At 49.7% G+C, this 70,394-nt stretch overlaps 5 protein-coding genes and 1 pseudogene across 6 annotated transcripts; 3 read left to right on the top strand and 3 right to left on the bottom strand.

The window, feature by feature from the left end:
- Positions 1-8,650: 8,650 nt before the first annotated feature.
- Positions 8,651-9,580, bottom strand: LOC311428093 (olfactory receptor 14C36-like; the record flags this gene model as incomplete). Its single annotated transcript, XM_084539650.1, has 1 exon — positions 8,651-9,580. The coding sequence occupies one exon, from the start codon at positions 9,578-9,580 to the stop codon at positions 8,651-8,653; it is 930 nt and encodes a 309-aa protein (XP_084395776.1).
- Positions 9,581-20,344: 10,764 nt separating this feature from the next.
- Positions 20,345-21,280, top strand: LOC311428092 (olfactory receptor 14C36-like; the record flags this gene model as incomplete). Its single annotated transcript, XM_084539649.1, has 1 exon — positions 20,345-21,280. One exon carries the CDS (start codon positions 20,345-20,347, stop codon positions 21,278-21,280), a length of 936 nt encoding a protein of 311 aa, XP_084395775.1.
- A 6,925-nt stretch (positions 21,281-28,205) lies between these two features.
- On the bottom strand, positions 28,206-29,146 carry LOC311428091 (olfactory receptor 14A16-like; annotated as a pseudogene). Its single transcript has one exon. The product of its transcript is annotated as an olfactory receptor 14A16-like (transcript).
- A 7,019-nt stretch (positions 29,147-36,165) lies between these two features.
- Positions 36,166-37,101, bottom strand: LOC311428090 (olfactory receptor 14C36-like; the record flags this gene model as incomplete). The annotated part of the gene is made up of 1 exon (XM_084539648.1): positions 36,166-37,101. One exon carries the CDS (start codon positions 37,099-37,101, stop codon positions 36,166-36,168), a length of 936 nt encoding a protein of 311 aa, XP_084395774.1.
- A 5,907-nt stretch (positions 37,102-43,008) lies between these two features.
- On the top strand, positions 43,009-52,333 carry LOC311428089 (olfactory receptor 14C36-like; the record flags this gene model as incomplete). Its single annotated transcript, XM_084539647.1, has 4 exons — positions 43,009-43,048; positions 47,110-48,026; positions 51,735-51,757; positions 52,195-52,333. The coding sequence occupies 4 exons, from the start codon at positions 43,009-43,011 to the stop codon at positions 52,331-52,333; spliced, it is 1,119 nt and encodes a 372-aa protein (XP_084395773.1).
- Positions 52,334-60,697: 8,364 nt separating this feature from the next.
- Positions 60,698-61,690, top strand: LOC311428088 (olfactory receptor 14C36-like; the record flags this gene model as incomplete). The annotated part of the gene is made up of 1 exon (XM_084539646.1): positions 60,698-61,690. One exon carries the CDS (start codon positions 60,698-60,700, stop codon positions 61,688-61,690), a length of 993 nt encoding a protein of 330 aa, XP_084395772.1.
- Between the last annotated feature and the right edge of the window lie 8,704 nt (positions 61,691-70,394).

Genomic DNA, 70,394 nt, shown 5'->3' with positions numbered 1-70,394 from the left:
ACCACGACTCTTTGGGCCCGGCTATCCAGCCAGTTTCTAACCCAACGAAGCGTGCGCCAGTCCAAGCCAAGAGCAGCCAGTTTCTTGAGGAGAATGCTGTGGGAGACGGTGTCAAAAGCCTTGCTGAAGTCAAGGTAGACCACATCCACAGCCTTTCCCTCGTCCACCCAGCAATGCCAGATGTCAGCCCAAAAGTGTAGATCCCAGGGAGAAGTCAAGGCTGACCTGCCAAATCCAGAAACAAGTGACCTCACAGTCCCTTTCTGTGACACGTTCCTGCTGCAGGCCTATCAAGTGCAGACACAGAAGTGACCTCTGCCCTTGTGAGGCCCCACTTGGAGAGATGCATTCACGACTGGGGCCCCCAGCACTAGAAGGATGTGCATCTGTTAGAATAGGTCCAGAAGAGGGCCACAAAGATGATCAAGGGGCTGAAGCACATCTCCTATGAAGAAAGGCTGAGAGAGCTGGGGCTGTTCAGCCTGGAGAAAAGAAGGCTCCGGGGTGACCTCTTTGTGGCCTTTCAGTACTTAAAGGGGGTGTATAAAAAGACGGAGAGTGACTCTTTGCTCAATCAGATAATGACAGGACAACGGGGAATGGTTTTAAGCTAAATGAGGAGAGATTTAGACTACTGGTGAGGAGAAAAATTCTTCAATTAGTGGATAGTGAGGCACTGGAACAGGTTGCCGAGAGACCTTAGAGGTGCCCCATCCCTGGAGCTGATCAAGAGCAGGTTAGAGGATGCCCTGGGCAACCTGATCTCAATGGGGGCATCCCTGTTTATGGCCAGGGAGTTGGCAATAGGTGATCTTTAAAGTCCCTTCCAACAGGAGCCATTCTCTCATTCTATGGTCTCACAAACTATACCTCAAGCATGACTCCCATGCCATCAGCCTTCCTGTGGTCTCTCACCTGACCAGAACAGAAGGTGCCTCACCATCATCTTCAATGCCTTGAACATGCTTCTGCCCTTTATGGTTCCTATCTGTGCCACATTCCTCCTGTTGGTCCATCAGCTCCAGAGACAGAAGTGACCTCCCAGCCTCCTTCACAACCATGGGCCTCCTGCAGGCCCAGTACATCCTGAGGCACACCTGACCTCATCCCAGCATTCCCAGCCAGCTCCTCCTTGTGGCCTCTGATCTGATCACATACCTGTCACCTCACATGCCTCTTCCAATGCCATGCGACTGCTGCAGGACCTCACAGTCCCTGCCCTGCCCCAAGGGGATAAGCAGCTGCAGTTAGGTGTAGGAGTGGGGTTGAGGATGAGATGTGCTGTGTGCATGGTGGAGGGCTTTGAGGGTTAGATGATCAGGTTAATGTTTAGGAAGTAAACCCCTCCAGGGTTAAGGGAATGGCAAAGGCTTCAAGGGAGGGATTGGTGTTCTGCTCAATGTGCCTGCTCAAGATCTGGGATAAGGACAAGTTTTGAGGTTTTTAAATTAGATTTGATCTGAAGTGTAGATTCCATAATAGCATTTTAATCCTTAGTTAGTCTTAATCATCCTTCTGTTTAACCTTCTTGCAGAAGATGCGCCCTGGCAGATTTCAGCCCCAAAGTGCAGATCCCAGGTCTATGTCAAGGGTGACCTGCCACCTCCAGACACAAGTGACCTCACAGTCCCTTTCTGTGACACGTTCCTGCTGCTGCCCTATCAAGTGCAGAGACAGAAGTGACCTCACAGTCCCTACCACGGTCACATTCCTCCTGCTGGGGAAGGAGATCCTGAGGCAGAGCTGAGCTCTCAGAGCACTCCCATCCATCTTCTCTTTGTGGCCCACAAGCTGATCAAATCCATGGCCCCTCACATTCATCTTTGTATGCCACGTGACTGCAGAGCAATCTCATGGTTCCTACCCTTCCTTATGGGTCAAGCACCTTAAGTGCTTAAGATAAGGGTTAGGAAAAAGGCTGAATGTGAATAAGTGAATGCAAAGGTATCAGGGCTTTGGGTGTTAGGCATTCATGCATGGGGTTTGGGACTAGGGCTCAGCTTTCTGTGATAGAGATTAATCAAATATTTATTGGGAGGGTTTGGTGTTTGGCTTGTGGTGTCAGGTCTGTGGTTAGGGTATGTACAAGTTCTTTGGTTTTGTTTAAGTCTGCAAGAAGTTTAGGGCTAAGTACAGCATGTTAATGGTAGTGTTAAGGGCAGGGATCAGGGTGAGCAAGAGACTAAGGGCAATGTAATGAGGCTATGGACTAGTTTTGGCTTCAAGGGATCTTGTGGTCAAATATTAGAGCAGTGGATTCCTGTCAGGGTGTGGAGTAGCATTAACTTTATGGATTAATGTTACAGGTTAAAATAGGGCAAGGGCCTCCCATGACTGCTTTAAGTCTGCTTTATGGTAGGATCAACATTACCTGAACATTCTTACCTCTGCAAAATCATTAGCTTCTGCTGTCCATGTTCCTTTTCCCTCGCACAAATCTCACATCTCTGTTGTCCAGGCTTCTCCTGACTTCCCCATATCAGTCATCTTCTTAGGGGAAGTTTGGAGAACCAGCATGGAGAAGGAGATAAATGTCTGTAGGAGCACCCTGCACAATGCGCCCAGCAGTTCTGAGCCTAAAGGCACAGCTGACACCTCTGACATGACAACACCTATCCAAGACCTCTTCCACTATGGGGTCTACCAGCTACTTAGAAAGAGCCGATCTCAGAAACTACATGCACAGCAAGTGCCTTCCGCTGCCCTACCATGGACACTGGCAGATGTGAGCCTAAAGGCACAGATCCCAGCCAGGAGTCAAGGGTGACCTGTCAGCTACTTCAGAAAGCAGTCACCTCACAGGCCATTTAACAGCCATTTGCTTCCTGCTGGACTTAGTGCTTCTGATACACCACTGAGCTTATAATGCCACACCTACAAAACACCCCCTTTTTGGGCCAGGACCTGCCCAGGTAGAATTGATCTGGTTGTGATCCTCCAAGCTCATGGCACACCTGCTGGGCTCCCAGCCTCTCTGACACTCAGGAGCTAGTTCCGTGCCAGTCCTGGGAGGTGCTAGGGCAGGAGGGACCTTGCAGGCAATGTTCCAGCCCCGTGCCTGTTGGCGGTCTCTCAGCTCCTTGTGCACAGTGAAGATCACGCTCACATCCAGAAGCCTGAAGCTGGCCTAGCAGACACTCAGGGAAGCGCCCTCCAAGCCCCAGCCCCAGCCCGAACCCCAGCTGACGGTGCTGTTCTGCAGAGGAAGGGGTTCTGGTGTCCAGGGCATGGGGGCAGTCTGCAGGGCCGTGCTGGGCAGGCTGGGAGGCAGACCCAGCTCATGGGGTCACTGCCATTGCCCCAGGGCTGCAAGGAATCACTTGCCAGGCTCCTTTGGTGGGACTTTTGTGTGCCCTGGAGCTGCAGAGCTCTCCTCTGTCTGCTCACACAAGATTGAGCACTTGAGCTCTGCTCAGTCCACCTCGGACAGACTCATGCTCTGTGGGCTCCATTCACTGCTGTCTCCTGGGCTCAACAGAGGAGTCCAGTGAGTCCTGATGTGTTGGGATGCCTACTTCAGGAGTGGTTTCCACCCAAATGGGGCTTTCTTTAGAATTAGGAAAGAGCAGGAGAGAAAACTTCCACAGAGTGTACTTTGGAATTTCGGCATTGGCCATGAGAAGGAAGAAATGTCTCTCAAAGGGTAGTGCTGTGGCGCCAGAGGTCACCCAAAGAGTGTCTGTGATCAAACCATAGCTTTGTGTTTCAAGGAACAGCTAGTGAGGGTTGACGAGACATCGTTGAAATGATGTAATATCCAGGATGAAATCAAGGTGGTGAACAGACATAGGTATCTGCAGACTTCAGGGAAATAGGGAAAAGTGTGGGACAGCACAGCAAAGTCTGGAGAGGACAAAGAGGTGGGTACTGGCAAAAAGGACATTTTTGTCCCCTTGTCTAGAGCTTATGAGGAGATGAAATACAGTCATTGCAATGGGGCCTCATGGCTTTCTTATGACCCTGTGCAGAGGCTGGGAGTTGTCATACCATTGTTCTTCCCGTGGCATCACACTGCCCACCACATCCCACAGACCCCCAGGAAGAGTCCGGAGCCAGACTTGGGGGTGCAGGATCTTCTCTCCCAATAGCTGGGGTCAGGCCTTGGACCTTTTACTTCACCAAAACCAACAAAGACATTTCTCAGCACAGTGCCTTTGCCTGTCTGTAATCAAGGCCTCCAATTATCTGCCCTAACATGTCCCCGGAGAGGCTTTCATAGTAACAGCCCTCAGTGGGGCCCATTAATACTCCAAGTCACTTCAACTTTTCCTTCTGACTTTGCTGTCTTACATTGTTGCATCACTCTCCTCTCAGTACCTGAGCTCCATCGACTCAGCACCAGAATACACGACAGAACTCATTAAAATGCAGAAACTCCTAAGAAGCCATATCTCTCCCATCATTTTCTTCAAGTCTTCAAGCATTGTACAGCTAATTGCAGAGCTTTCATTGTATAGTTAAGAAGAAAGATTTCAAAGAGTATCTATTAGATATATGTCTCATTTTGAAGGGTGAATTTTGTTGTGTTTCAATTCAGATTGTCATTCTCCAATTGATAGTGATCTAGGGCTGCTCCTAAGGAGCTATACATAGGGAGCAAAAGCAGACTCTTGAGGTCTGACACTGCACGGACAACCTTGTTCCTCACCACCCCAGCCATGCCATTTCTCTCATTGTCCATCTACTCCTTGCATCACTTTTCCTTACATCAGACTTCTGCACTGAAGTCTGCAGCTGGATGTTACAGCTCCTTTGCACCAGCTCCCACCTGCTTTCCTTAGAGACCTGGCTGCACTCAGGTGCAGGAGGGTTTTCCTAATTCAAATCAAATCATGTTCCAATTTTCCAAAAAACGGAGTAAGCTCCTTCTCTTGTACGCCTCCTGTGAGATTGGCCTTTCCAAAAGGATGACTGCACAAGACCTATTTTATACTGACAGATAGGAAACTATAAATAATAGTGTTAGTATTAACCCATATCATATGAATTCAATGAGAAATGATGAGGTTCTAGCTAAGGAAATAATTAGACAGACAATTAAATAGATGGTCAAGCTGTGCTGCTTCTACCTGAAGCTCAAAGCAGCAACTGGGTTGGTGAGGGCAGTCTGAGTGACCTAGGAGTAAGGGGAGGACAAACCTGAGAACCATGGGGAGTGCATAGGTCCAGACTGGCAGCTGGAAAGGGGACATTCAGCATTGTCTGTTTAATCAAGACAGCTGGATGTACCTGGAAGATGAGGGAGCACACCATGATAGACAAAGCGACGACAAAGCAAGTAGAGGTGAACTTCAGAATTTCTTTTCCTTCAATGAATATACATCCTGAACATTCACATTTCTTCACGATAGAAATTACACTTCGTGTGTAATGTTTTATAGAAAGGATTGAAACATTTGAGGTGATGAGTAGTTGCTCTTTTACTTAAGTACTAAAGAAATTACTGGGTATTGAGTCAGAGCTTTGCTGTCAGACAATAAACAAGCAGGACATGCAAGAGACCATAGCCCTTTGGAGGATTCATATGGAGCCAGGAGGAGATACCAGAGCACCTCCACTGCCAGCAGTGGTCTTTGTCCCAATAACTCCAGCCCAGCCCAACACATGAAACCCCTTCAAAGACAATAGCCTAGTTCAGGGCGTTCTTGGGATTCACCTAACTTTGAAATGGCCACTGGAAAACCCAAGACACTTTCCCTTATTCCTAGCTGAACATCCATTTACCATCATGGGTCATCTTTGGCAATCTCAGGCTGAAAGGCTCAAGAGCAGGGCACTTCAAATGGCTGAGGCAGAACCCATCAGCTTACCCCAGTTTGGGAATCATCCCCTTCCAACAGGGATATGAAAGTCAAAAATGTGAAATGACCTGTCAGTTCTGTCCTGGTTTCAGTTAGGACAAAGTTAATTTCCCTCCTTGTAGCTGGTAGGGTGCTATGTTTTGGCTTAGGATGAGAAGAGTGCTGATGACATGCCGATGTTTTAATTGTTGCAGAGCAGTGCTTACACCAAGGCAAGGACATTTCAGCTTCTCACTCTGTCCTGCCAGCGGGCAGGATGGGGGTGCAGCAAGAGCTGGGAGGGGACAGACCAAGGACAGCTGACCCAAACTGGCCAAAGCGGGTAATTCCCTACCATCTGATGTCATGCTAAACAATATATAGGGGTGGCTAGCCAGGGTGGGGAGGCCAGACTGCTCAGGGTTAGGCCGAGCATCAGTCAGCGAATGGTGAGCAATTGCATTGTGCATTACTTGTTTTGTCCACATTAGTAGTAGTATTACTATTATCATCATTATTGTTATTATTATTATTGTTATTATTATTTTTCTGTCTTAATAAACTGTCTTTATCTCAACTCACAGGCTTCATTTTCCCGTTTGTCTTCCCCATTCCAGAGAGGGAGAGGGGAGAGTGAGCGAATGGCTGTGTGGTGTTTAGCTGCTGGCTGGGTTAAACCACGACATGGGGTCAAATGATTAAATAGTGTATAAGGATTTGCCACTGCTGGGAATTTAGTCACTGTTCTTCGATTTACAGCTCTTAGATCTTGAACCAATTGGCATGTCCCATCAGCCTTTTTTTTTTTTTTTTTTTTTTTTTTTTTTTTTTATGGCTAATACAGGTGTCTTATGGGGGAACATACATGGTTCTAAAGTCCCTCCATGTAATAGCTGATCTATGACTGGTTTTAATCCCTTCCTTCTAATGGAATGGGATACTGTTTTACAGGTTTCTGGGATTCTGTTATTGGCTATTGAACCATACAAAATTGAATCATTCTCGCCTTATCCTTATGTTTAGTGCTTCTAATACTATCCCAATAACTTAACATTAGCCCTAAGGGACTATCCGGTGGAGTATCTGGTAATTTTCCCCCCTTTTTAAACCCCTCCTGGAATCCTTCCGAGTCTAAGGATCTGCTTTGTCCCTGACCCATTCCTGGAACTTCTTTTTATACAAATAAAGTTCCAAAACTCATGGTTGTGCCTGTATCTAAAGGTGTCTTTTGAGTGTTATCCCACCTACAAATACTTAGAACGATCACTTTGGTCCTTCACCAGCTGAGTCCCTCACGGGATATTGGAATCGCAGTTAGAAGACCTCCGCACTCGCTTCGGAACTGAGTTCCGTCTCAATCACACCGTTACAGTCACACAACCGAATCCACCCAACCAAAGGGCATACTCATGAAATGATAAATCCTTGTTTGGATCTTCGCATGCAGAATTACAGGTTTAAACCAGAGGAAGGGAGAGCTCTTTGTTCTTTACTTGCCTTTTATGTTCATAATCCTGCTGGGCTCTGTACTGCTCCCGGCAAAGGGCCACAACGAAACAAGGGTGGGAGTGCCTCCTTTAGTTGTTCACAGCCTCGGGAAACAAGAGGATCACATCGGGGTCACCAAATTGTTATAAATTCTGAGTCAGTTTAGCATTATAGGATTTATTGAATATTTATTTAAGATTTATATAAGATTTATTTGTACTAGGCTTCGGAGGATAAGAGGGGGGTGAAGGAGAAAGGGAGAGTGAACGAGTAGGAAAAAATATCTTCCCCTTTCCCCTCCACAGATTGGCTCCCTAATGAAAAAAGGCAAGAGGTGAAATTGATAACAGTTTCCGAGATATGGTTTCCAAAGTATAGAGTCGATGACAGTGCTGAGTACAAATACCAGGTTAGGGTCATGACCAGAAATTTCATCGTCTTATAAGCCACTGTTACACCACACAGTACCATAACGATCTTAAAACAGGGCCTGGAAAGAATAAACAGCATGACAGAGAGCACATGTGGAAAGTAACGTGCTATAAAACTCAATTTGGAAAACAGGCACAGCAGACTTGAGATTAAAGCAATCAGCAATGTGACTAGCAACTGTTAAGGAGGTCTAATACTTATACCAATTTTATTTTAACACACTCTGGTCAGATCTGTCGTTATATGAACCCTTCGAGCCCCATGTTGGGCGCCAAAAGGACTGCTGTAGTTTAACCCAGCCGTCAGCTAAACACCACACAGCCATTTGCTCACCCTCCCCTCTCCCTCTCTGGGATGGGGGAGAGAAATGGGAAAGTGAAGCCTGTGAGTTGAGATAAAGACAGTTTATTATGACAGGAAAATAATAATAACAATAATGATGATAATAGCACTACTACTACTAATCTGTACAAAACAAGTGATGCACAATGCAATTGCTCACCACCCACTGACCGATGCCCAGCCTAACCCTGATCACTCCCCTCCTCCAACCCCCCGCCATACCCTCCCCCCCCCCGCCCCAGCTAGCCACCTCTATCTATTGTTTAGCATGACATCAGATGGTAGGGAATACACCTTTGGCCACTTTGGGTGAGCTGTCCTGGGTCTGTCCCCTCCCAGCTCTTGCTGCACCCCCATCCTGCCCGTTGGCAGGACAGAGTGAGAAACTGAACTGTCCTTGCCTTGGTGTAAGCACTGCTCTGCAACAATTAAAACTTCGGCATATTATCAGCATTCTTCTCATCCTAAGCCAAAACATAGCACTCTACCAGCTACTAGGAAGAAAATTAACTCTATCCAAGCTCAAACAAGGACAAATGCTATACCTAGAGGGCACAAATTGCCTGAGATTAACTTGAGTTAAACTAGAAAAGAGAGACAGTTCATTACTAAGCAAATACTAAAACTAGAATCAGTTTCTTCAGTGTCGCTTTCAGCTCCTGGTTCCTCATGCTGTAGATAAGGGGGTTCACTGCTGGAGGCACCACTGAGTACAGAACTGCCATCACCATGTCCAAGGATATGGAGGAAATAGAAGGGGGCTTCAGGTAGGCAAACAAGACAGTGCTGAGAAAGAGGGAGACCACGGCCAGGTGAGGGAGGCACGTGGAAAAGGCTTTGTGCTTGCCCTGCTCAGAGGGCATCCTCAGCACTGCCCTGAGGATCTGAACATAGGACACCAAAATGAAAACAAAACAACCAACACCAAAGCAACCACTAACTAGAAGAACACCAACTTCTCTGAGGTAGACATCTGAGCAGGAGAGCATGAGGATGTGGGGGATTTCACAGAAGAACTGGTCCACAGCATTGCCTCGACAGAGGGGCAGGGAAAATGTGTTGGCCGTGTGCAGGACAGCATTGAGAAAGCCACTGCCCCAGGCAGCTGCTGCCATCTGGGCACAAGCTCTGCTGCCCAGGAGGCTCCCGTAGTGCAGGGGCTTGCAGATGGCAATATAGCGGTCGTAGGCCATGACAGAGAGAAGGGAAAACTCTGCTGACATCAAGAAGACAAAGAGAAAGACCTGTGCAGCACAGCCTTGATAGGAGATGGCCCTGGTGTCCCAGAGGGCATTGGCCATGGCTTTGGGCAGAGTGGTGGAGATGCAGCCCAGGTCCAGGAGGGCGAGGTTGAGGAGGAAGAAGTACATGGGGGTGTGGAGGTGGTGGTGGCAGGCTACGGCACTGAGGATGAGGCCGTTGCCCAGGAGGGCAGCCAGGTAGATGCCCAGGAAGAGTGCAAAGTGCAGGAGCTGCAGCTCGCGCGTGTCTGCGAATGCCAGCAGGAGGAATTCAGTGATGGTGCTTCTGTTGGACATCTGCTTTTTTTGAGATGTGGTCCTGAACAAAGAAGAGGATGAGAGTAATAAAGTACAAGAAATTTATCAGAAGGAAATTAATTCAATTTCTCATTTAAAATCATCACCTATATTGTGCACTTTCTGGCAGACATTTGGCAGATCCCTTTCATGCATCCTGATTCATTCTGCCTGACGGAGTCTGTTGGAACAGGGGCCTCTTCTACGGGCACTGCAGGAGTCAGCCCTGTCCTACAGCAAGAGGTGAAGAGGAACATGGGGAAATGTTGGTTTCACTTCCTTCCTGATCTGAAAATGTTTTGCCCCAGTGTTGCTCCCTGTCCACCAAACTACAGAGCAGAGCTGTGGAGGTGTTTTATATATATATTTATTTATTTGTTTTGTTTTGTTTCTTTCAGCTGTCCCACCACTCCTGAGGAATGTTTCCGAGCCACAGATTCTGGCTATTTCTGCTGGACTCAAAGGGAATCCTTGTAGATCATTATCAGAGAAAAAGGGACTCTCACTTTAGTGCACAGTGTTCTTCAGGGAGGACAGCCAGTCTGTCCATCAAGTACGATCTCAGCTGCCCTGTGAGAGCTGCACGAAAGTTCTACTCACATATTTGATTGAAAAGAACAAAGACCCTGCTGAGAGCAGAGGAATCCAGGTTTAAAGTGCCCATCTCCACACCCCTCACCCTGTCCCCGTACTCCCCTTCTCCCAAGCACACCGAGGGCTCACCCCATGGGTGTGTGAAACCCCCATCCCCAGCCAGCCTGGGAACAAGACCAGCAGCAGCACGGCCAGCTGGAGAAGCCAGGAGGAATGCCAGCGTGCTGCTGCCAGGGGAGGCAAGGCCAGGGAGGGACAGACGGACACTCAGCACACCCTCCTGTGCTGCAGCTCTGCCTGCAGACGAGGCAGCTCCTGCTGGGGACAGCGGGGGCTTGAGGGCAGAGGCTGTGCTGGTGGAAGAGGAGAGCAGGGGGTGTCCCAGGGAAGGCGCCTGACCTGCAGGGGATGGCAAGGAGGTGCCTGAGCCCTCCCTCGCACAGCATTTCTGGCAGCAGCTCCCTCTCACTGCCTGCCCATGTCCCTGTTCATATCTATGCCCCTACTGGGAGCTGGTTCTGTGTCCCCACATCCCCTCCCTGTCCATGCTCACAGACCCCATCCCACAAGCTGTGTGCTTCCTGAGTACAGGACATCACAGGGGTTGCAGCTCCTGAAGACCTGATAAGCCCTGAGGAGACAACAAATGTTGTTTTTTCAGTCTTTAGGCTGAGATGCCTGAAGGGATTTGATCACATTAATTGCTGCCATGTTGATCTCTCCCTGCAATACTCTTGGAGTCTCAGTCTCCTGTACAATCCAGACAATTCATTGTCATGAACCCTGCCTCCCCTCCACTCCAAGAATCTGAAAGCACAGAATCCAAGCAAGTCTGCCATTTCAGATAAACCAAGCCTCGGTCTTCCTATTAAAATGCCCCCTCAAAAATACCATTCTCTAAAACATCTTCTATGCCACATTACAGGTTGAATATGACCCACCCTGACAGATGCTATCAGCCATCAGATGTGCCAGCTGCAGAAGACCCCTCTGGCAACCCCACCTGCAGTGCCCTGCTGCCAGAGCCTCACGGTGTCAAGAGCCTGCAGATGTGTCCTGCCACACGCTGCCCTTTGTTGTTGTGCTCCTCAGTGCCTCCAAGCCCTCTCTCCTTCTCTCCTGTCTGTGTGCCAGCTGCGGTCAGAGCCCCCAGCCCTGCTGCGCTGTGCAGAGGAGCTGCTCCTGGCCACAGCTGTCTCTCTGCTTCATGGGACTTTTTGAAATACGTTTTTTTTCATGTCCCATGAGCCTGGCCCAGCTCAGCAGCACAGCACCAGCCCAAGGCACTGCAATCACCCCTCTGGGGGCTTTGCTGATGAGCCCACGAACCTCAGGCACTCAGAGACAATTGAAGACATCTCTCCAGAAGTGCAAGTCAGAGGCAAGTTTCCTGCAGTGTCCCCCTGAGGGCCAGCACTGACACAGCCTCCCTTGGAGCTCGTTAGAGCAGAACCCTGGAGGCAGTGAGGACAAGGAGACAAAAGCAATGTGAAGGTGACACTGATGTGTAGGAAAATTGGATGTGTGTCACCAAGCACAAAGGCCAGGCCTTGACCCCAAGTGCTTCGGAAGGGAGATCCTTTCCTTTACAGGTTGCTCATGGCTCTTTGTGGGGCAGTAGGAGATGGGGATTTGCATTGCCAAGTGTAGGAGAATGGTACGACCCCTGCCTGGTTCATAGGTGGGGGGTGAGGAGGCAATGAGGCCCTGATGCTTTAATGATAAGCTGTCTCCTCATGGGCGTCAGTGGCAGAGATAACAGTCATAGATATGAACACAAAGACCTGGTCCTGCTGGGACTTTCAGCCTTGTCACAGTCCTCTACCCTGTCTATACATGGCTTTGCTAGGGACTCCGAGACCTCCACATCTTTCCTTTTTGGCTGCAGACCCTTATCTCTGAGGTGTCACAGCAGATCTGAGCTGAGCGTGATAACTCAGATCTTCTTGGTGGCCATGCTCCTCAGAAGGCAGCTCTGTAGGAAGCTGGCCTGGTTCCTGCTGAGCAGGCACCACTGCTCTATGGCATCCCTCGTGGTGCCCAGGCCCTCCTCCTCCTGGGCACTACTCACTCAGCAGGGTCCCAGTCTGCCCTGATGTGTGGGGTTGCTCTTCCTCTGGTACAGGACTGGGCTCTTCTCCATGTTAAAGTCAAGTGTTTTCCGAAGTCAAAATCCTGCAGATTCTCAAGGTTCACCCACAGTGATTCTATCAGCTGTTAATGTCAGCAGGCAGAGAGTTCAACCTATGGGTAATTGTGCTATATCTGGCTAGACAGCAGCACCAAGAGTTGCAGGGAAATTTGGATAATTCAGGAGTAACCGGCTAAATGGCATTGCAGCACAGTCACAGAAGGTAGGGGATGGAAGGCTGCCAGGTTCCACATTTGCTGTGCTTTCTTCTCATGCATGCTGTCAGTTTCTCTGTAGTCATGTCCTGAATGTTATGAGGCTGTGCAGGTCAAAACTGTACGGGCCAAAGCCCAACTGGAGCTCAATCCATCTATTACTGTCAAAGACAATAAAATAAAAATAAAAATAAAAATAAAAATGAAAATGAAAATAAAAATAAAAATAAAAATAAAAATAAAAATAAAAATAAAAATAAAAATAAAAATAAAAATACTTTAAATGATGGAAGATTAGGGAGAATCATAATGCTTTATTGGATTTTGGGGGCAAAACCTGGTGACAAGGAATGAGGCAAAGGCTGAGACACTTAATGCCTTCTTTGTCTCTGTTATTAGCAACAAAACCAATTGTTCCCCTGGATATTTCTTCCTCCTCATGGCCAGTGCCATCCTTCCAATGCACATTTTGTAGCAGTTTTTTTCTCTCCTGCTCTTTCCTACTACCAAAGAAAGCTCCGTCAGGGTGGAAAGCACTCCTGAAGTAGGCATCCCAACCCAGCAGGCTCCTTGCGGCCTCTCAGCCAACCAGACACAAGTCACCTCAGCAGCAGCTTCCAAGCCAGGGGCCTGCTGCTGGCCTTGCAGCTTCTTGGCTACACACAGCCAAGCCTTGTGCCTGCTGCTGCCCAGTCATGGACTCAAGCAGAAGGGACAGGACAACCCATGTTGGGGCCTTCTTTCTGCCTGGGTCGTCCTGGCTCTGGAGGCAGAGGGGATCCCCCAGTCAGCATGCCAAGCAGGTGCCTTCTGCTGGCCTAGCAGGGCCACTGCCAGATGTCGGCCCAAAAGTGCAGCTCCCAGGGAGAAGGCAAGGGTGACCTGCCACCTCCAGACACAAGTGACCTCACAGTCCCTGCCACAGTCACATTCCTCCTGCTGGGGCAGGAGATCCTGAAGCAGAGCTCACATATCCCTAGTCCCTTAGGGACTAGGACTCTCTTTTCTGGGTTAGAGAGTAAATAGAGGTTTTTTGGGAATGTTTGTTGTTCTTCTGTGGTTAGGGTATAGGCAAGCTCTGTAGTTTAGCATTTTATTTAGGTCTGCCAAAAAATCGAGGGATAAATAGAGCATTTTAATACTAGTGTCCACGGAAGGCAATTTGGTGAGTAAGCCTCATCTTGGCAAGGGATGCAAGGAATAATAAGAAGAGATTCTAGAGAATTCCCTGCCAGTCAGGCTTCCCAAGTCTTTCATTTCCCTGAAGCCATAGATGGAGGCTGGAGGTGCAAAGTCCCACCCACTCTAAGTGAAGAGCAGGTTTGAGACCGCCTGATGGAACTCAACAAGTACAAGTCTATGGCACCTGATGACTTGCATCCCAGCATCCTGAGGGAACTGGCTGATGCAGTTGGCAAGCCTCTCTCCATCATATTTGAAGAGTCCTGTCAGTTGTGTGAAGTCCCTGGTGACTGGAAAAAGGGAAATACCACTCCCATTTTTAAAAAGGGTAGAAAGGATAACCCAGGGAACTACTGAATGGTGAGCCTCAGCTCTGTGCCTGAAAAGATCATGGAAAAGATCCTCCTGGGATCAGTGTCAAGGCACAAAGAGGTGATCTGAGACAACAAGAATGGCTTCACCAAAGGGTAAATGGTGCCTGGCCAATCTGGTGGCTTTCTAACTATGGAGTGACCACATCAGACAACAAAAGAAGACCAGCCTATGTCATCTACTTGGGCTTCTTTAAGACCATTGCCATGGTCCCACATGACATCCTGGTCTCCAAATTAGAGAGATATTCATTTGATGGGTGCACCATTCAGTGGGTAAGGAGTTGGCCTGATGGTCACACCCAGAGAGTGGTGCTCAATGGCTCTATGTCCAAGTGGAGGCTGGTGGTGAGTCTTGTACCTCAGGGGTCTGTCCTCGGACCCGTATGGTTTAATATGTTTATTAGTGACATAGACAGTGGGGTCAAGTGCACCCTCAGCAAGTGTGCAGATGACACCAAGCTGAGAGGTGTAGTTGATGCAACAGAGAAAGGGATTCCTGTGCAAAGGGCCCTGGGCAACCTGGGCAACCTGATCTCATGGGGGGCATCCCTGCTTATGGCCAGGGGGTTAGCAATAGGTGATCTTTGAAGTCCCTTCCAACAGGAGCCGTTCTCTGATTCTATGCTCTCACAAACTATACCTCAAGCATGACTCCCATCCCATCAGCCTTCCTGTGGTCTATCACCTGACCAGAACAGAAGATGCCTCACCATCATCTTCAATGCCATGTGCATGCTTCTGGCCTTCACAGTCCCTAACTGTGCCACATTCCTCATGCAGGTCCATCAGATCCACAGACAGAAGTGACCTCCCAGCCTCCTTCACAACCATGGGCCTCCTGCAGGCCCAGTACATCCTGAATCACAGAATCACAGATCACAGAATTTTCTAGGTTGGAAGAGACCTCAAGGTCATCGAGTCCAACCTCCAACCTAACGCTAACAGCCCTCCACTAAACCATATCCCTAAGCTCTACATCTAAGCGTCTTTTGAAGACTTCCAGGGATGGTGACTCCACCACTTCCCTGGGCAGCCTGTTCCAATGCCTCACAACCCTTTCTGTAAAGAAGTTCTTCCTAACATCTAACCTAAAACTCCCCTGGCTCAACTTAAGCCCATTCCCCCTCGTCCTGTCACCAGGCACGTGGGAGAACAGGCCAACCCCCACTTCTCTACAGCCTCCTTTAAGGTATCTGTAAAGAGCAATAAGGTCGCCCCTGAGCCTCCTCTTCTCCAGGCTGAACAAGCCCAGCTCCCTCAGCCGCTCCTCGTAGGACTTGTTCTCCAGGCCCCTCACCAGCTTCGTCGCCCTTCTCTGCACCCGCTCAAGCACCTCCATGTCCTTCTTGTAGCGAGGGGCCCAAAACTGAACACAGTACTCGAGGTGCGGCCTCACCAGAGCTGAGTACAGGGGGACGATCACCTCCCTAGCCCTGCTGGTCACGCTGTTCCTAATACAAGCCAGGATGCCGTTGGCCTTCTTGGCCACCTGAGCACACTGCTGGCTCATATTCAGCCGACTATCCACCATCACTCCCAGGTCCTTCTCTGCCTGGCAGCTTTCCAACCATTCCTCTCCCAGCCTGTAGCTCTGCTTGGGGTTATTGCGCCCCAGGTGCAGGACCCGGCACTTGGCCTTGTTAAACTTCATGCAGTTGACCTCAGCCCATCGGTGCAGCCTATCCAGATCCTCCTGCAGAGCTTTCCTACCCTCAAGCAGATCGACACACGCACCTAACTTGGTGTCATCTGCGAACTTACTGAGGGTGCACTCGATGCCCTCGTCCAGATCATCGATGAAGATATTAAAGAGGACCGGCCCCAGCACCGAGCCCTGGGGCACACCTGACCTCATCCCAGCATTCCCAGCCAGCTCCTCCTTGTGGCCTCTGATCTGATCAGATACCTATCACCTCACATGCCTGTTCCAATGCTGAGTGACTGCTGCAGGACTTCACAGTTCCTGCTCTACCCCAAGGGGACAAGCAGCTGAAGTTAGGTGTAGAAGTGGGGTTGAAGCTGAGATGTGTTGTGTGCATGGTGGAGGGCTTTGGGAGTTATGTGTTCAGATTAACATTTAGGCATTAGAGGTCACCTTCTAGGGTTAAGGGAATGGTAGGCCTTTAAGGGAGGGATCAGTGTTCTGCTCAAGATGCCTGCTCAAGGGGTAGGGGAAGAGCAAGCTTTGTGGGTTAGAGTTCAGTTCTTGGTGGAGGGCTAGGCTTAAGGCTGGTGTTTTACTCCTTGGTTAGGCTTAATCATCCTTCTGCTTGCTCTTCTAGTAGAAGATGAATTTGACATCTGCATTTTCAAAGTACAGAGGAACGTCTTTGATCAACCTGCCCTTTCCAAGGTCTTTGAGATAGGTCTTATGACAATGTCAGCAGCTCCACCAGCACCTCTCTAACCCTTCTCACACTACCTCTAAGAAACCTGAGGACTGACCAGGAGAATTCTGAAGGTTTTATGTCTTCATGGGCTTAACACGGTCAATGGTAGCAGTGTCATAGATAATCATAGAAACATGGGATCATAGAATCATAGAATGGTTTGGGTTGGGTTCATTCCAGCTTGTCCTTGAACACTTCCAGTTATGGGACATTCGCAGGTTTTCCAGGCAACCTATTCCAGTGCCTCATTATCTTCAGAGGAAAGAATTTCTTCCATATATCTAATTTAAACCTACCCTCTTTTAGTTTAACATCATTTCTCCTTGTCCCATCACTACACCCCCAAAGACTGTCTCCCCAGCTTTCCTGTAGGTCCTCTCTAAGTACTGAAAGGTTGCCCTAAGGTCTCTCCCGTGCCTTGTCTTCTCCAGGTTGAACAGTACCAGCTTGTCCAGAATGCCTTCATAGCAGACGTGCTCCAGCCCCTTGATCTAGACTTGTTCTAATAATTCCATGTACTCGAACTGCCGCGTTAAACCACAGCAGTCTTTTTGGCACCCAGTGTGGGGCACAAAGGGTTGAGATAAGGACAGATCTTACCACAGAGTGCTAAAGTTAAATTGTTATAAGCATTAGACCAGTTTAATAGTTGCTGATCACAAGGTCGACATTTTGGATCTCAGGTCTGTTGGGCTTGTTTTCAGAAATGTGTTGTATAGCACATTACTTACTGCATGTGTGCCCATTGTGCTCTTTATCATTTCTGTGGCTGGTTTAAAGTTATTTTGCTAGGTTGTGTAGCACTGGCTTATGAGTCAGGAAAATTACTGGTCATGTGACAAATCTGTTCTTTGTACTGAGCATTGCCATCACCTCCATACCTCAGGAACCATCACTCAGAAACTATTAAGAATAATGCTCTTCACCTTTTTGCCTTAGGAAGCCAATCTAGGGGAGGAAAAGGAATGTACACTTCTCCACTTCTACACCTCCCCCTTCTCCTCCAGGGAAATTACACTACCTCTACAAAGCTTAGAATATCCATGGGATGGTCCTATTGTGATGTCTCCTGAATATGTTTCAACTGTTGTTTAAGGATAAGCAACTCTTGAAGAATGCCCTCCAGAGACCTGCCCCAAGGCCGGAGAGTTAGGAGTGGCAGGGAGCATGGGAGGATCTGGGCAGGCACCTAGAGCAGTGGGCACCTCCAGTGCTTTGGAACTTCCCCCCTGAGCACGTGCAGAATCCTTAAAAACTGCAGAAGTGCTTGAAAAGGAAGGGTTATCACCTTGGCAATTCCAAAGGGAATTCCAAAGGGAGCCTCAGTCAGTGTCACTCCAACCCCTGTGATGGGCCCTGAAGCTACTCCAACACCTCTGACATGTCCTGCAGCCACTCCAGCCCCAGTGACAGACCCCAGGTCTAGTCTGGGGCCTAGACCAGACCCCCCAGGTCTGCTCTTGCTAGGCCAGAGCACCAACCTTTGCCAGGTTCCACTGCTTCTACATGCAGGAGAAAACAGTGGGTGTGAAAATCAGGCTCCTGAGAATGGAAAAGAACTACTGCCCAGAAAAGAAAGGAGGGAGAAGAATGTTGATCTATGAAACCTTGACATAAACTTCCCCATGAGACGGTACTTCCAAGATCCAAAAGGGTACAGGCGGGGTTTTAAAGGATGTTAAAGAGCTGTCTACCTTGCCCAGTCCCTGGGAGGACCTTTCCATTTGTGGACTTGTTGAAGGTGAAAGAAGAGCAGGTGCAGATGGTTACCAGAATGTTCTACCAGTTGGGGACAGGCTGGAGATCAGTCAGTAATGAACAATTGCACTGTGCATAGTTTGTTTTGTACATAATAATAATAGCACTAAAAATAATTACTATTATAATTCTTTCTCTACCATTTCAGTCCTTTCAACTGCCCTGACCTCAACCGATAAGCATGTGGGGGGGTTGGTGTGAGCTAACTGCTGTGTGGTGCTGAGCTGCCTGCCAGGTTAAAGCACATCATGTTTGACAACCACAGTCCAACAGCACAAACCACACTTCTAAAAATCTTGTGTTCAGAGAGGAGCAGTAGATGATCAGTTCAGTCTGCCTCAATGAGCACACCCCAGCAGAGACCCTGCTGCCTTGGGGAGCTGTCAGCCCTGAGGCCTTGGGGACACCTCAAGGGAGCCCAAGGGCACAGAGCAAGCGATGCCATGGTCGGGTGCTGTGCTGCTGAGCTGGGCCGGGCTCCTGGGCCCAAGGGGAGCTCCTGGCAAGCGCTGCAGAGAGACAGCTGTGGCCAGGAGCAGCTCCTCTGCACAGCGCAGCAGGACTGGAGGCTCTGACCGCAGCTGGCACACAGACAGGAGAGAAGGAGAGAGGGCTTGGAGGCACTGAGGAGTGCAACAACGGAGGGCAGCGTGTGGCAGGACACATCTGCAGGCTCTTGACACCGTGAGGCTCTGGCAGCAGGGCACTGCAGGTGGGGTTGCCAGAGGGGTCTTCTACAGCTGGCACATCCAATGGCTGATAGCATCTGTCAGGGTTGTTGTCTCTATTTCTACAAAAATGAGTAGAAAATGCTTTATAGAATAACATTTATGATTGCATATTTCAAGAGGAAGACCAAGAGAGGGGGTACCTGAAAGGGAAGAATTTTTCTGTAGCCTGTGCTTGCAGATTCCTGCAGTGGAGGGGAGACATGGTTTCATGGTAATGGATTGACATTATTGTAGTGGAGACTGAGACTCCAAGAGAATTTCAGTGAGAGTGCTGGTTGTCTGCAATGAAGTTTATAAAGTTCCTTTCCACACCTCAGCCCAGAAACTGCATCAACATCATTTTGTGTTCCTCTCAGGTTTTATCCTAGATGATCTTTAAGAGCTGCAAGCTCCCCGATTCCTAGTGCTGGGAGACATCCCTGTCTTTGGGAGGTCTCTGCCGGCTTGAAGTGAGCACAGATGATTTGCAAAGAGCAGGAGCTGCATTGTCTGCAGGCAGAGCTGCAGCACAGGAGGGTCTGCTGAGTGTCCGTCTGTCCCTCCCTGGCCTTGCCTCCCCTGGCAGCAGCACGCTGGCATTCCTCCTGGCTTCTCCAGCTGGCCGTGCTGCTGCTGGTCTTGTTCCCAGGCTGGCTGGGGATGGGGGTTTCACATGCCCATGGGGTGAGCCCTCGGTGTGCTTGAGTGAAGGGGAGTACGGGGACAGGGTGAGGGGTGTGGAGATGTGCACTTTGAGCCTGGATTCCTCTGCTCTCAGCAGGGTCTTTGTTCTTTTCAATCAAACATGTGAGTAGAACTTTCCTGCAGCTCTCACAGGGCAGCTGAGACCGTATTTCATGGACAGACTGGCTGTCCTCCCTGAAGAACACTGTGCACTAAAGTGACAGTCCCTTTTTCTCTGATAATGATCTACAAGGATTCCCTTTGAGTCCAGTAGAAATAACCAGGGTTTGTGACTTGGAAACACTCCTCAGGAGTGGTGGGACAGCTAAAACAAAAAACTCAAAAAACAAAAATTTAAAATAAAATTAAAAAAAAGCCTCCACAACTCTGCTTTGCAGTTTGGTGAACTGGGAGCAACACCGGAGAAAACCTCTTTGAGATCAGGATGGAAGAGAAACTGACATTTCCCCATGTTCCTCTTCACCTCTTGCTGTAGGACAGGACTGACTCCTGCACTGCCCACAGTAGAGCCCCCTGTTCCAAGAGACAGCCTCAGGCAGAATGAATCAGGATGCATGAAAGGGATCTGCCAAATGTCTGCCAGAAAGTGCACAATAAAAGTGATGATTTTAAATGAGAAATGGAATTAATTTTCCTCTGATGCATTTCTTGTACTTTATTATTCTCATCCTCTTCGTTGTTCAGGACCACATCCCGAAAAATCAGATGTCCAACAGAAGCACCATCACTGAATTCCTCCTGCTGGCATTCGCAGACACGCGCGAGCTGCAGCTCCTGCACTTCGCGCTCTTCCTGGGCATCTACCTGGCTGCCCTCCTGGGCAACGGCCTCATCCTCAGCGCCATAGCCTGCCACCACCGCCTGCACACCCCCATGTACTTCTTCCTCCTCAACCTCGCCCTCCTCGACCTGGGCTGCATCTCCACCACTCTGCCCAAAGCCATGGCCAATGCCCTCTGGGACACCAGGACCATCTCCTATCAAGGATGTGCTGCCCAGGTCTTTTTCTTTCTCTTCTTCATATCAGCAGAGTATTATAACCTTACTATCATGGCCTACGACCGCTACGTTGCCATCTGCAAGCCCCTGCACTATGGGAGCCTCGTGGGCTGCAGAGCTTGTGCCCAGATGGCAGCAGCTGCCTGGGGCAGTGGCTTTCTCAATGCTGCCCTGCACACGGCCACTACATTTTCCCTGCCCCTCTGCCAAGGCAATGCTGTGGACCAGTTCTTTTGCGAAATCCCCCACATCCTCAAGCTCTCCTGCTCACATGCCTACCTCAGGGAAGTTGGGGCACTAGTGTTTAGTGTTTCTTTAGTCTTTGGTTGTTTTGTTTTCATAGTGCTGTCCTATGTGCAGATCTTTAGGGCAGTGCTGAGGATGCCCTCTGAGCAGGGCCGGCACAAAGCCTTTTCCACTTGCCTCCCTCATCTGGCTGTGGTCTCCCTCTTCATTAGCACTGGCATATTTTCCTACCTGAAGCCCCCCTCCATTTCCTCTCCATCCCTGGACCTGGTCGTTGCACTTCTGTACTCGGTGGTGCCTCCAGCACTGAACCCCCTCATCTACAGCATGAGGAACCAGGAGCTCAAGGACGCAGTGAGGAAACTGTTTCCATACATGCTTCTTAAGCATCCATGATGTGTTCAGAAGATGTATTCTTAATAATGTGCAAATATTTTGATTCACATTATATCATATCTTTTTTATCATTACTAGTGTTTTCATAACATTATCATTAATAAGAATCCCAAGAGAAATCAAAGAGTATTTGGGAAAATGACACAACATTTTTTAAATTATTTTTCTCTGTTAGTATTTGAACAATATTTCATTTTGTTTTTTATAATCTCATTCTTACCATTCAGAATGTTACATCTTTTGTAAGGTTGACCACATCATCTAACATACATACAGAACCAGGCTTCCTTGGCAGATAAAGACAAATAAAGATACCATCAGAAATTCATTGGTCTCAGTATCCCTCTCTTCCCAAATCCTCTGGAGCTGGGGGAGCAGCCCCAGCATACAGGATGGGCTCAGGACCAAGAGCCCAGCTGCCACAGGTAGAAGCAGTGCATTTGGATTCGACCTTGTGGATCTAGGTGACAGTCCTGTTGTCTCTATAGCAGGGCCACTACAAAGCCTTTTCCACGTGCCTCCCTCACCTGACCATGGTGTCCGTCTCCCTCAGGCCTGTCATGGTTGCCTGCCTGAAGCCCTCCTCCATCCCCTCCCCATCCCTGGACCTGGTGGTGGCAGTTCTGTACTCAGTGGTCCCTCCAGCAGAGCATGTCCTCATCTGTAGCATGAGGACCCAGGAGCTCAAGCATGCCTTGTGGATATAGATGACTAGATGTGTCTTGGATACAAGAATTTTTTGATCTGCTTCTGCACATGTCTTATAATGCAAATAATTGGCTTAATACCAGTATACCTGTTTTGTTTTGTTTTGTTTGTGGTTGTGGTTGTGCATATTCTTATTACATTAATTCAGCTAATAAGCACCCATTAAAATGATATGGAAGTACCTTTTGAATATAGCTCATAGACTCTGTGCATGTGAAGCCATGCTCTCTGTGAATTTAACCTTAATGGAGTTAAAATTCAACTGTCATTTTGTCTGACATCTGTCCTCTGAGACCAGACCTGGCTGTGCAGGGGCAGTGCCTGTGCTCAGGGGTGCAGAGGAAAAGAGTCCCATCCCAGCAGCACGGCCAGGGAACACCAGCACTTGGGGCATGCAGAGCTGCTCTCTTGCCACTGTCGCCCTGTCCTGCTGAGCCCTGCTGGTGGGGTCAGGCCTGGCTGCTCCTGGAGCTTGGTGCCAGTGCTGCTGTGGGGCTGTGCTGGGACTGCAGGCAGGGACAGGCAGTGGGCACGGCAGTGGCACAGCTGGCCTCCACTGCAGCACTTCCCTTCTAAAGGGGGATCTCCTCCAAGGTGGACTGAGCAGAGCTCAAGTGCTCAGTCTGCTGTGAGCAGGCAGAGGAGAGCTCTGCAGCCCCAGAACACACAAAAATCTCAGTAAAGGAACCTGGCGAGTGATTCCTTGCAGCCTTGGGGCAATGGCAGTGACCTCATGAGCTGGGTCTGCCTCCCAGCCTGCCCAGCATGGCCCTGCAGAGTGTCCCCGTGACCAGGCATCACAGCCCCCTCGCTCTGCAGAGCAGCACTGCCAGCTGGGGTTCGGGCTGGGGCGGGGGCTGAGGAGGGCGAGTATCTTCTAGGCTGGCTTCAGGCTTCTGGACTTGAGTGTGATCTCCACTGTGCACAAGGAGCTGAGAGACCACCAACAGGCATGGGGCTGGAACATTGCCTGCAAGGTCCCTCCTGCCCTAGCACCTCACAGGACTGGCACGGAACTGGCTCCTGTGCATCAGAGAGTCTGGGAGCCCAGCAGGTGTGCCATGAGCTTGGAGGATCACCAACAGATCATTTCCACCTGGGCAGCTCCTGGCCCAAAAAGGGGGTGTTTTGTAGGTGTGGTATTATAAGCTCAGTGGTGCGTCAGAAACACTAAGTCCAGCAGGAAGCTAATGGCTGTTAAATGGCCTGTGAGGTGACTGCTTTCTGAAGTAGCTGACAGGTCACCCTTGACTCCTGGCTGGGATCTGTGCCTTTAGGCTCACGTCTGCCAGTGTCCATGGTAGGGCAGCAGAAGGCACTTGCTGTGCATGTAGTTTCTGAGATCGGCTCTTTCTAAGTACCTGGTAGGCCCCATAGAGGAAGAGGTCTTGGGTAGGGGTTGTCATATCAGAGGTGTCAGCTTTTGCCTGAAGTCATCCTTTAGGACTGCTTTCATTTTTCTACACAGAGGGGGCCACTGCCTCCAAGATGCTTGGAGCAAACTGAACCATGCATGAGGGTTTGGAAAAAGGTACCCTGGGTGCAAAGAATTTCCCAGTTTATTAAAGAATTTATTAGGACATTTTTTTGTTAATTTGTTTTTACAATTAAGTTTCTTGGGTTAGATTTAAATAAATGTATTTTTAACATCTTGTAATATTTTTTTAATTTCTTTTATCCAGTCATCTAATTTAGCTAAAGAAGCAAGCTTAATGAATATGTAAAGACAATAACAAGTCCCTCAGAATATCATTCATCTCAGTTTCTCTGTCTTCCCATCTCCTCTGGAGCTGGGAGAGAAGCCCCAGCACACAGGAGGGGCTCAGGATCAAGAGCCCAGCTACCACATGCAGGAGACGCTCCGGTGGCCCTCGGGGCTGCCCCTCACTGCCTGCTGGGCTCTGCTTCTCTGCTGCCTTTGGTTTGGGGCTGCTGCTTCCCTGGAGCCATGGCCATGGCCTGCAGCATGACGTGGCCTTTTCACTGCTGCTGTCTTTTGGCTTCCACATTGACCACTGCTGGCAGTGGAGGTGCCCTGAGAACTCCACCTGGCCCCACCTGATTTTCCCAAAGGGCTCCGGCCTTCTGCAGGTCTTTTCTGACATCTGCTGGTCCGGGGAAGTGCCTCAAACGCAACGGGGCCACTGGAGGTTTTCCCTGGTTGCTTATGGTCAGACAGCAAAGCTCTGCCAGAATACCCAGTATTTTTTTCAGTACTTGAATGATAAAGCAACAACTCATCAACTCAAAAGATTCAATCCCTTCCGTAAAATGTCTCATGTGAAGTGTAATTTCTATCATGAAGAAATGTGATTTTTCAGGATGCATATTCATCCCAGGAGAAGAAATACTGGTGTTCACCTGTACTTGCATTGTCATCGCTTTTCTATCATGGTGTGCTCCCTCCCTCATCTTCCAGGCACAAAACTCATCTTGATTACATAGACCCTGCTGAATTTCCCCTTTCCAGCTGCCTTTCTGGACCTATACACTTCCCATCATTCTCCTGGTTTGCCCTCCTCTTACCGTTTAATCATTCAGACCACTCTCAGTGACCCAGTTGCTGCTTGGAGTTTCAGTGAGTTCAAGGTCGCCCATCTCGCAGCAGTCTGTCTAATGGTTTCCTTAGTAAGACCCTCCTCGTTTATCATTGAATTAGTATGATATGGATTAATATTAACACAGTTATTTAAATCACTGTAAAATACATCATGTACAGTCATCCTTTTGGGAAGGTAAACATCACTGGAGGCAACAAAATAAGGAACTTGAACTTTTTTTTATTTATTTTTTTTTGAAAATTGCAGCATGATTTCCTGTTGTTTGTTTTGAAATAGGAAAAACCCTGCTCTTCCCACCTAAGCAGGGCTTCCAAGGAGAAACCCTAGACCAATATAACCAGGAGAATGATGCTCTAAACTGAAACACAACAAAATTCAGCCTTTAAAATGAAGAAAGATTTTTATTAGATGCTCCTTGAAATCTTCCCCCTTAACTACAACATGAAAGCTCTCCAATTAGCTGATCAAGTCTTGAAGACTTGAAGAAAATGGTGGGAGAGACATGGCTCCTTAGGAGTTTCTGTGTTTTAATGAGTTCCATGGTGTATTTTGGTGCTGAGTCAGTGAAACTTGGGTACTGAGAGGAGAATGATGCAACAGAGCGAAAAAGCAAACTCAAAAGGAAAAGCTGAAGTGACTTGGAGTATTAATGGTCCCACTGAGAGCTGTTACTAACAAAGCCTCCCCAGGGACTGCTTAGGGCAGATAATTGGAGGCCATGATTACAGACAGGCAAAGCACTGTGCTGAGAAAAGTCTTGGTTGACTTTGGTGAAGACAAGGCCCAAGGCCTGACCCCAGCCACTGCGAGGAGAGATCCTGCACCCCCCTGTCTGGCTCAGGACTTTTCCTGGGGGTCTGAGGAATGTGGTGGGCAGTGTGATGCCACGAGAGGAAAACTGGTATGACACCACCCTGCCTCTGCACAGGGTTGCAAGGAAGCAAAGAGGCTGCACTGCAATGACTATATCTCGTTTTCTCAAAAGCTCTAGGCAAAGTGTCAGGACTGTTGGGGCCTTCCCTTTTTACCAGCAACCTCTGTCTTTTCCTCTGCAGGCTTTCCTATGCTATCCCACACTTTGTCCTGTTTCCTGGAAGTCTGCAGACACCCACCTCTGTTCACCACCTTGCTCTCATCCCAGCATTTCCATCATATCACCAACGTCTCATCAACCCTCACCAGCTGTTCCTTGAAAAATGAAGCTAAAGTCACATCATAGATACTCACCAGCACCTTCCAAGCCATGGGTCTGGTGCTGGCCTTGCAGCTTCTTGGCTAGATACAGCCAAGCTTTGTGCCTGCTGCTGTCCACTCATGGACTCAAGCAGAAGGGACGGGACAACCCATCTGGGGGCCTTCTTTCTGCCTGGGTCCTCCTGGGTCTGGAGGCATACCAAGCCAGCATGCCAAGCAGGTGCCTTCTGCTGGCCTAGCAGGGCCACTGCCAGATGTCAGCCCAAAAGTGCAGATCCCAGGAAGAAGTCAAGGGTGACCTGCCACCTCCAGACACAAGTGACCGCCCAGTCCCTTTCCATGACACGTTCCTGCTGCTGCCCTATCAAGTGCAGAGACAGAAGTGCCCTTTTGTCGGGGCTGCTGCGTGCCCTGGGGCTGTAGAGCTCTCCTCTGTGTACTCACACCAGACTGAGCACTTGAGCTCTGGTCAGGCCACATGGGACATAACATGGTGCTCAGCAGTATATATTGGGGTCATCTTTCCAAGACAAGGTATCAGTTTCTCAGAGACTGGCAGCACAGTGGTCTGCTTATGGGAATAGAGGAGTTACTACATATTCCTCATGTTTGGGGTAGGAATTTCTTTTTCTTTTATTTTCCATTTCCTTTCCCTTCCTCAAGTGTCTATCTCTCTGTGAGTTTATATGTTCTTTCCCCTCTCCCTCTAGATGTGTTTCCTCCTCTCCCTTCAGAGGAGGAAGAAGCAGACAGCTCATGCATGTGTAGTTTCTGGTTGAGGTGAGCAAGGAGGAGGCTGGGTATGCTGCAAGGTGATGGAGGTCCGTGAAGCTGCAGGAGCCCTGCTCTCTTGCCTGGCAGATCCCCAGCCCACAGTGCCTGTGCCCCGCAGGGCCAGCCCCGCTCCCCAGGCCAGCACAAGAGGCCTGGCCCAGTCACAGAGCAGCCTGCCCCGAGCAGGGGCCTGCACAAAGAGCTTTCCCTTTGCCCTTTCCCCATCAGTGCAGGCCCAGCAATGCTGCCCTGCTCTTCCCCAGGGCCATCCCTGCTCCCAGAGAGCCTTGCCCAGGGCAGTGTCTGTGCTGGCCAGGTCAGCCATTGCTGCTTCCCTCCCTGTGCTCCCTCAGGGCCCCAAGCTGGCGGTGCTGCTGTGAGAGCCAGGGGCTGTCGTGCCCTGGGACCCCCGTGGGTCTCCCCCCCTGCCCATACTGCTCAGGGTGGTCACCAGACCTACGTCCATGGGGATCTCTGCTGCTGAGCCCCTTTCCACCTGCCCTGATGGCTCAGCAGCACAGGGCAGTGCTGGGCAGGACCATGGGGTGTTTCTGAGGGCACAAAGGGTAGGCAAGTGCTGCACCAGACCTGGCCCAGGAGCCTATAAGGAAGGTCTCTACTGTTGCTTTGCAGTCTTACGGGCCTTCACCTGCTGGCTCTCCACCACGTCTTCTGGCATTGCAGAGCCCTCCTGTAGCCCCTCAAATCCTCAGATTCCCCTTTTCCTTTACCAGACCCGTCTTTGGATACTCATACATTTTATGAGGTTCTAAGCACTACCCAGTGAGCACCATGTCCCTGCAGATCTCCTGACATGTCCAGGCTGGCATTGGCCATCTCACTGACTGCAGTGGGCAGTGTTGTCTATTTGGGCATGTGCTGCCACAAAAGGAGTTCTTGGCCCAGCCCTTGGTTCCTCAGGGAGCACCCTGGGACTTTCAGCCTCTGTCCCTCACTCCATGACAAACCCCAGAAAACAGAAGAGCAGGGAGCAACCTCTTGGCTCCATTCCTGATAGCACATTTGGAAGAGGTGTCCAGGGTCCTGGGTTTGCCCTGAGAAAGACCCTCTTGTTACTGTGGTGCTAGCAGGTAGGCCAGTTGTTACCCAGGGCTGCACAGTGCCTGCTGCTGCCTGCAGACACAGACACTGCAAAGACAACAGGACTGTCATCAATGCATATGAGACCTCGAGACTAAGACAGATACAAGAGCACAAGAAAGCAATGAGGAACCAAAAAGAAAGAAGCAGTGAAAAGGCCATGTCCTGCTGCTGGCCATGGCCATGGCTCCAGGGAAGCAGCAGCTCTGACCCAAAGGCAGCAGAGAGGCAGAGCCCAGCGGGCAGTGAGGGGCAGCCCTGAGGGCCACTGGGGCTGCTCCTGCATGTGGCAGCTGGGCTCTTGGTCCTGAGCCCCTCCTGCATGCTGGGGCTGTTCCCCCAGCACCAGAGGAGATGGGAAGAGACAGCAGCTCAGACCAATGAATTTCTGATGGCTTTCTTATTAGGTTTATCTACACAGGAAGCCAACTTCTACAGAAAAATAATTGACTTGTAGGAGGCTAGGAATAATATTTAATCAAAAGTGAAATAATGAGAGAAAATAATAATACACACATTTATTAATAGAAGACATCATATTATTTTCTTTCTCAGAATAGCTGGGATTTCTAATATTAGGCATAGTATTATAGGTGAATTTGATGACGATGTGTGTATTCAAGTAGAGTCCTGATGGAATCCCTTAGTTCCCGGTTCCTCAAGCTGTAGATGAGGGGGTTAAATACTGGAGGAACCACAGTGTACAGAAGTGTGACCACCAGGTCCAGGGATGGGGAGGAAATGGAGGGGGGCTTCAGGTAGGCAAAGATAGAAGTGCTGATCATCAGGGAGACAACGGCCAGGTGAGGGAGGCAAGTGGAAAAGGCTTTGTGCCGGCCCTGAGAAGAGGGCATCCTCAGCACTGCCCTGAAGATCTGCACATAGGACAACACAATGAAAACAAAACAAACAAATGCTAAAAAGATACTAAACAGAACTGCCCAAACTTCTCTGAGATAGGAATCTGAGCAGGAGAGCTTGAGGATGTGGGGGATTTCACAGAAAAACTGGTCCACAGCATTGCCGTGGCAAAGGGGCAGGGAAAATGTGTTGGCCGTGTGCAGGACAGCATTGAGAAAGCCACTGCCCCAGGCAGCTGCTGCCATCTGGGCACAAGCTCTGCTGCCCACGAGGCTCCCGTAGTGCAGGGGCTTACAGATGGCAACGTAGCGGTCATAGGCCATGATAGTAAGGTTATAATACTCTGCTGATATGAAGAAGAGAAAGAAAAAGACCTGTGCAGAACAGCCTTGATAGGAGATGGCCCTGTTGTCCCAGAGGGCATTGGCCATGGCTTTGGGCAGAGTGGTGGAGATGCAGCCCAGGTCGAGGAAGGCGAGGTTGAGGAGGAAGAAGTACATGGGGGTGTGGAGGCGGTGGTCACAGGCTACGGCACTGAGGATGAGGCCGTTGCCCAGGAGGGCAGCCAGGTAGATGCCCAAGAAGAGCGCGAAGTGCAGGAGCTGCAGTTCACGCGTGTCTGAGACTGCCAGCAGGAGAATTCAGTGATGGAGCTGACGTTGGGCATCTGCTTTTTTCCGGATGTGGTCCTGAACAAAGAAGAGGATGAGAATAATAAAATACAAGAAATGCATCAGAGGAAAATGAATTCAATTTCTCATTTAAAATCATCACTTTTATTGTGCACTTTTTGGCAGACATTTGGCAGATCCCTTTCATGCATCCTGATTCATTCTGCCTGACGGTGTCTGTTGGAACAGGGGGCTCTACTGTGGGCAGTGCAGGAATCAGTCCTGTCCTACAGCAAGAGGTGAAGAGGAACATGAGGAAATGTCAGTTTCACTTCCCTCCTGATCTCAAAGAGGTTTTCCCCAGTGTTGCTCCCAGTTCACCAAACTGCAAAGCAGAGTTGTGGAGGCTTTTTTTTTTAATTTTATTTTAAATTTTTGTTTTTTGAGTTTTTTGTTTCAGCTGTCCCACCACTCCTGAGGAGTGTTTCCAAGTCACAAACCCTGGTTATTTCTGCTGGACTCAAAGGGAATCCTTGTAGATCATTATCAGAGAAAAAGAGACTGTCACTTTAGTGCACAGTGTTCTTCAGGGAGGACAGCCAGTCCGTCCATCAAGTATGGTCTCAGCTGCCCTGTGAGAGCTGCACGAAAGTTGTACTCACATGTTTGATTGAAAAGAACAAAGACACTGCTGAGAGCAGAGGAATCCAGGCTCAAAGTGCACATCTCCACACCCCTCACCCTGTCCCCGTACTTCCCTTCCCCCAAGCACACCGAGGGCTCACCCCACAGGCATGTGAAACCCCCATCCCCAGCCAGCCTGCAAACAAGACCAGCAGCAGCACGGCCAGCTGGAGAAGCCAGCAGGAATGCCAGCGTGCTGCTGCCAGGGGAGGCAAGGCCAGGGAGGGACAGACGGACACTCAGCAGACCCTCCTGTGCTGCAGCTCTGCCTGCAGACGAGGCAGCTCCTGCTCATTGCAAATGATCTGTGCTCACCTCAAGCTGGCAGAGACCTCCCAAAAACAGGGATGTCTCCCAGCACTGGGCATCAGGGGGCTTGCAGCTCGTAAAGATCAGCTACGATAAAACCTGAGAGGACCACAAAATGATGTTGATGCAGTTTCTGTTCTGAGGTGTGCGTAGGAACTTTATAAACTTAATTGCTGACAAACTGATCTCTCACTGCAATTCTCTTGGAGTCTCAGTCTCCACTACAATACTGACAATCCATTACCATGAAACCTGCCTCCCCTCCACTGCAGGAATCTGCAAGCACAGGCTACAAAAAAAGTCTTGCCTTTCAGGTAGCACCTGCCTTGGTCTTCCTCCTGAAATATCCAGTCATATTTCCCATTCTCTAAAGTGTTTTCTACTCCTTTCTGTAGAAATAGAGACAATGACCCTGACAGATGCTATCAGCTATTGGATGTCCCAGATGTAGGAGACCCCTCTGCCAACCCCACCTGCATGGCCCTGCTGCCAGAGCCTCACGGTGTCAAGAGCCTGCAGATGTGTCCTGCCACACGCTGCCCTCTGTTGTTGCACTCCTCAGTGACTTCAAGCCCTCTCTCCTTCTCTCCTCTCCCCGGGCCAGCTGCGGTCAAAGCCCTGCTGCACTGTGCAGAGGAGCTGCTCCTGGGCACAGCTGTCTCTCTGCAGCGCTTGCCAGGAGCTGCCCTTGGGCCCAGGAGCCCGGCCCAGCTCAGCAGCACAGCACCCGACCATGGCATCGCTTGCTCTGTGCCCTTGGGCTCCCTCGAGGTGTCCCCAAGGCCTCAGGGCTGACAGCTCCCCAAGGCAGCAGGGTCTCTATTGGGGTGTGCTGTTTGAATCAGACTGAATTTGTCACCATCTGCACTTCTCTGAACACAGGGGAGATGACTTTTACAAGGGTGATTTGTGCTGTTGGACTGTGGTTGTCAAACATGTTGTGCTTTAACCTGGTGGGCAGCTCAGCACCACACAGCAGTTGGCTCACATCAGCCCTCTCCCCCCCCAGAATGCTTATGTGTTGAGATAAGGGCAGTTTAAAGGACTGAAAGGGAAGAGAAATAATAAGAGTTGCTGTTATTGTTATTGTTATGTACAAAGCAAGTTAAACACAGTGCAATTGCTCATTACTGACTGTTGTCCAGCCTGTCCCCAGCTGGTAGAACATTCTGGTAACCATCTGCACCTGCTCAGTCAGTGGCACTCACTGAGGCTCAGTAAGCACAGACCAAGTCCCAGCACATTCCAGTCACTTATGTCCCTTTGGAATTGCCGAGGTGAGAACACATGCTGTTGAGGTTGTGATGAGGCAGGGGTCAGCCTCTTCTCTCAGATAACTAATGATAGGACTCAAGAAAATGGCCACAAGGGGAGATTTAGATTAGATATTACGAAAAATTAGATTATATATCATGACAAACTTTTTCTCCCAAAGAATAGTCAGGTACTCTGAGACAGGTACTCTGATATAATGAAAGCCATCAGAAAGCTGATCCCAGTTAGATGACTGTTATGGGGAGGTCAGGAGTAGCCTGGCCAGGAGAGATGTCAGATTGGGGTGAGGGAAGAAGTGAAGAAGAGCTCGAAAGCTTACCTTTGTAGATGTAAGAGGGTAAGAGGTAAGAGGTAATGTTGATGCTGCTGTAACACTGACTTCAAACAGTCTTGTATGGCCCTTACACTATTTTCAAGAGTAACATTAATCCCTCAACCAAGACATTAGTCAACCACCTTGACAGGAATCCACTATTGTAATGCAGAACTCAAGGTAGCACCTGAAGAAAAACTCAGCACAGAGCTCCATTCCCTTACCTTTACTCTCTTGCTCACCCTAATCTCTGCCCTTAACACTAACATTAAAATGCTCTATTTAACCCCAGACTTCTTGCCATACCTAAAAAAAAACACCCTAAACCATAATGCTTGCCCACACCCTAACCAGAGACCTGACACCACAAGCAGAACACAAAACACTCCAACTAAAACTTTGCTTAATCTCTAACACAGAAAATTAAAATCTAGTCCCTAAGGGACTAGAGAGAGGTGAGCTCTGCCTCAGCATCTCCTGCCCCAGCAGGAGGATTGTGACTGTGGCAGTGACAGTGAGGTCACTTCTGTCTCTGCACTTGATAGGGCAGCAGCAGGAACGTGTCACGGAAAGGGACTGTGAGGTCACTTCCGTCTGTAGGTGGCAGGTCACCCTTGACTTCTCCCTGGGAGCTGCACTTTTGGGCTGACATCTGGCAGTGGCCCTGCTAGGCCAGCACAAGGCACCTGCTTGGCATGCTGACTGGGGGATCCCCTCTTCCTCCAGACCCAGGAGGACCCAGACAGAAAGAAGGCCCCAACATGGGTTGTCCTGTCCCTTCTGCTTGAGTCCATGACTGGGCAGCAGGAGGCACAAGGCTTGGCTGTGTGTAGCCAAGAAGCTGCAAGGCCAGCAGCAGGCCCATGGCTTGGAAGGTGCTGCTGAGGTGACTTCTGTCTGGTTGGCTGAGAGGCCGCAAGGAGCCTGCTGGGTTGGGATGCCTACTTCAAGAGTGGTTTCCTACCAGATGGAGCTTTCTGCGGTAGCAGAGAAGAGCAGTAGAGAAAAAAATGCCACAAAGTGTTCCAGGAAGGCTGGCACTGGTCACAAGGAGGGAGAAATGTCCCTCAGAGGGTCATGCTGTGGTGCCAGAGGTCACCCTCTCATCAGACCCTGGCTTTGTGTTTCAAGGAACAGCTGGTGAGGGCTGATGAGACATTGGTGAAAGCAAGGCATGAAAGCAAGATGCTGAACTGAGATGGGTGTCTGCAGACTTCAAGAAAATAGGGCAATGTGTGGGACAGCAATGGAAAGCCTGCAGAGGAGAAGGCAGAGGGTTCTGGTAAAGAGGGAAGGCCCAACAGCTGTGAAGGTTTTTCCCCTTGGCAGTAGCTTAGGAGGAGATATGTTGTACTCACTGCAATGGGGCCTCATTGATTCCTTGCAACCCTATGCAGCAGCTCAGAGGTGTCATACCACTGTTCTTCTCATGGCATCACACTGCCCACCACATCCCACAGACCCCAGGAAAAGCCTTGAGCCAGATGTGGGGGTGCAGGATCTCCCCTTCCAGTGGCTGGGGTCAGGCCTTGGCTCTTCTGCTTCACTAAAACCAACAAAGAGTTTTCTCAGCACAGTGCTTTGCCTGTCTGCAATCATGGCCTCCGATTATCTGCCCTAACAAGGCCCTGGGGAGGCTTTGTTAGTAACAGCCCTCAGTGGGGCCCATTAATACCCCAAGTCACTTCAGCTTTTCCTTCTGACTTTACTTTCTCTAGCAGTTGCATCATTCCCCTCTCAGTACCAGAGCTTCATAGACTCAGCACCACAATACACCATGGAACTCATTAAAATGCAGAAATTCCAAACATCTCCTCCATAGTTTTCTTCAAACCTTCACGCCTTTTGCAGCTAATTGCAGAGCTTGCATAACATAGTTCAGGGAAAAGATTTCACAAAGCAAATAATAAAAATATTTTCTTGTTTCAAAGGCTGAATTTTGTTGCATTTCCGTTTGAAGCATCATTCTCCTATTGCTACTTATCCAGGGTCACTTCTTTGGAGACCTCCATAGGGAGGAAAAGCAGAGTCTGGTGGTCTGACACTTCCACTGCAAGTAGTGGTCTTTGTCCCTGTAACTGCAGCACAGTTCAGCACATGAAACCCTTTCTAAAACAAGTCACATTTTTTTGGGGGCAGGATAAAATATTATAAAATAAAATAAAATAATATAAAATAAATTTAAATAAAACAAAACAAAACAAAACAAAACAAAACAAAACAAAACAAAACAAAACAAAACAAAATAAAATAAAATAAAATAAAATAAAATAAAATAAAATAAAATAAAATAAAATAAAATAAAATAAAATAAAATTGAAATGACCATTGGAACCAGAGAAATTCAAATTAAATATTAGTAGGTACCTGGTCATCCATGGTCTCTCTTGGGTCTTCTGTAGAAAACTCAGGATGAAAAGTAAAGACATTTACTTTTTGTACCCTAGTCTGTTGTCCAGTCAATAGACTAGGGCAGTCCTACTTCCTGTGCTGTAGATGCAGAAGGCAAAAAGAATTGCATTGTGCCTTACACTACCCAAGTACGTGTAACCCAGGACAAATCTTACAAGGAGCAGCTGAGGGAGCTGGGATTGTTCAGCCTGGAGAAGAGGAGGCTCAGGGGTGACCTTTTTGCTCTCTACAGCTACCTCAAAGGAGGCTGTAGCGAGGTGGGGGTTGGTCTGCTCTCTCACGTGCCCAGTGACCGGATGAGGGGGAATGGGCTAAAGTCGTGCCAGGGGAGGTTTAGGTTGGAAATTAGGAAAAACTTCTTTTCTGAGAGGGTTGTTACGCATTGGAATGGGCTGCCCAGGGAAGTGGTGGAGTCATCATCCCTGGAGGTCTTTAAAAGGTGTTTAGATGTAGTGCTTAGTGATATGGTTTAGCGGAGGACTGCTTAGTGTTAGGTCAGAGGTTGGACTAGGTGATCTTGGAGGTCTCTTCCAACCTAGATGATTCTGTGATTCTGTGATCGTCTAGTCAAACCTTATTCTATGGACAGGGACAATTTCCATTAGATTAGGTTGTCCAAAGTCACTTGCCAACTGGCCTTGAACAAGGGATCACCTTTCTGCGTTAGAGTTTAAGCAACGGTTTGTTGGGAGGATTTGGTGTTCTGCATAGGGTGTCAGGTCTGTGGCTGGGGTATGGACAAGCTTCGTGGTTTGTGGTTTTCTTTAGGTCTGCCAAGAAGTCGTCTAGGGTTAAATAAAGTGTTTTAATGCTAGTGTTAAGGGAAGAGATTAGGATGAGCAAGAGAGTAAAGGTAAGGAAAGGGGCTATGGGCTGAGTTCTGCTTGAAGGGATACTCTGAGGTCAGGTATTACTGCAGGGGATTTCTGTCAAGGTGCTGGAGCAACATTCAGGTTTTGGGATTAGGGTTACTGGTCAAAAAAGTGTAAGTGTTTTACATGACTGTTTAAAGCCAGTTTTAAAGCACCATCAATATTACATGAAACCTCTTACCTCTACAAAATCGTTAATTTCTGCTTCCCAAGCTCCTCTTCCCTCCCCCAGATCTCAGTTCTCTCTTGGCCAGGCTTCTCCTGTCATCCTCATATTGGTTATCTTATTGGGATCAGCTTTCTGATGGCTTTCATGATCTCAGAGTATCTGTCTCACTCTGCTGGCTATTCTGTTCCTGAGAGAGAAGTGGTGTTGTAGTCAGTAGGGAAAAGGGCACAAAGGTCTGTAGGAGCATCCTGCACGTGCCCATCAGCTCTGCGCCTCCACAAAAGTGTACATCCTATGAAGAAGCGTTGGTTCCAGAATGATTCCTATGGATCCAGGGTAACATTTTGCAGGCCTTCATGCAGGATGTACCTCCCTTCAAGAATCTGAAAGGCAGTAGCTTCCCCTATGGAGAAAACTAAAAACGGCTATGAGGTATGAGTTTAGTCAAAATTTGAGATCTCTGACATGACAACCAGAGGTGCTGCTCTGCAGAGTGAGGGAGCTGTGGTGCCTGGGGCATGGGGGCACTCTGCAGGGCTGTGCTGGGCAGGCTGGGAGGCAGACCCAGCTCATGGAGTCACTGCCATTGCCCCAGGGCTGCAAGGAGTCACTTGCCAGGCTCCTTTGCTGGGGCTGCTGCATGCCCTGGGGCTGAAGAGCTCTCCTCTGCCTGCTCACACCAGATTGAGCACTTGAGCTCTGCTCAGTCCAGATTTTCTGCTCAGTTTTTTTTTTTTTTTTTTTTTTTTTTTTTTTTTTTTTTTTAATAGCTTCTTTCCTAGTTCACAGGAGATGGGAATACACTGCAGCTGAGACCTATGAATTTCTACTCGCTTCTTTATTGTCTATAGCTACACGGAAAGGCTGGCATTAAATATACATGACTTGATTAGGAAAAGTAAACAGATAAATGAACAGGTAGGAGGCTAACAATGACATTAATTAAATCAACTCCACAACATGGAGAATATATTTATTAAGAAAAATAACATCAAATTACTTTCCTAACTGTTTCTGAGATACTCGGAATGTAAAGGCACATTATATTTTCTTAAGAAATATGTATTCAAACAATTTCCTCAGTGCATCCTTGAGCTCCTGGTTCCTAATGCTGTAAATGAGGGGGTTCACTGCTGGAGGTAACATGGAGTACAGAAAAGATACTGCAAGGTCCAGGGATGGGGAGGAGAATGAGGGGGGCTTCAGGTAGGCAAACATGATAGTGCTGACAAACAGGGAGACCACGGCCAGGTGAGGGAGGCACGTGGAAAAGGCTTTGTGCCGGCCCTGCTCAGAGGGCATCCTCAGCACTGCCCTGAAGATCTGCACATAGGACACCACAATAAAAACAAAGCAACCAACAACTAAACAAGAGCTAAATGCAGTAAATCCAACTTCCCTGAGGTAGGCATGTGAGCAGGATAGCTTGAGGATGTGGGGGATTTCACAGAAGAACTGGTCCACAGCATTGCCTTGGCAGAGGGACAGGGAAAATGTGTTGGCCGTGTGCAGGACAGCATTGAGAAAGCCACTGCCCCAGGCAGCTGCTGCCATCTGGGCACAAGCTCTGCTGCCCACGAGGCTCCCGTAGTGCAGGGGCTTGCAGATGGCAATGTAGCGGTCATAGGCCATGACGGTAAGAAGGGAAAACTCTGCTGTGATAAAGAAGACAAAGAGAAAGACCTGAGCAGCACATCCTTGATAGGAGATGGCCCTGGTGTCCCAGAGGGCATTGGCCATGGCTTTGGGCAGAGTGGTGGAGATGCAGCCCAGGTCCAGGAGGGCGAGGTTGAGGAGGAAGAAGTACATGGGGGTGTGGAGGCGGTGGTTGCAGGCTACGGCGCTGAGGATGAGGCCGTTGCCCAGGAGGGCAGCCAGGTAGATGCCCAGGAAGAGCGCGAAGTGCAGGAGCTGCAGCTCACGCGTGTCTGCAAATGCAAGCAGGAGGAACTCACTCACAGAGCTGATGTTGGGCATTTTCTGACATTGAACACTGTTGTCTGTAGAGAAGGAGAAGGCAGAAAAAGTTTAGAAGACAATTCTCTGAGGAAAACCTACTGCAAGCCTTAGACCACTCTCATCTGAAGCCTCTCTCTTGCAAAAAGAGCTTTCTGTAGCTCTATCGCTTGAGTCCCAGGTGATGTTGGGTGAGACTGGCACTGCAAGCATGGGTTACTGGGGACTTTAGAGGTGTCCTTCCTTCTGTGAAGCAGTCAGAAAGCAGGAACAAGGGGGAAACTCAAGTTCAGTCCACTTATGAGATCCATGAACTTTGCAGGGTTGTTGCAAAAAACACCTCCAACCACACTGTAGAGCGAGTCAGATTTTATTATGCTTAGTAGAACAATCACACTCTTGTGTTTCCAAAGAAGTGGAGACAGCTTAAAGCAAAGAAGCCCCAACCCCAGTGCAGATGGACAGAATCCTCACCTTATCTCCAGGTACATGAGCAGGATCTCAGCTTTTCCCTCTTCTCCAAGAGTGCAGAGGCCTCATTCCAGCTGCCCACAGACAGCCATCCAGCAGCACAGACATGGTTTTAGTACAGAGGGGTCTTCTCCTTGAGGTACCTGGATAACACAAGGATGCCACGAGAGAGCTGCATCCTGCGGGAAAGAAGCATGCAGCCTAGCACAATGCCCCATGGACAGAGCTGGATATTCAAAATCTGGGGTGTCCCAATACCCAATCTGCATCCCCTGCAGTGTCTGGAGGAGACTTGGACACCCAAGTCTTGGCTAAAAAGGGCAGCTGGGTTATGACACTCCAAGGGGCTTCTGCCAGACTTTCTCACCTCACACTGCAACCCAGCAGGACTCTCAAAGCCTACTGTATTGCCCACTGCCCTCCCAGAAACAAGACCCAGCACAAGACCCTTCCAGGACCTGCAGCTGTATGGCCCTGCAGCCAGACCCTTACCTTGTCAAGGGCTGTGCAGGTTTGTCCTGCAGGCAGCTCTCAGCATCCTCCCACTGCCAAGTGCCTTCAGCCCCTCTCTCCTTCTCTCCTCTCTGTGTGTGCCAGCTGCGGTCAGAGCCCCCAGCCCTACTGCGCTGTGCAGAGGAGCTGCTCCTGGGCACAGCTGTCTCTCTGCAACAGGAACACTTTTGAAATGAGTTTTCTCTGTCCCACGAGCCCAGCCCAGCTCAGCAGCACAGCATCAGCCCAAGGCAGTGCAAAGACCATCCTGGGGGCTTTGCTGATGAGCCCACAAACCTCAGGCATTCAAAGACAATTGAAGACATCTCTCCAGAGGTCCAAGTCAGAGGCAAGTTTCCTGCAGTGTCCCCCTGAGGGCCAGCACTGACACAGCCTCCCTTGGAGCTCATTAGAGCAGAACCCTGGAGGCAGTGAGGACAAGGAGACAAAGGCAGTGTGAAGGTGACACTGATGTATAGGAAAAGTGGATGTGTGTCACCAAGAACAAGGGCCAGGACTTGACATCCATCCCATTTTAAGGGGGATCCTTTCCCTTCACACCTTGCTCAGGGCTCTTTGTGGGGCAGTAGGAGATGGGGATGTGCATTGCAAACTGCAGGAGAATGGTACAACCCCTGCCTGGTTCATGGTTGGGGGCGAGGAGGCAATGAAGCCCTGGTGCTTTAACGATCAGCTGTCTCCTCATAGGCCTCAGTGGCAGAGACAACAGCCATAGCCGTGGACACAAAGACCTGGGTCCTGTTGGGACTTTCAGCCTTGCCATAGCCCTTGATCCTCTCCACACCAGGCTGTCGTAGGGACTCCTAGACCTGTATGTCTTTTCCTGCTGGCTGCAGACCCTCTTCTGTGTAGTGCCACACTGGATCTCTGAGGAGTCTGATAACTCAGATCTTCTTGGTGGCCATGCTCCTCGTAAGGAGCTCTGTGGGAAGCTGGCCTAGCTGCTGCTGAGCAGGCACCACTGCTCATATGGCATCCCTCGTGGTGCCCAGACCCTCCTCCTCCTGGCCACTGCTCACTCATCAGGCTCCCATTCTGCCCTGATGTGTGGGGTTCCTCTTCCTCTGTTTCAGGACTGGGCACTTCTCCTTGTAAATGCCAAGAGGTTTCTGTAGGCAAAATCCTGCAGTTTCTCAAGGTTGCCCCACACAGATGCTCCATTCTGTCAGCTTTTCATGTCTACAGGCAGACATTTCAAACTTTGCATGTTATTGTGCTATCTCTGAGAAGACAGCAGCATCAGGAAAGTTTGGATAATACAGGAGTAACCAGTTGAATGGCATTGCAGCACAGAGCCACAGAAGAGAATGGAAAGCTGCCAGGTTCCACCTCTTCTGTGCTTCCTTCTCATGCATGCTGTCAGTTTGTCTGGAGCTGTGTCCTGAATGTTATGGGGCTGTGCAGGTGAAAAATAGAAGGGCCAAAGCCCAGCTGGAGCTCAATCTCTCTGTGACTCTCAAAGACAATGAAAAACTGTTTATAAAAATACTATAAAGGAAGATTAAGGAGAACCATCATCCTTTATTAGATATGCGGGAAATCTGGTGAAGACCTCGAGATAACGTAATGGATGAGGTACTTAATGCCTTCTTTGCCTCTGACTAGATCAGCGAGACCAGTTGTTCCACTGGACATTTATTCCTCCTCATGGCCATTGCCAACATTCCTGGGCACACATTTTGGCAAGTGTTTTCTCTCCTGCTCTTTCCTAATATCACAGAATGCTCCATCAGGGTAGAAACCACTCCTGAAGTAGGCATCCCAACCCAGCAGGCTCCTTGCGGCCTCTCAGCCAAGCAAACACAAGTCACCTCAGCAGCAGCTTCCAAGCCAGGGGCCTGCTGCTGGCCTTGCAGCTTCTTGGCTAGACACAGCCAAGCCTTGTGCCTGCTGCTGTGCAGTCATGGACTCAAGCAGAAGGGACAGGACAACCCATATGGGGGTCTTCACACACAGACACACACACACACAGAATTTCTAGGTTGGAAGAGACCTCTAGATCATCCAGTCCAACCTTTGACCTCTTTCTGCCTGGGTCCTACTGGGTCTGGAGGCAGAGGGGATCCCACAGTCAGCATGCCAAGCAGGTGGCCAGGCTTCTCCTGTCATACTCATATTGGTTTTCTTATTGGGATCAGCTTTCTGATGGCTTTCGTGATATCAGAGTATCCGTCTCACTCTGCTGGCTACTCTGTTCTTGAGACAGAAGTAGTATTGTAGTCAGTAGGGAAAAGGACACCCATCTCAGTTCACCACGTTGCTCTCATCCCTTGATTTCACCCATGTCTCCTCAACCCTCACCAGCTGTTCCTTGAAACATGAAGCCATGGTCTGATAAGGGGGTTACTTTTGGCACCACAGCACAACCCTTTGAGGGACATTTCTTCCTCCTTGTAGCCAGTGCCAACCTTCCACAGCACTTTGTTGCATTTTTTTTTCTCTCCTGCTCTTTTCTACAACCAAAGAAAGCTCCATCAGGTTGGAAACCACTCCTGAAGTAGGCATCCCAACCCAGCAGGCTCCTTGCGGCCTCAGCCAACCAGACAAAAGTCACCTCAGCAGCCATGGGACTCCACCTCCAAGTCACCTCCAAGCCATGGGCCTGCTGCTGGCCTTGCAGCTTCTTGGCTACACACAGCCAAGCCTTGTGCCTGCTGCTGTGCAGTCATGGACTCAAGCAGAAGGGACAGGACAACCCATGTTGGGGCCTTCTTTCTGCCTGGGTCCTCCTAGGTGTGTAGGCAGAGGGAATCCCCCTGTCAGCATGCCAAACTGGTGCCTTCTGCTGGCCTAGCAGGGCCACTGCCAGATGTCAGCCCAAAAGTGCAGCTCCCAGGGAGAACTCAAGGCTGACCTGCCACCTACTTCAAGCAGAAGTGACCTCACCATCCCTTTCTGTGACACATTCCTGGAGCTGCCTTATCAACTATAAGGGATGAACAGATAAATGGGATGCCGTTGTGGGAATCTATTACACACCACCCGGCCAGGATGACAATGCCGATGAATTATTCTTTGCAGAACTAAGAGATGCCTTGAGATCAACTCCCTTGTCCTTATGGGAGATTTCAACTTGCCCGACGTCAACTGGGATCACCACACAGCTGACACAAGCCAGTCCAGGAAGTTCATAAAGCACCTAGATGATCTCTTCTTGGTGCAGGTGCTAAGGGAGCCAACTAGGAAAGGTGCCCTCCTTCATCTGTTACTGGAGAACAGAGAGGGTGTTGTGGGAGATGTGGCAATTGGTGCCCGTCTCAGTCATAGTGATCATGAAGTGGTTCAGTTTAGAATTTATGGCAACAGAAGGAAAACTGCCACCAGTATTTCAGCCCTGGATATGGGCAAAGCAGACTTCAGGCTGCTCAGGGAACTAGTCAGCAAGGTCCCCTGGGTAGCTGCTTTTGAAGGCATTGCAGTCCATCAGTGTTTCAGGTCAATCTTTAAGCACTGCCTCCTCAAAGCACAAGATCAGGCTATTCCAAAATATCGGAAGGCAGGCAGGCAGGGCAGAAGACCAGCCTGGCTGACAAGGGATCTTCTACTGGAGCTTAGACAGAAAAATAACATGTACAGCTGCTGGAAGGAGGGTCAGGTGACGAGGAAGGAGTACAGGGATGCTGTTCATGTTTGTAGGGAGAAAATTTGTTGGTCCAAAGCCTAACTAGAGTTGAAGCTGGCCACATCTGTGGGAGACAATAAAAGGTGTTTTTTTGGATATGTGAACAGAAAAAGGAGGACCGAAGTAAACATAGGTCCACTACTTGATGGGGAATGTCTCCTCACAGACAATGATATAGCCAAAGCAGAGACGTTTAATGCCTTCTTCACTATCCTGGTTTCAGTTAGGACAGAGTTAATTTTCCTCCTAGTAGCTGGTAGAATGCTATGTTTTGGCTTAGGATGAGAAGAGTGCTGATAAAATGCTGATGTTTTAATTGTTGCAGAGCAGTGCTTACACCAAGACAGGGAGAAGGCAAGGCTGACCTGCCACCTCCAGACACAAGTGACCTCACAGTCCCTTTCTGTGACACGTTCCTGCTGCTGCCCTATCAACAACAGAGACAGTCACTGCCACAGTCACTTTCCTCCTGCTGGGCCATGAGATCCTGAGGTAGAGCTGACCTCTCTCTTGCCCCCTAGGTACCTGTTTTTCTCTTTCTGGCGTAGACACTAAGCAAAGCTTTTGTGAGAGTGTGTGTTGTCCTGCTAGTGGTGTCAGGTCTGTGGTTAAGATATGGACAAGCTGTACAGTTTAGGGTTTTTAGGTCTGTCAATGAGTCTAGGGTTAAATAAAGCATTTTCATGTTAGTGTTAAGGGAAGGCATTAGGGTTAGGAAGAGAAAAAAAAAAAAAAAAAAAAAGTTTCCTTTCAGTGTATTGTAGTAGCATTTAGGTTTAGGCATTAAAATTACTGGCTCATGTAAGGGCTATATGTGACTAGTTTAAGTCAGTGTTACCACAGCATCCACATTACATAAACCCTCTTACGTCTATGAAATCATAAGTTTCTGCTGGCCAAGCTCTTCTTCCCACCCCAAAATATCATATCTCTCTTGTCCAGGCTGCTCTTGACCTCCCCATGTCTTTTTGGGATCAGCTTTCTGATGACATTCACAATCGCAGAGTATCTTTCTCACCTCTGTTGGCTACTCTATTTTTGAGAGTAGTGGCATGGTAGTTAGAAGAGAAAAGGACACAAAGATCCTTAGGAGCATCCTGCACAATGTGCACATCAGCTCTGCACAAAAATGCATTTCCTACAAGTTTTGTTTCCAGAATGGCTTTTGTGGAATCAGGGTTAATTTTTTTCTCTCATGCACGGTTCTGTTTTGGATATGCAGCGAGAGAATAAGGAAAGTTAAGGCACGGATGGAACTGATCTTCTCAAGGGATGCAAGGAATAATAGGAAGGGATTCTAAAGATACACTGCTCAGAAAAGAATGGCCAAGGAGAGTGTACCCTCTCTGATGGATAAGAAGGGTACACTGGTAATGACAGACATGGAGAAGGCTGGGGGACTCAACATCTTTCCCTCAACCTTCTCTGTCAGTCAGGCTTCCCAAGTCTTTCATTTCCCTGAACGTGTAGATGGAGGCTGGGGGTGGAAAGTCCCACCTGGTGGGAGTGAAGAGCAGGTCCAAGACCACCTGATGACACTAAACAGGTACATGTCTATGGGGCCTGATGACATGCATCCCAGGGTCCTGAGGGAACTGGCTGATGTAGTTGCCAAGCCTCTCTCCATCATACTTGGTGGCTGATCATTCTGCAGAAGAGAAGGCTCCAGGGTGACCTCTTTGTGGCCTTTCAGCACTCAAAGGAGACTTCTAGAAAAGATGGAGAGTGACTCTTTGCTCAGTCGTATGACAGGACAAGAGGGAAATGTTTTTAAAGTAAAAGACTAGAGATTTAGACTAGAGATTAGGAGGAAACTCTTCACCCAGAGGCTGTTGAAGCACTGGAACAGGTTGCTGAGAGACCTTAGGGATGCCCCATCCTTGGAACTGATCAAGAGCATGTGAGATGAGGCCCTGGGCTACCTGATCTCAAGGGGGGCATCCCTGCTTATGGCGTCCATGGACCGGGGCTTGGAACTAGATGCCTCTAAGGTCCCTTCCAACAGGAGCCATTCTCTCATTCTATGGTCTCACGAGCTATACCTCAAGCATGACTCCCATGCCATCAGCCTTCCTGTGGTCTCTCACCTGACCAGAACAGAAGGTGCCTCACCATCATCTTCAATGCCTTGTGCATGCTTCTGCCATTTACGGTCCCTATCTGTACCCCATTCCTCCTGCAGGTCCGTCAGCTCCACGGACAGAAGTGACCTCCCAGCCTCCTTCACAGCCATGGGCCTCCTGGAGGCCCAGCACATCCTGAGGCACACCTGACCTCATCCCAGCATTCCCAGCCAGCTCCTCCTTGTGACTTCTGATCTGATCACATGCCTGTCACCTCACATGCCTCTTTCAATGCCATGGGACTGCTGCAGGACCTCACAGTCCCTACCCTATCCCAAGGGGACAAGCAGCTGAAGTTAGGGATAGCAGTGGGGTTGAGGATGAGACGTGCTGTGTGCATGGTGGAGGGCTTTGGGGATTAGATGATCAGGTTAATGTTTAGAAAGTAGAGGTCACCCTCCAGGGTTAAGGGAATGGCAAAGGCTTCAAGTGAGGGACTAACGTTCTGTTCAAGGTGCCTTCTCAAGGTCTGGGATAAGGACAAGTTTTGAGGTTTTTAATTTAGGTTTGGTTAGAGAGCTAGGTTTAAGGCTGGCATTTTCATCAATCCTTAGTTAGTCTTAATCATCCTTCTCTTTACCCTTCTTGTAGAAGATACCTTTTACCTCTGCCTTTTCCAAATCCTGAGCAACGTCTCTCCTATATCTGGCTTTTCCATGGTCTTTGAGAGAGGTCTTATAACAACATCTGCAGCTCCACCAGCACCTCTCTCATCCTTACCACACCACCTCTAGGCAACCTGAGGAATGACCAGGACGATGATGTTTGCTTGGCAAAGGGTTTCATTAAAATCTCTGATGAGGGCTTTCATGGGCTTCACACAGACTGTGATGGCAGTATCATAGAAAACAGTGACACTTGTGTGGACAGAAGAGCAGGTGGATAAGGCTTTGGGCCTGCCAACACAGGACACACACACACCTGAAAACTGCATGAGAGGGAAGAGGAAGACTGGATCCAAAATGTAGATTATGAAATGAAAGACCATGAGTATCACTGTGGCACTGCAGGACAGCTCCAGCAATGGGGCAAAACAGTACAAGAGGTTTCTATGACACTGGGGCCACAGAACAGTAGCTGGGAGGAGGAGAAGGAATTAGTGTACATGAGAGAAATTCCCCTGGTTCAGGTACAGCTGCCTTCTGGAGTCAGACCTTCCACTTCTCGAGCTTTGCAGACAATGGGGATGGCATACAGCCCAGGGCTGACTGTAGGGCATGGTCCCCAGAAGGAAGCACTACATCTGCAGGTGTTTGGTGGCAGGCACAAGCACAGTGTTGAGGGTGTTCCACGTCCCAGTCTCCATGCTGGTCATGTGAGAGAGGAAGAAGAGATTTGTGTATCAGTAGAGGATCTTCCATGTGGATTACTGGGAAATATCAACAAGTGATGTCTTAGTGTCCAATTTCCTTCTTGGAAAACCTTTTAGAGTATTCAGTTCCCCCCTCTCTTGTTAGGACACATTCAGAATGGTGAAATGATCCCTGTCAGTCGTGGCTGAGGTGTCCTGCCATGCAGTGGGAACAGAATAGGGGTTAAGGGAGGGAAACATTTGTACTCATGTTTGACAACCACAGTCCAACAGCAAAAATCACACTTTAAAAAATCAGTCTCTGACATCTACAGAGAGAAGCAGTCGGTGATGCCTTCAGTCTGCTTCAACCACCACACCCCAGCAGAGACCCTGCTGCCTTGGGGAGCTGTCAGCCCTGAGGCCTTGGGGACAACTCGAGGGAGCCCAAGGGCACAGAGCAAGCAATGCCATGGTCGGGTGCTGTGCTGCTGAGCTGGGCCGGGCTCTTGGGCACAAGGGGAGCTCCTGGCAAGCGCTGAAGAGAGACAGCTGTGCCCAGGAGCAGCTCCTCTGCACAGCGCAGCAGGGCTGGGGGCTCTGACCGCAGCTGGCAGGCAGACAGGAGAGAAGGAGAGAGGGCTTGGAGGCACTGAGGAGCGCAACAACAGAGGGCAGCGTGTGGCAGGACACATCTGCAGGCTCTTGACACCATGAGGCTCTGGCAGCAGGGCACTGCAGGTGGGGTTGCCAGAGGGGTCTTCTACAGCTGGCACATCCGATGGCTGATAGCATCTGTCAGGGTGGGTCTCTCTGTTTCTCCAGAAATGAGTAGAAAATGCATTAGAGAATGGCATTTAAAATTGTTTTTTTCAAGAGAAAGACCAGGGCAGGGACTACCTGAAAAGCAAGACGTTTTTTTTCAGTCAGTGTATTCATATTTCTGCAGTGGAGTGGACGAAGGTTTCATGGTAATGAATTTTCAGGGTTGTACAGGAGACTGAGACTCCTGGAGCATAGGAGAAATTGATATGTCAGTGATGAAATTTGTAAAGTACCTTCCCAAACCTCATCTCACGGACTGCACCAACATCATATTGTGGTACTCCCAGGTTTTATCCTCGCTGATTTTTTGGAGCTAGAACCCCCCTGATATCCTCTGTCTTTGAGAGGTGTTTGCAGGCCAAAGCAGAGCAAACAGCATTTGCAATGAGCAGGAGCTGCCTCTTCTGCAGGCAGAGCTGCAGCACAGGAGGGTCTGCTGAGTGTCCGTCTGTCCCTCCCTGGCTTTGCCTCCCCTGGCAGAAGCACGCTGGCATTCCTCCTGGCTTCTCCAGCTGGCCGTGCTGCTGCTGGTCTTGTTCCCAGGCTGGCTGGGGATGGGGGTTTCACATGCCCATGGCGTGAGCCCTCGGTGTGCTTGGGGGAAGGGGAGTACAGGGACAGGGTGAGGGGTCTGGAGATGGGCACTTTAAGCCTGGATGTCTCTGCTCTCAGCAGTATCCTGGTTTGTTTCAGGCAAACACAGGAGTGCAATTGTCCAGTAGGTCAAAGAGACACCAGCACAGGGCAGTTGACACTAGGACTAACACACAGACTTGATGTGCTCTCCAAGGACACTGCACTGAAGCCATCACCACGTTGATGACACACAAGGTTTTACTTTGAGTACAGTGGGGCTGCTAGCACAAAAGAGACAAAATAAAAATCACTATATGATCTTTACCAGTAGCTTAGCGCAGGACTGACTCCCGCATTGCCCACAGCAAGTCCCATGCTCTCAGTGACACCCTCTAGCAGCACCAGCCAGAACTCATGAAAAGGACCTGTCAAAAGTCTGAATGGAAGTGGAGAATTATTTGGGATGGATTAAATGCAAAATGGAATGAGTTTCCTCTGAAATGTGAAATTAAGTCATAAAAGAATTATTATTTTTTTATTTTTTTTGTAAGACAACTCTATTAAGATAACTCTGATAAACTCTCAGTGTTTTTCTGTTCCTTGTGCAGGAACTCATGACCAGAAGCAGGAAATGCCCAACATCAGCTCTGTGAGTGAGTTCCTCCTGCTGGCATTCGCAGACACACGCGAGCTGCAGCTTCTGCACTTTGCGCTCTTCCTGGGCATCTACCTGGCTGCCCTCCTGGGCAACGGCCTCATCCTCAGTGCCATAGCCTGTGACCACCACCTCCACACCCCCATGTACTTCTTCCTCCTCAACCTCGCCCTCCTCGACGTGGGCTGCATCTCCACCACTCTGCCCAAAGCCATGGCCAATGCCCTCTGGGACACCAGGACCATCTCCTATCAAGGATGTGCTGCTCAAGTTCTCTTTTTTGTCTTCTTCTTTGGCTCAGAGTACTATCTACTCACTGTCATGGCCTACGACCGCTACGTTGCCATCTGCAAGCCCCTGCACTACAGGAACCTCCTGGGCAGCAGAGCTTGTGCCCAGATGGCAGCAGCTGCCTGGGGCAGTGGCTTTCTCAATGCTGTCCTACACATGGCCACTACATTTTCCCTGCCCCTCTGCCAAGGCAATGCTGTGGACCAGTTCTTCTGTGAGATCCCCCACATCCTCAAGCTCTCCTGCTCAGATGCCTACCTCAGGGAAGTTGAGGCACTAGTTTTTAGCGTTTCTTTAACATTTTGTTGCTTTGTTTTCATCATGTTATCCTATGTGCAGATCCTCAGGGCAGTGCTGAGGATGCCGTCTTCTCAGGGCCGGCACAAAGCCTTTTCCACGTGCCTCCCTCACCTGGCCGTGGTCTCCCTGTTTGTCAGCACTGCCGTGTTTGCCTACCTGAAGCCCCCCTCCATTTCCTCTCCATCCCTGGACCTGGTGGTGTCATTTCTGTACTCCGTGGTGCCTCCAGCACTGAACCCCCTCATCTACAGCATGAGGAACCAGGAGTTCAAGGTTGCAGTAAGGAAACTCTTTGGATACGTGTTTCTTTGCAATCAATGTCTGTGAGTTCCCTGATTATTTCAGGAACTGTGAGGAAAATTTTTGTTACTACTCTATAAATATTTTCTACAAATTATTTGTTCTGATTTAAATTATGTTATCGTTAACCTGCTACCTGATTTTCTTATTTTTATTTTTTCATTTACAGTCATCTACTCAGTCATCATACCCAGTCATCTAATTACTGAAAGAATCAGGTTATGTAGAGAAACACAATAAAAAAGTAAATAAAACAACACATCAGAACTACACTGTTATCAGCTGCCATCTCTTCCCATACACTCAGGAGCTGGGGGAGGAGCCCCAGCACACAGGAGGGTCTCAGGGCTAAGAGCTCAGCTGCTACATGGAGTTTGGGTGGGGGCTGCTGCTTTCCTGGAGCCATGGCCATGGCCAGCAGCAGGACGTGGCCTTTTCACTGCTGCTCTCTTCTGGCTTCCAGTGTGTTCTCCTGTGCTCTTTTATTTCGACAAGCTTTCAGATCTCATGTACCTTGGTGACAGACCTGTTTTCTCTTCAGTGGCATCCCTGTGGCTGCAGGCAGCAGCAGGCACTGTGCAACCCTGGGTCACAGCTGCCTCCCTGCAAGCACAACAGTAACAGGAGGGTCTTGCTCTGGGCAAACCCAGAAACCTGGACGCCTCTCCAAAGCTGCTGCCAGGAACATAGCCAAGAGGTTGCTCCCTGCTCTTCTGTTTTCTGGGGTTCTAGTGCCGGGTTCCTCACCTGGGCCGCAATAACCCTAAGCAGAGCTACAGGCTGGGAGATGAGTGGTTGGAAATCTGCCTGGCAGAGAAGGAAATGGGAGTACTGGTTGGTAGTTGGCTGAATATGAGCCAGTAGTGTGCTCAGGTGGCCAAGAAGGCCAACGGCATCCTGGCTTGCATAAGAAGCAGTGTGACCAGCAGGTCCAGGGAAGTGATTGTCCCCCTGTACTTGGCTCAGGTACTGAGAGGAGAGTGATGTAACCACTTTAGTTTCTCAAGTCAGAAGGAAAACTTGAAATGACTTGGAGTATTAATGGGCGCCGCTGAGGGCTGTTACTAACAAAGCCTCCCCAGGGCCTTGTTAGGACAGATCATTGGAGGCCATGGTTACAGACAGGCAAAGCACTGTGCTGAGAAAAATCTTGGTTGTTTTTAGTGAATCAGAAGGGCCAATGCCTGACCACGGCCACTGGGAGAAGAGACCATGCACACCCGTGTCTGGCTCAGGGCTAGTCTTGGGGTCTGTGAGATGTGATGGGTACTGTGATGCTATTAGTAGAACTTCATTTTGACACCTCCGCAGCCCTGCACAGTGTTGCAAGGAAGCAATGCCAACAGTCAGCATGCCAAGCAGGTGCCTTCTGCTGGCCTAGCAGGGCCACTGCCAGATGTCAGCCCAAAAGTGCAGCTCCCAGGGAGAAGTCAAGGTGACCTGTCACATACAGACACAAGTGACCTCACAGTCCCTTTGCGTGACACGTTCCTGCTGCTGCCCTATCAAGTGCAGAGACAGAAGTGACCTCACAGTCCCTGCCACAGTCACATTCCTCCTGCTGGGGCAGGAGATGCTGAGGCAGAGCTGAGCTCCTCAGAGCATCCCCACCCATCTCCTCCTTGTGGCCCACAAGCTGATCAGATCAGGGTAAGCAAGAGAGTAAAGGTAAGGGAAAGCGGCTATGGGCTGCGTTTTGTCTTGAAGGGATACTTTGAGGTCAGGCATAAGAGTAGTGAATTCCTGTCAGGGTGTAGAGTAGCATTTAGCTTTAGGGATTAATATCACTCGTTAAAATAAGGGAAAGGCCTTACATGACTGTTTGAAGTCAGTGTTACAGCAGAATCAACATTACCTGAACGTTCTAACCTCACAGAAATCATTAATTTCTGCTGGCCAAACTCCTCTTCCCTCCCTCAAATCTTACATGTCTCCTTGCCAGGCTTCTCCTGACTTCCCCATATCAGTCATCTTCCTAGGGGCAGCTTTCTGATGGCTTTCATGATCTCAGAGTATCTTTCTCATATCTGTTGACTACTCCTTTCTTGAGACTGACGTGGCACCTAAGTCAGGATGGAAAAGAACACAAAGGCTGTAGGTGAACCCTGCACAATACGCCCAGCAGTTCTTGTACCACCCCAAAATTTTGTTTTCTGCCTCCAACTTCTGGATACGGAATGGCTTCTGTGCACCCAGGCTATCTTTTTTCCAAACCCTCATGCATGGTTCAGTTTGCCCCAAGCGTCTTGGAGGCAGTGGCCCCCTCTGTGTAGAAAACTGAAAGCAGTCCTAAAGGATGACTTCAGGCAAAAGCTGACACCTCTGACATGACAACCCCTATCCAAGACCTCTTCCACTATGGGGCCTACCAGGTACTTAGAAAGAGCCGATCTCCGAAACTACATGCACAGCAAGTGCCTTCTGCTGCCCTACCATGGACACTGGCAGATGTGAGCCTAAAGGCACAGATCCCAGCCAGGAGTCAAGGGTGACCTGTCAGCTACTTCAGAAAGCAGTCACCTCACAGGCCATTTAACAGCCATTAGCTTCCTGCTGGACTTAGTGTTTCTGATGCACCACTGAGCTTATAATGCCACACCTACAAAACACCCCCTTTTTGGGTCAGGACCTGCCCAGGTAGAAGTGAGCTGGTTGTGATCCTCCAAGCTCATGGCACACCTGCTGGGCTCCCAGCCTCTCTGACACACAGGAGCCAGTTCCGTGCCAGTCGTGGGAGGTGCTAGGGCAGGAGGGACCTTGCAGGCAATGTTCCAGCCCCATGCCTGTTGGTGGTCTCTCAGCTCCTAGTGCACAGTGGGGATCACATTCGTATCTAGAAGCCATGAGCCTGAAGCTGGCCTAGCAGACACTCAGGGGAAGCACCCTCTCAGCCCCAGCCCCAGCCCCAGCCCCAGCCCCAGCTGGCGGTGCTGCTCTGCAGAGTGAGGGGGCTGTGGTGCCCGGTGCCCTGGGGCTGCAGAGCTCTCCTCTGCCTGCTCACACCAGACTGAGCACTTGAGCTCTAGACAGTCCACATGGGACACAACATGGTGCTCAGCAGTAAATATTGGCGTCATCTTTTTAAGACAAGGTATCAGTTTCTCAGAGACTGGCAGCACAGCAGTCTGCTTGTGGGTATTGATGAGTTACTAAATATTCCTTATGTTTGGGGTTGGAATTTCTTTTTCTTTCATTTTGCTTTTCCTTTCCCTTCCTCATGTGTCTATCTCTCTGTGAGTTTTTATGTTCTTTCCCCTCTCCCTCCAGATGTGTTTCCTCCTCTCCCTCTAGAGGAGGAGGAAGCAGGCAGCTCATGCATGTTTAGTTGCTAGTTCAGGTGAGGAAGGAGGATGCTGGCTATGCTGCAAGGAGATGGAGGTCCGTGAAGCTGCAGGAGCCCTGCTCTCTTGCCTGGCAGATCCCCAGCACACAGTGCCTGTGCCCCGCAGGGCCAGCCCCGCTCCCCAGGCCAGCACAAGAGGCCTGGCCCAGCTACAGAGCAGCCTGCCCCGAGCAGGGGCCTGCACAAAGAGCTTTCCCTTTGCCCTTTCCCCATCAGTGCAGGCCCAGCAATGCTGCCCTGCTCTACCCCAGGGCCATCCCTGCTCCCAGAGAGCCTTGCCCAGGGCAGTGTGTCCATGCTGGCCTGGTCAGCCATTGCTGCTTCCTGCCCTGTGCTCCCCACAGGGCCCCAAGCTGTCGGTGCTGCTGTGAGAGCCAGGAGCTGTGGTGCCCTGGGATCCCCGGGGGTCTCCCCCCTGCCCATGCTGTTCAGGCTGGGCACCAGACCTACGTCCATGGGGATCTCTGCTGCTGAGCCCCTTTCCATCTGCCCTGATGGCTCAGCTGCACAGGTCAGTGCTGGGCAGGACCATGGGGTATCTCTAAGGGCACAAAGGGCAGGTGAGTGCTGCACCAGACCTGGCCCAGGAGCCTATAAGAGGGTCTCCACTGTTCCTTTGCAGTCTTATGGGCCTTCACCTGCTGTCTCTTCACTTCCTCCCCCAGCATTGCAGAGACCTGTTTGGAACAAAGACTCCTCAGATTCACTTTTCCCTTTAAAAAATACACCTAAAAATTATTCCTTGGATGGTCACTCATTTTACGAGGTCCTAATTGCTACCCACTGAGCACATTGTTCCTGCAGATCCCCTGACATCTCCCGGCAGATCCAGATTCCTCTGCAGGCCTGCATCGACCATCAGCCTCACTGCAGGAGGTGCAGTCCCATTGAGATCAATCCAGTTGTCTACTTCAGGAAGTGCCACCATAAAGAGAGCTCTTGATGCAGCTCTTGATCCCTCACAGAACACCCTGGGACTTTTTAAAGCTGAACTCAGAATCACAGAATCAAAGAATTTCTAGGTTGGAAGAGACCTCAAGATCATCGAGTCCAACCTCTGACCTAACGCCAACAGTCCCCACTAAACCATATCCCTAAGCTCTACATCTAAACGTCTTTTGAAGACTTCCAGGGATGGTGACTCCACCAGTTCCCTGGGCAGCCTGTTCCAGTGCCTCACAACCCTTTCAGTGAAGAAGTTCTTCCTAACATCTAACCTAAAACTCCCCTGGCGCAACTTAAACCCATTCCCCCTCGTCCTGTCACCAGGCACGTGGGAGAACAGGCCAACCCCCACCTCGCTACAGCCTCCCTTGAGGTACCTAAAAAGAGCGATAAGGTCGCCCCTGAGCCTCCTCTTCTCCAGGCTGAACAAGCCCAGCTCCCTCAGCCGCTCCTCGTAGGACTTGTTCTCCAGGCCCCTCACCAGCTTCGTCACCCTTCTCTGCACCCGCTCAAGCACCTCGATGTCCTTCTTGTAGCGAGGGGCCCAAAACTGAACACAGTACTCGAGGTGCGGCCTCACCAGAGCCGAGTACAGGGGGACGATCACCTCCCTAGCCCTGCTGGCCACACTGTTTCTGATACAAGCCAGGATGCCGTTGGCCTTCTTGGCCACCTGAGCACACTGCTGGCTCATATTCAGCCGACTATCCACCATCACTCCCAGGTCCTTTTCTGCCTGGCAGCTCTCCAACCACTCATCTCCCAGCCTGTAGCTCTGCTTGGGGTTATTGCGCCCCAGGTGGAGGACCCGGCACTTGGCCTTGAACTTCATGCAGTTGACCTCAGCCCATCGGTGCAGCCTATCCAGATCCTCCTGCAGAGCTTTCCTACCCTCAAGCAGATCGACACACGCACCTAACTTGGTGTCATCTGAGAACTTACTGAGGGTGCACTCAATGCCCTCGTCCAGATCATCGATGAAGATATTAAAGAGGACCGGCCCCAGCACCGAGCCCTGGGGGACGCCACTAGTGACTGGCCTCCAACTGGACTTGGCTCCATTCACCACGACTCTTTGGGCCCGGCTATCCAGCCAGTTTCTAACCCAACGAAGCGTGCGCCAGTCCAAGCCAAGAGCAGCCAGTTTCTTGAGGAGAATGCTGTGGGAGACGGTGTCAAAAGCCTTGCTGAAGTCAAGGTAGACCACATCCACAGCCTTTCCCTCGTCCACCCCGCGCGTCACTTTGTCATAGAAGGAGATCAGGTTCGTCAAGCAGGACCTGCCTTTCATAAACCCATGCTGACTGGGCCTGATCGCCTGCCTGCCCTGCAAGTGCTGCGTGATGACTCCCAGGAGGATCTGCTCCATGAGCTTTCCTGGCACTGAGGTCAAACTGACAGGCCTGTAGTTTCCTGGGTCTGCTCTCCGGCCCTTCTTGTAGATGGGTGTAACGTTTGCTAGCCGCCAGTCAACTGGGACCTCCTCCGATCGCCAGGACTGCTGATAAATGATGGATAGTGGCTTGGCCAGCTCCTCTGCCAGTTCTCTCAGTACACTTGGGTGGATCCCATCCGGCCCCATCGACTTGTGCACATCCAAGTGCCGTAGCAGGTCACCAACCAGTTCTTCATGGATAGTGAGGGCCACATCCTGCTCCCCATCCCCTTTCACCAGCTCAGGGTACTGGGTATCCAGAGAACAACCGGTAATGCCGCTAAAGACTGAGGCAAAGAAGGCATTGAGCACCTCCGCCTTTTCCTCATCTCTTGTAACTAAGTTTCCCCCACATCCAGTAAAGGATGGAGATTCTCCTTAGTCCTCCTTTTTGTGTTGATGTATTTATAGAAACGTTTTTTGTTATCTTTAACGGCAGTAGCCAGATTGAGCTCCAGATGAGCTTTGGCCTTCCTAATTTTGTCCCTGCACAGCCTCGCTACTTCTTTAAAGTCCTCCTTAGTGGCCTGCCCACTTTTCCAAAGCTTATAAACCCTCTTTTTCCTCCTAAGATCAAGCCACAATTCTCTGTTGAGCCAGGCCGGTCTTCTTCCCCGCCAGCTCGTCTTTGGGCACGTGGGGACAGACCGTTCCTGCGCCATTAAGATGTCCCTCTTGAAGAGCGCCCAGCCTTCCTGGACCCCTCTGCCCTTCAGAACCGCCTCCCAAGGGACTCCACCAACCAGTGTCCTGAGCAGCTCAAAGTCAGCCCTCCGAAAGTCCAATACAGCGGTTTTACTGGTCCCCTTCCTGGCCTTGCCAAGAATAGTGAACTCCACCATTTCGTGGTCACTCTGCCCAAGACAGCTCCCGACAATCACATTCACCACCAGTCCTTCTCTGTTTGTGAAGAGAAGGTCTAGCGGGGCACCACCCCTGGTAGGTTCACTAACCAGCTGCGTCAGGAAGCTATCTTCCACGCTCTCCAGAAACCTCCTAGACTGCTTCCTCAGGGCTGTGTTGTGCTTCCAGGATATGTCAGGGAAGTTGAAGTCCCCCACGAGAACAAGTGCTGAAGATTTTCTTGAAGTGGAGAGTGGAGTCACTCTCCACTTCAAGAGTCACTCTCCATTTTTTTTATAAGCCCCCTTTAAGTACTGAAAGGCTGCGATGAGGTCACCCGGGAACCTTTTCTTCTCCAGGCTGAAGAGCCCCAGCTCTCTCAGCCTTTCTTCATAGGAGAGGTGTTCCAGACCCTTGATCATCTTCGTGGCCTTCCTCTAGACCCATTCTAAGAGACCCACACCCTTCATGTGCTGGCGGCCCCAGTCCTGGATGCAGGACTCCAAGTGGAGCCTCACAAGGACAGAGTAGAAGGGGTGAATCACCTGCCTCCACCTGCTGGCCACTCCTCTGCTGATGCAGCCCAGGATACAGTTGGCCTTCTGGGCTACAAGGGCACACTGCTGGCTCATGTCGAGCTTTTCGTTCAGCAGAATCCCCAAGTCCTTCTCTGCAGGGCTACTGTCAATCACTTCTTATCCCAGTCTATCCTCCTTTGTGAGATTTCCCCGGCCCAGGTGCAGCACTTTGCACTTGGACTTATAGAACCTGCTTAGGTTCACATGGGGCCAAATTTCAAGCTTTCCAAGAACCACTTGGGTGGCATCCCTTCCTCTGTTGCATTAACTACACCACTCAGCTTGGTGTCATCTGCACACTTGCTGAGGGTGCACTTGACCCCACTGTCTATGTCATTGATAAAGATATTAAACAATACCTGTCCCAGGACAGACCCCTGAGGTACACCACTCATCACCAGCCTCCACTTGGACATAGATCCATTGACCACTTCTCTCTCGGTGTGACCTTCAGGCCAACTCCTTATCCACTGAATGGTGCACCCATCAAATGCGTATCTCTCCAATTTGGAGATCAGGATGTCATGTGGGATAGTGTCAAATGTATTACAGAAATCCAATTAGGTGGTCTGTCTTCCATTGTTGTCTGCTGTAGTCACTCCATTGTAGAAAGCTACCAGATTTACCCCCTGGAGAAGCCATGCTGGCTGTCTGAGATCACCTCTTTGTCTTGCATGTGCCTTGACACCGATTCCAGGAGGATCTTTTTCATGATCTTGCCAGGCACAGAGGTGAGGCTCACCATTCGGTAGTTCCCTGGGTCCTCCTTTCTATCCTTTTTTAAAAATGGGAGTGATGTTTTCCTTTTTCAGGTCACCAGGGACTTCACCCAACCTTCAGGAATCTTCAAATATGATGGAGAGAGGCTTGGCAACTACATCAGCCAGTTCCCTCAGGACCCTGGGATGCAAGTCATCAAGCCCCATAGACTTGTACTTGTTTAGTTTCTTCAGGTGGTCTCAAACCTGCTTTTCACTAAGAGCAGGTGGGACTTTGCCTCCCAGCCTCCACCCATGGCTTCAGGAAAAGTAAAGACTTGGGAAGCCTGATTGGCAGGGAAGACTGAGCCAAAATGTTGTTGAGGCCCTCAGGCTTCTCCATGCCTCTCATTACCAGTTTACCCTTCTCATCCATCAGAGGGGGTACACTCTCCTTGGCCTTTCTTTTCTGAGCTATGTATCTCTAGAATCTCTTCCTGTTATTCTTTGCATCCCTTGCTAAGCTCAGGTCTATCCGCGCATTGCTTTCCTTATTCCATCTCTACACATCCAAAAATGAAGTATTTGTGAGGGCCTGGAAAAAGAACTCGAGATCCATGGAAGCTATTCTGGAAACAAAACTAGTAGGTAGGATGCGCAATTTTGTAGAGAGGCAGAGCTGATGGGCATACTGGGCAGGATGCTCCTTTAGGCCCTTTTCCCTCCTGACTACAATGCCACTTCTCTCTGAAGAACAGAATAGCCCACAGACGTGAGACATATACTGCCTATGTCATGGATGTCATCAGAAAGCTGATCCCAGTAAGATATGGGGAGGTCAGGAGCAACCTGGACATGAGAGATGTGACATTTTCAGGTGGCAAGAGGAGCATGGCCAATTAATGATTTTGTAGAGGTAAGAGGAATCATGTAATGTAGATTATGAAGCAACACTGACTTGTACAGTCATGTATGGCCCTTACACTATTTTAACCAGTAGTTTTAATCCCGAAATCTAAATGCTGTTCCAACACTCTGACAGGAATTCATTTCTCCAAAGCTTGAACACAAAGTATCCCTTGAAGCAAAACTCACCCCATAGCCCCCTTCCATTACATTTACTCTTTTAATCACCCTAATCCCTTTCCTTAATATTAGCATTAAAATACTCTATTTAACCCTAGGCTTCTAGGCAGACCTAAAAATGACCTAAACTACAGAGCCTGCCCATACCCTAAACACAGAAGAACACCAAACCTTCCCAGTAAACATTTGTTTACTCTCTAACCCAGAAAGTTGAGCCTTAGTCCCTTGGGAAATAGAAAGCAGTCAGCTATGCCTGAGGATCTCATGGCCCAGCAGGAGGAATGTGACTGTGGCAGGGACTGTGAGGTCACTTCTGTCTCTGCACTTGATAGGGCAGCAGCAGGAACGTGTCCCAGAAAGGGTCTGTGAGGTCACTTGTGTCTGGAGGTGGCAGGTCAGCCTTGACTTCTCCCTGGGAGCTGCACTTTTGGGCTGACATCTGGCAGTGGCCCTGCTAGGCCAGCAGAAGGCACCTGCCTGGCATGCTGACTGGGGGATCCCCTCTGCCTCCAGAGCCAGGAGGACCCAGGCAGAAAGGAGACCCCCATATGGGTTGTCCTGTCCCTTCTGCTTGAGTCCATGAGTGGGCAGCAGCAGGCACAAGGCTTGTCTGTGTGTAGCCAAGAAGCTGCAAGGCCAGCAGCAAGTCCATGCCTTGGAAGGTGCTGCTGAGGTGACTTGTGTCTGGTTGGCTGAGAGGCCGCAAGGAGCCTGCTGGGTTGGGATGCCTACTTCAGGAGTGGTTTCTACCCTGATGGAGCCTGCTTTGGCAGTAGGAAAGAGCAGGAGAGAAAAAAAAAAAGACACAAACCACCCTAAAAGTTAGGCACTGGCCATGAGGAGGAAGAAGTGACCAGGGGAACAACTGGTCTTGCTGCTAGTAACAGAGGCAAAGAAGGCATTAAGTACCTCAGCCTTTACCTCATCTCTTGGCACCAGGTTTCCCCCCACATCCAGTAATTTATGACGATTCTTAATCCTCTTTAATTTAAAGTATTTATATAAGCAGTGTTTATTGTCTTTGACAGGAATGGATTGATTAAGCTCCAGCTGGGCTTTGGCCCTTCTAACTTTGTCCTGCACAGCCCCATAATATTTAGGACACAGCTCCCGAGAAACTGACAGCATGCATGAGAATGAAGAACAGAAAAAGTAGAATCTGGAAGACTTCCACCCACTACCTTTCTGTGACTGTGCTGCAATTCCATTTAGCCAGTTACTCCTGTATTATCCAAACATTGTTTTAGTGGAGGACTTGTTAGTGTTAGGTCAGAGGTTGGACTCGATTATCTTGAGGTCTCCTCCAACCCAGAATATTCTCTGTGATTCTGTGTCCCCTGTACCTCCCAATACTGCTGTCTTGTCAGAGACAGCACAATCACATGAAGGCTGAACTGTCTGCCTGCGGACAGGAACATCTGACAGAACAGAGCATCAGTGTGGTGGGAGCTTGAGAAACTACAGGATTTTGTCTAGAGAAACATCTAGACATTTACAAGGAGAAGAGCCCAGTCCTGAACGAGAGGGAGAGTAACGCCACATATCAGAGCAGACTGGGAAACTGCAGAGTACACAGGACAAGGAGGGCCTGGGCACCACAAGGGATGCCATATGAGCAGAGGTGCTTCCTCACGAGGAACCAGACCAGCTTCCTACAGAGCTGCCTCATGAGGAGCACGGCCACCAAAAAGATCTGAGTTATCAGACTCAGCTCAGATCCGGTATGACATCACAAGGACAAGTGTCTAAAACTAACCAGTGAAGAGGTACAGGTCTGGGATTCTCTAGGCCATCCTGGTTTGGAGAGGAGCAAGGGCTATGGCAAGGCTCAAAGTCCCAGCAGGACCCAGGTCTTTGTGTTCATGGCTATGGCTGTTGTCTCTGCCACTGAGTCCTTAGAGGAGACAGCTGATTGTTAAAGCACCAGGGCCTCATTGCCTTCTCGCCCCCACCCATGAACCAGGCAGGGGTTGTACCATTCTCCTGCACTTGGCCATGCACATCCCCATCTCCTACTGCCCCACAAAGAGCCCTGAGCAACCTGTCAAGGGAAAGGATCCCCCTTAAAATGGGATGGATGTCAAGTCCTGGCCCTTGAGCTTGGTGACACACATCCACTTTTCCTACACATCAGTGTCACCTTCACATTGCCTTTGTCTCCTTGTCCTCACTGCCTCCAGGGTTCTGCTCTAACGAGCTCCAAGGGAGGCTGTGTCAGTGCTGGCCCTCAGGGGGACACTGCAGGAAACTTGCCTCTGACTTGGACTTCTGGAGAGATGTCTTCAATTGTCTCTGAGTGCCTGAGGTTCGTGGGCTCATCAGCAAAGCCCCCAGAGGGGTGATTGCAGTGCCTTGGGCTGGTGCTGTGCTGCTGAGCTGGGCCGGGCTCGTGGGACAGAAAGAGCTCGTGGCAAGAGGGCCGTGGTGCAGAGAGACAGCTGTGGCCAGGAGCAGCTCCTCTGCACAGCACAGCAGGAAAGAGACACAGAGGCAGAGACACAGAGAGAAGAAAAGGAGAGAGGGGCTGAAGGCAGTTGGGAGTGGGAGGATGCTGAGAGCTGCCTGCAGGAGAAACATGCACAGCCCTTGACAAGGTAAGTGTCTGGCTGCAGGGCCATGCAACTGCAGATCCTGGAAGGGTCTCGTGCTGGGTCTTGTTTCTGGGAGGGCAGTGGGCAATGCAGTAGGCTTTGAGAGTCCTGCTGGGTTGCAGTGTGAGGTGAAGAAGTCTGGCAGAAGCCCCTTGGAGTGCCCTAAGGCAGGTGCCCCCGGTCAGCCCAGAACACCGTGCCCTGGCTGGCCATGCCGGGCTCTCTGTCAGCTGCCCTGTAACTCCTGCAGCCATGGAGGTGCCCCTTGGCAGGGCCCTGTTGGTGGCAGGGTGCTGCAGGGCAGCGCTGAGCACAGCCAAGTGGGATGGGGTCTGTGAGCACGGGCAGGGGGAAAGAAGAGGAGGGCGCAGAGCAGCAGCTCCCTGCAGGGACAGCTGCAGGCAGCAGAGAGAGGGGCAGGCGGCCAGAAGGAGCTGTTGGCAGAAACGCCGTGGTAGGGGGGATTTGGGCACCTCACGGCCATGCCCTGCAGTGCAGACGCCTTCCCCTGGAGCAGCCCCTCCCTGGCCTCCTCTCCCCCTGCAGCCCATGGGCTGTGCGGCAGGCGGGGGTAGAAGAGAAGGTAGAGCTCAAAGAGATGCTCCCAAGCTCTGTCTGTGTGAGAACTTCACCTCAGGTGAGGTTTCTGTCCAGCTGCACTTGGACTGGGGCTTCTCTGCTCTCAGTTGTCTCCAGTTTCTTCTCAAGGAAACTCCAGAGCTGGATGGTCCTGCGGCTCAAAGACAGCAAACAGAGGGCAGGTTAGAACACGACTTGTGGGCAGTGGCCTGTGTAACTCTGCATTCAGAGGAGTTGTTTGAAATAACACTGAAAAGCTCATTGATCTGACCAGTGAACTGAACTTGAGCTTCCCCCATGTTCCTGATTCCTTCCTGCTGTATAGCAGAGAGGACTCCTCTGCAGCCTACAGCAGCCCCTGCTCGCAGTGCCACTCTCAGCCAGCACCAGCCACAGCTCAAGCAGGAGAGATGCCAAAAGATTTTCGTGCAAAGAGAGAGGCTCAGGTTACGGGGTGCTGTAAGAGACACAATAGGTTTTCCTCAGAGAACTCTGTTTTAACATTCTTCTGCATTTTGCTCTTTACCAGGAAAGCATGTGTATGGACAGCAAATGCCCAACATCAGCTCTGTGAGCGAGTTCCTCCTGCTGGCATTCGCAGACACGCGCGAGCTGCAGCTCCTGCACTTCGCGCTCTTCCTGGGCATCTACCTGGCTGCCCTCCTGGGAAACGGCCTCATCCTCAGCGCCGTAGCCTGCAACCACCGCCTCCACACGCCCATGTACTTCTTCCTCCTCAACCTCGCCCTCCTCGACGTGGGCTGCATCTCCACCACTCTGCCCAAAGCCATGGCCAATGCCCTCTGGGACACCAGGGCCATCCCCTATCAAGGCTGTGCTGCTCAGGTCTTTTTCTTTCTCTTCTTTATAGCAGCAGAATATTTTCTTCTCACTGCCATGGCCTATGACCGCTACATTGCCATCTGCAAGCCCCTGCACTATGGGAGCCTCGTGGGCAGCAGAGCTTGTGCCCAGATGGCAGCAGCTGCCTGGGGCAGTGGCTTTCTCAATGCTGTCCTGCACATGGCCACTACATTTTCCCTTCCCCTCTGCCACGGCAATGCTGTGGACCAGTTCTTCTGTGAAATCCCCCAAATCCTCAAGCTCTCCTGCTCAGATGCCTACCTCAGGGAAGTCGGGGCACTTGTGTTTAGTGTTTCTTTAGTCCTTGGTTGTTTTGTTTTCATTGTTTTCTCCTACATGCAGATCTTCAGGGCAGTGCTGAGGATGCCCTCTAAGCGGGCCCGGCACAAAGCCTTTTCCACATGCCTTCCTCACCTGGCCGTGGTCTTCCTGTTTGTCAGCACTGGCATTTTTGCCTACCTGAGGCCCCCCTCCATCTCTTCCCCATCCCTGGACCTGGTGGTGGCTGTTCTATACTCAGTGTTGCCTCCAGCAGTGAATCCCCTCATTTACAGCATGAGGAACCAGCAGCTCAAACATACAGTGAGGAAACTATTTTATACCTCTTCCTTCAGCATTAATAATGTGCATAAAATACTAATAGGATTTATGCAAACAAACACTCTTAGTGCAAATTCTTGAAAGTAATTTTCTTTATTATTATTTACTATATCTTGTGGCTTTAATTTAATGTTATTCTAAGCCTCCTAATTATTATCTTATTATTATTATGAAGTCAATAATTTCAAATACCTTTACAATCGATATTCTTGTTTAAATAAAGACAATAAAGAAACTGGGACAATTTCATTAGTTTCAACTGCAATCTCTTCCCATCGTCAGTGCCTCCAGCAGTGAACCCACTCATCTAAAACATGAGGAACCTGGAACTAACGGTTGCAGTGAGGACACTGATTGAATACATATTCTTCAGCTTCGTTGACTATAACAATAAGCTTATAATCAGAAACACCTATTTTTTGAAAACTTTAAGATACATTATTTTTCTTTTTATTTGTCTGTGTTGTTAGCCAGGGGAGTTTTACGTTAGATGTTAGGAAGAACTTCTTTACTGAAAAGGTTGTTAGACACTGGAACAGGCTGCCCAGGGAAGTGGTGGAGTCACCATCCCTGGAAGTCTTCAAAAGACGCTTAGATGTAGAGCTTAGGGATATGGTTTAGTGGAGGGCTGTTAGCGTTAGGTTGGAGGTTGGACTCAATGACCTTGAGGTCTCTTCCAACCTAGAAAATTCTGTGATTCTGTGATTCTGTTATTTTCACTAGCTATTTTTTCAGATATAAATAATATTAATCTTAACCTCCTACTTGTTAAAGATTTACCTATAGAACCAGGCTTCCTGTGTAGGTAAACACAATAAAGAATCCAGAAGAAATTCATTGGTCTGAGCTGCCACCTCTTCCTATCCCCTCAGGAGCTGGGGGAGCACTTGCTGGGGCACTTGTGTTTTAGTATTTCTTTAGCCTTTGGTTCTTTTGTTTTCATTGTGCTGTCCTATAGCCTATGTGCAAATCTTCAGGGCAATGCTGAGGATACCCTCTGAACAAGGCCGGCACAAAGCCTTTTCCACGTGCCTCCCTCACCTGGCCATGGTCTTCCTCTTTCTCAGCACTTCCACGTTTGCCTACCTGAAGCCCGCTTCCATCTCTTCCCCATCTCTGGACTTGGTGGTGTCACTTTTGTACTCAGTGGCACCTCCAGCAGTGAACCCCCTCATCTACAGCATGAGGAACCAGGAGCTCAAGGTTGCAGTGAGGAAACTGTTTCTATATGTGCTTCTTAAGCATCAGTGCTGTTAACATTATTGTTATTTGTATCATATCATTTTTTGTACTTAGTATTATTATCATATTGTAATAACAATAATAATCCTTTAAATGCTACCATTCTATTTTAAGTAACTGACGAGAGATTTTCATTTCATTTTTCATTTTGATTATTTTCATAACTTTTGACATTGTTTTAATTTATTAAGTAATTTATTTACTTTGACTATGTCTTCTAATCAATCATATTGAACTAGGCTTCCTCTGTAAGTACAGACAATAAAGAAGACAGCATAAATTCATTGGACTCAGTATCCCTCTCTTCCCATCTCCTCTGATTCTGGGGGAGCAGCCCCAGCATGCAGGAGGGGCTCAGGGCCAAGAGGCTCACCGCCCGCTGGGCTCTGCCTCTCTGCTGCCTTCGGGTTGGGGCTGCTGCTTGCCTGGAGCCATGGCCATGGCCAGCAGCAGGACGTGGTCTTGTCACTGCTACTCCCTTTGGCTTCCTCATTGTTCTCTTGTGCTTTCACATTCAACTAAGTCTTCAGATCTCATGTATCTTGCTGTCTGTACAGTGGCATCTCTTCCATTGCACAGCTCTTCCAAAGCTGGTGGAAGGAATATACCCAAGGAACTGCTGCATGAACGGACCTCTTGCTTTTCTGGCCTTCACTGTGGATCAGAATTTCAGAGTGCTCAGTGTAGTGCTGGACTGGGAGTTCCCTTCTTGGCTGGCCATGGCTCAGCAAACAATAACTGGCCTTGACTGGCCTGGGACTGTCCCCATGGTGCTTAGTCTGATGGCAAATGGCATGCTGGAGAGGAATGTGGAGCTGCTCTGTGGCTGGGCCAGGCCTCTTGTGCTGGCCTGGGAAGCGGGGCTGCCCCTGCGGGGCACAGGCACTGTGTGCTGGGGATCTGCCAGGCAAGAGAGCAGGGCTCCTGCAGCTTCACAGACCTCCATCTCTTGAGCCGGGTCTGGCCCCAGCGTGGGGACTGCTGGGGAGGCCCAGAGCTGCCTTTGAGGCAGCAGCTGCGGTGCCTTGCAAGGGGCTGGGGCTGTGGTGGCCGTGCCCAGAGCCCTGCAGCAGCCTGTGGTGGGCACTGCCCTGGGGACAGCACAGTCTGGGCTGCTGGGCTTGGCTGGGGAGAGGGCAGGGAGGTGGGGAGAGGTGGGCAGGGGCTGGGCTGGGCTGGGCAGTGCCCGGCAGAGGGCAACAGTAGCGTCAGGGAGCGGTGGCAGCATGCAGGGGAGGGCTTACAGCAGGGCTTGGTGCTGCAGAGCCAGGGCTGCGCGAAGGGAGCCCAGAGCTGCAGGGGCAGGGGAGAGGAAGCCACTCTGGGCCCTTGCTGGCTTGGGCAGAGCAGGAAGGGGGCCCAGGGCATTCGTCCCCTCCCTGCAGCCTGCCAGCACATCTGCCGAGGGCCAGGGCGGCTGCTGCAGGGGCAGGGAGCTCAGCATGGCCCTTGCAGCCCCCTGCCCTGGGCCTGCCTCTGCCCTTGGCCTCAGCGCCGGCCTTGTCTGTGCTGGCAGGAGCGCTCTTGGCACGCACTTCCTGGCCTCCCCTCGCCTGCACACAGCTGCTGCCCACTCAGGCTGCTGCCACAAATGTGTCCTCACCAGCAGCACCACCCCTTGGGCTGCTTCTGCTGGCCTCCCCCACCCAACTGCCTTGACTCCTTGTCTCTGGTGGGCCCCAACTCCTGCACCGAATTGCATTCCTTGGCTCTCAGTGACGTCTCCCCTGCCATGATGGGACATGCTTTCCAGTGTGCCATCTACCAGACACAGCAATGAATACTATGAGCAAGACTAGAGGGGTCCTCCTTCCAGCCAAGGCGGGGGCACAGAGGAAAGGGACAATTGGGTTTACTGGACTGTGTATATTTAATGGCCTGACACATCAGACACACAAATGTATCAGGCTCTACTAGACACCGGTGCAGAGTGTACCCTGATGCCATCAAGCTACAAAGAGGCAGAATGCACATGTATTTCTGGAATGACGGGGCATCCCAAGAGATAACTGCACTGGAGGTTGAAGTGAGTCTAACAGGGAAGGAATGGCAAAAGCACCTGTTATAAATGAAGTCTTACTCAATCTGAATTTAGTAATATTTATAAAAGGCAAGCAAACAGTGCTGGGTGTCTGGGGAGTCTATGCTCTACCAAGATGCACACACGAAGATCGAACTTTCTAAACGTACAGAACATTGCTTTTATATATGCCTTTACATATGTACAATCAGAAATGGTAACAAACAATCCTTTAAGTCTATTACTGTTGAAGTCCATGAATGGGGGAGCATAGTTGGAGTTGGTAATCCTGGTTGAAGTGCTCCCATATCTTCCATGACTTAACAGTCTCCATTTTCCACTCCTTTTCTTGATTACAAACACCAGAGAGTTCCAGGGCTAGTTGTGGGAACAACATGTCTTGCTAGGAACTCGGCCTTCGGGCCTTATGTATCCTATTCTTCCCAGATCGAAGAAAACATATCTATCTCCTCTTCAAGGCCAATAGGGCCTGGGTCAAAAGGCATGTCACCAGGGGGCATAATAGCAAAGGCCTGCAATGGCACTAGTGGAGGGGGCGGGGGCGATGGTGTAGTAGAAGGATTGGTGGATGAGCCTGCAGCTCCCTCACTGTCTGGCAAACCACGTGTGTCTGACTGTGGTCCCACATGGCTCTTTAAGGCCTCAGAGACTGCTTGCCAGGTGCCGAGCAGTCCCACCGCAACCTTGTCATTTTTAGTTGCAGATTCCCACACCTTGACATCAATTTGGTTCCATATTTCAGGATCATAAACTGTCTAATTGTTAAGAAGGAGAATAAGCTGTAAGGTTAGCAGGACAGTCTTTGTTTCTAAGGACGTATGATTCCCCATAATGTGCAGCTGCTTACCAGCAAGGGGCAGTTGTGTGCGTGGCTCCGCTTCTCTCAGCTTGAGCTTCTTCCCATCTCCAGTGCGCCCATTTCCAGCGACTTTCTGTACGAGAGTCTCTGAGTGGTTTGCTGAGTTTGGCCAAACCTATCTTTATGAGGTGATCAATGTGCCTGTTCCCATCCTGGTCTCTATTCTGCTAGCCTGTCCCTATTAATTCCTTTTTCATTATGTCGGGATGTCTTTTTTCATCTTGAGGACAGGCTCCCCTCTTATACCCTTCGCCCCACAGCAGTCCTTTTCAAAAATAACTTTTCATTTGTCAAACAACTTTGCCCAGCAACAGCAAAGACTGGCTTCAGGAGAGGGAACTTTAAAGTTCCAAGAGGGCACCACCGGTGAGGCTTTGGCTAACCGAGTCTCCCTGATTGCCCTCCATGACCTTCGTTCATTAACTGGAGAGCCAAGGTATAGATGCAGAGCTTGGTAGCGTGGTTATGTGATGGACTTGTCAGCACTAAGGTAAAGTTGCCTGACCTGGGTGACACGTCCCAGAGCAGTGTCAGGCACATTGCAATTCTTTTTGCCTTCTGCATCTATAGCACAGGAAGTAGGACTTTGCCCTACTCCATTGACTGGGCAGGTCTTTTCACTTTACCCAATTTAGGTTTCCTTGGCTGGAAAGGGACGATTTCCCCAAAGAGGCCAAGCTCATGGGTACAGCTACAGCCACTTGAAGATATATTTTCTTTAGTTTTCTTCCTGAGTTTTCAACAGAAGACCCAAGAGAACCATGGATGTCCAGGTGTCTACTAAGATTAATTTAGAATGTCTCAGGATCCAATGGTCATTTCAATTTTATTTTATTTTATTTTATTTTATTTTATTTTATTTTATTTTATTTTATTTTATTTTATTTTATTTTATTTTATTTTATTTTTCCTTGAATTATCTTTGAAAGGTTTTCATGTGCTGAGCCCTGCTGCAGCTACAGGGACAAAGACCACTGCTGGCAGATGAGGTGTCAGACCTCCAGACTCTGATTTTCCTCCTGATGCAGGTCTGCAAATAAGTCACCCTGGATGAATAGCAATAGGTGAATGATGCTCCAAACTGAAATGCAACAAAATTCAGCGTTTTAAATGAAAAAGAAAAAAAAAATATTTGATGCTTTTTGAAAACTTCATCCTTAACTACATCATGCAAGCTCTGCAAGTAGCTGCACAAGGCGTGAAGGCTTGAAGACAACTATGGAAGAGATGTTAGGACTTTCTGCATTTTAATGAGTTCCATGGTGTATTTCGGTGTTCAGTCTATGAAGCTCAGGTACTGAGAAGAGAGTGATGTAACCGTTTGAGCAAGTAAAGTCAGAAGGACGAGTTGAAGTGACTTGGAATATTAATGGGCCCCACTGAGGGCTATTACTAACAAAGCCTCCCCAGGGCCTTGTTAAGGCAGATATTTGAAGGCCACGGTTACAGACAGGCAAAGCTCTATGCTGAGAAAAGTCTTGGTTGGTTTTGGTGATGCCGAAGGGCCAAGGGTTGGCCCCAGCCACTGGAACAGGAGATCCTGCATCCCCAAGTCTTTCTCAAGGCTCTTGCTGGAATCTGTGGGATGTGGTGGGCAGGGTGATGCCAAGGGAAGAATAGTGGTATGTCACCTCTGAGCTGATGTACAGGGTTGCAAGCAATTAATGAGGCCTCATTGCAATGAGTATAACATCTCTCCTCATAAGCTGCAGCAAAGGAGACAAATATCTCAGGGTTGTTAGCACCTTCCCTTTTTACCAGCACCCTCTGCCTTCTCCTCTGCAGGTTTTCCAATGCTGTCCCACACATTGCCCTATTGCCTTGAAGTCTGCAGACACCACTGTTCACCACTTTGCTCTCATCCCTTGCTTTAACCCATGTCTCGTCAACCCTCACCAGCTGTTCCTTGAAACACAAAGCCATGGTCTGATCAGAGGGTGACCTCTGGCACTACAGCACAACCCCTTGAAGGACATTTCTTCCTCCTTGTGGCCAGTTCCAACCTTCCAGGGTGTGATAAATTAGTGGGGGTTTGTTCATTGTCTTTGAGGAATTTGGAGAATCTGCTGGGGAGAAAAGGTTGTAAAATTTAAGTGCCTTGATAAGGGAGGAAGCAGGAGGGGGTGTTGGGTGAACATCCTTGAGTTAAACCAGACTCTGTGAAATTCCTTACCACAAGACATCCTTTTTGCTGCTTCACTACCCCCACCTGAACACGAAGCAGAGGAATAACGACCCCCCCTCTCAACAATAGACTGCGCAGCCTCAGCCAGTTCAACAAGTCCTGATAAGCCGGAATTCAACTGCTATAAAACAGCAACACTGGAAAGGGAAGTTGCGTGCTGTTGCGGAGCGGAGACTCCCCAGCCGCCCAGCGCTGTTTTGCTTGTGTCTGCTTACTTGATTAATAAAATAATTTCAATAGACCAGTAAATTGTGTGGTCTAATTTATAACAAGCCAGACGTGGTGGTGCAGGATCTCCTGTTCCAGAGGCTGGGGCCAGACCTTGGCTCTTCTGTATCACCAAAACAAACAAAGACTTTTCTCAGCACAGTGCCTTTTCCTGTCTGCAGTCATGGCCTGCAGTTATCTGCCCTAATGTGTTTCTGGGGAGGCTTTGTTAGTAACAGCCCTCAGTGGGGCCCATTAATACTCCAAGTCACTTCAACTTTTCCTTCTGACTTTACTTTCTCTCGCAGTTGCATCATTCTCCTCTCAGTACCTGAACTTCATCGACTGAGCACCAAAATACACCATGGAAATCATTAAAATGCAGAAACTCCTAACATCTCTTCGATAGTATTCTTCAAGCCTTCATGACTTGTGCAGCTAATTGCAGAGCTTTTATGGCGTTTTTAAGGGAAAAGATTTCACAAAGCACATAATAAAAATATTTTCTTATTTCAAAGGCTGAATTTTGTTGCATTTCAGTTTTGAGCATCATTCTCCTATTGCTATTCATCCAGGGTGATTTCTTTGGAGGACTCCATCGGGAGGAAAAGCAGAGCCTCCTGGTCTGACACCTCCACTGCCAGCAGTGGTCTTTGTCCCTGTAAGTGCAGCCCAGCCCAGAACATGAAACCCTTTCTAAGACAAGTCAGGGATTCCTTGGGAAAGAATTAAAGTATACAATAAAATAAAATAAAATAAAATAAAATAAAATAAAATAAAATAAAATAAAATAAAATAAAATGAAACCTAAAATAAAATAAAATAAAATAAAATAAAATAAAATAAAATAAAATAAAATAAAATAAATTTGAAATGACCATTGGATCCTGAGAAATTCAGCCTGAATCTCAGTACACATGTGGACATCCATAGTGTCTATTGGGTCTTCTGTGGAAAACTCAGGAAGAAAATTAAAGGAAATATATCTTCATTGGCTGTAGCTGTACCCATGAGATTGGCCTCACTGGGGAAATTGTCCCCTTCCAGACAAAGAAACCTACATTGAGTAAACTGAAAAGACCTGCCCAGTCAATAGAGTAGGGGAAAGTCCTACATCCTGTGCTATAGATGCAGAAGGCAAAAAGAATTGCATTGTGCCTGACACTACTCTGGGACGTGTCACCCAGGTCAGGCAACTTTACCTTAGTGCTGACAAGTCCATCACTAAACCACGCTCCCAAGCTCTACACCTACACCTTGGCTCTCCAGTTGATGACCCAGCTCATGGACGGCAATCAGGGAGTCTCGGTTAACATGACGCTACCTCAGGTGCGCCACCACGGTAGCCATTGGCACCTGCTGTTCTTCAGCCCTCAGCAAACCCCCAACAGAAGGATTCTGTGGAAGGCCAAGCAAGGTAGACTCCAGTACAGTTATCTCTTGGGATGCCCCTGTCAGTCCATAAATACAGGTGGGTTCTACCTCTTTCTAGCTTGATGGCATTAGGGTATTCTGTGGTCCAGAGGAGCCTGACACATTTGTGGGTCTGTTGTGGCAGGCCATTAAATATACACAGTCCAGTAAACCAAATTGTCCCTTTCCTCCCCGCCTTCCCCTGGCTGGAAAAAGGACCCTTCTAGTCCTGCTCATAGTATTTATTACCGTGTCTGGTAGACGGCCCAATGGAAACATGTCCCACCACGGCAGGGGAGAGGGTGCTGAAAGCCAAGGGATGCATTTTGGTGCAGGATATGGGGCCCAGAAGAGACAAGGAAACAAGGCAGTGGGGTGGGGGAGGCCAGGAGAAGCAGCCCAAGGGGTGGTGCTGCTGGTGAGGAAACATTTGTGGCAGCAGCCGGAGTGGGCAGCAGCTGTGCGCAGGCGAAGGGAGGCCAGGAAGCGCATGCCAAGAGCGCTCCTGCCAGCAGAGCCAAGGCCGGGGCTGAGCCCAAGGGCAGAGGCAGGCCCAGGGCAGGGGGCTGCAAGGGCCATGCTGAGCTCCCTGCCCCTGCAGCAGCCGCTCTGGCCCTCAGCAGACGTGCTGACAGGCTGCAGGGAGGGGACGAATGCCCTGGGCCCCCTTCCTGCTCTGCCCAGGCCAGCAAGGGCCCAGAGCGGCCTCCTCTCCCCTGCCCCTGCAGCTCTGGGCTCCCTGGCTCTGCAGCACCAAGCCCTGCTGTAAGCCCTCCCCTGCATGCTGCCACCGCTCCCTGACGCTGCTGTTGCCCTCTGCCGGGCACTGCCCAGCCCA

The sequence above is a fragment of the Aythya ferina genome, assembly GCF_964211825.1.
Source record: "Aythya ferina genome assembly, contig: HAP1_SCAFFOLD_29, whole genome shotgun sequence".
Classification (NCBI taxonomy): domain Eukaryota; kingdom Metazoa; phylum Chordata; class Aves; order Anseriformes; family Anatidae; genus Aythya; species Aythya ferina.
The sequence above is the reverse complement of the archived record's forward strand: the minus strand, read 5'-3'. Positions and strand labels throughout refer to the sequence as shown.